This window comes from Caretta caretta, chromosome 7, assembly GCF_965140235.1.
Source record: "Caretta caretta isolate rCarCar2 chromosome 7, rCarCar1.hap1, whole genome shotgun sequence".
NCBI classification, from domain to species: Eukaryota; Metazoa; Chordata; order Testudines; family Cheloniidae; genus Caretta; species Caretta caretta.
In genome coordinates, this window is record NC_134212.1 from 60,537,629 (window position 1) to 60,607,711 (window position 70,083).

The following is a 70,083-nucleotide window of genomic DNA, read 5'->3' on the forward strand; positions in this document are numbered from 1 at the left end:
TATGGTTTGGGTTTGAATTGTTCTTCAGAATCTACTCAGCCAGGAAGCCCCCCACCCCACAGCGTGAATTTCACCTGGGCACCCCTTGGCCCCTCACCTGGGGGAAGGGAGCATGTCCAGAGGAAAGGCATCTGGGCAGGGGTCTGGCCTGGATGAGGTCCCAGCGCTGCTCCCTCCTGAACCCCCTCCCTGAGCAATGGTCCCTAATAATCTGCCTCCTTCTTGCTCGAAACTTCACCTGACCTTGCGCGCGCACATACACTCTCCCCCAGCACAGCCTGCCTTCTTGCTCCCTGATCCTCAGCCATACCCCCCACATGGTGATGCCTGGCCCCTGTTCCCCACTTACCCCCCAGCCCTTTGCCAGACATCCTCCTCAACCTCCGCTGTGTGCTCTTTGCACAACCCTCCCCTGCTGCCACAGCCCCACTGCATCCTCGTATTCCCACACAGCCAGCGTTAGACCACTCCAGGAGATGTGCGGCTTCCCTTGGTCCTTTACCGCACGCTGCCACCTGAGCGCTGCCCTGGTGCCAGTCGCCTACGGAGCCCCGTACATCTGGAGCAGTTCTAGAACTCTAAACAGGCACCCTTTCTCCCTGGGAGGAGCTGGCTTTTATGAGGCTGTGTCATGGGGTTCACTCACCTCTGGGGTGCCCCCTCCTGGTCACTCTGGGGATTAGCTCTTTGCAGGTCCTACACCCCCTTCTGCTGCTCATTCACACGCCCTGCCACTCTCTCTCCCTGCAAGTCAGTGTGCTCTCCCTCCATGGCTCAGCCCTCCGGCCAGGTCACTATAGCCATCCCCCTCCGGGGTACCAAAGTCCCACAGGACGACTGTCCCAGGCAATCTCCTGCTCCACTGCAGGTCTGTGCCACTTCCCCAGGGGCTGAGAGGGAGATGCAGGCCCACCTGCTGCTCCGTGTTCCAGCCCAAGGACCCTACAACCAGCAGCCAAGGCCTGCACAGACCCAACCTCGCTCCTGCTTCCCCAGGTTGCACCTACTCACCTCTACCAAGCTTTTTCTCCCCCCTCCTATGGGAGCACCCTTCCCACAGGGCCAGGGCCCCAGGACTGCTCCTCTCCCCCTAGTTTCCTCCTCTCCCTCCTTACGGCCAGAGAGTGACTGACAGCCCCAACACTGCAGCCCACCTGTTCCTCTTCAGCTGGGCTTTGTCCCCAATCAAGGGTTACTTAGCCAACCTCAGTCCCCTCAGTTGTGGCCTATCAAGTTAATTGGCCTCCTCAGCCTCATTAGCTCTTTCCAGGCTGGTGTGTGGTGAATACCCCATCACAGGTGGGTTCTCAATACCAGGACCCCAGTAGGGTTGCCAGGCATCCGGTTTTTGACTGTTAAAAGTCCGGTCTGCAGTACAGTGGGAGTTTGGGGCTAAGGCAGGCTCCCTACCTACCCTGGCTCTGTGTGGCTCCCAGAAGCAGCCACTAGGTCCCTACAGCTCCTAGGCACTGGGGCAGCCAGGGACTGGGAGGCTCAGCACGCTGCCCCCACCCCAAGTACTGGCTCTGCAGCTCCCATTGGCCAGGAACCACGACCAATGGGAGTTGCAGGGGGTGGTGCCTGCAGGCATGAAGGCAATGCCCGGAGCCTCCCTGGCTGCCCATGTGCCTAGAGGCTGCAGGAACCTGGGGGATGCTTCCTTGGAGCCACGGTAAGAGCCACTGGGACCCCACACCTCAACCCCCTGCCCTAGCACCCCAAACCCCTCATCCCTGGCCCCACCCTGAACCGGAGCGCTCTCTCTCACACACACACAAACCCCAACCCCTGCCCCAGCCCAGAGACCCTTCCTGCACCCCAAACCCCTCATCCCACCCCCAGCCAGAGCTCTCACCCCCCACACCCCAATCCCCTGCCCCAGCCTGGAATCCCCACCCACACCCTTCACCCCCGGCTCCACCCCAGAGCCCACACCCCCAGCCGGAGCCCTCACCCTCTGCACCCCACCCCTCTTCCCCAGCCCAGGACCCTCTCCTGCACTCCAAACCCCTCATCCCTGGCCCCACTCTGGAGCCTGCAGCCCCAGCCCAGAGCCTATACCCCCTCCCGCATCCCAACCCTCTGCCCAGCACAGTGAAAGTGAGTGAGGGTGGGGAAGAGTGAGGAATGGGAGGCAGGACCTTGGAGAAGGGGTGGGGTGGTGGTGTTCAGTTTTGTGTGATTAGAAAGTTGGTAACCCCAAACCCCAGGCCCTAAACCCAGACCGGCCTTGCTGGCAGGCTGAAGGTGTGCAGCATCAGCTGCTGAGTGATGGTATGAGCCCTGCAGGAAGGGAGGATTTAACTGTCCAGTACACTCACCCCAGGTCTCCTGCTGCTCTGTTAGAGATCTGTGTGCTTTCCCACCAACAGTACGTTAGTACCAGTTCAATGCCCCGTCTTTCCTCCCTCACAGGGACGGACTCTGCGCACACAAGGCCAGTGCAGGCACCTGCTTCCTGGTTTAGGAGGAAGAGCGTTTCCCATGTTGCTAGGCCCTCCCCTAAAATTCAGTGAGAAAGGGGCTTGGACTCCCACAAAGGCCATTACAGAAAACCCTTTGTACCCATCCCGACTGATCTCCCTCCAATGCCGAGTGCATAGGGCCATCCACCCAGCTCCCCCCCGCGCCCCCCCAACATCCAAGTGCTTGCTGCAGACTGGTTTGGTCAGCTTAGAAGATTCTTATTTGAAGCAATCAGCACATTCTCACTTTTTGGAAGTCCGCATTCCTTGTAGGACGCTGCGGCCCTGCTCTCAGATCTACACAGCACGTCTTGGCTCTAGCAGCCCCTGCTCCCTCTGCGCTCACAGAGCTCCTTCTGGGATAGTGGGGCATTACCACTGAGACCTGCTGTGGGCCGAGAGCTTAACCCTCAACCTCCTTCGCTCAGGACAAGGGCAACATGAGTCCTTCAAACAGCGTTTGCCAGGATGCTCCATCTCCCACCGGCACCCGACACGCCGGCATTTCCTTTCCAATGCACTGTATTCTCACTAAGTACATGTATCAAGGAGACTGCAATAGATCAGTGTTTGCACTACACGGCTCTTAGGCCACTCCTGGAGCCTACAATGCTCTAAGCTTTCCTTTTATGACTGTATTAAAGCTGCCTCCCACCCCTTTGAAGTAGGTATTATTGTCCCATTTTGCAGATGCGGAAAACCGAGGCACAGAAAGAGGTTAACTGACTTGCCTGAGACCACACCGCAAGTCTGGGGCAGCAGCAGGGATAGAATCCAGCTCTCCTAATGCTCAAGACTGTAGTTTACCCCTCAGACCTGAGACCCCCCTCTCCACTTTAAGTGACAGCATTAGAAGAGGAAAAGACAAGTCCTACTGCTCTCAAATTCTGTTCTTTACACAGACCGTAATCCCAGAGAAGAATCAAAGAGCGAATGGAAATCTTGAACCACTGCACGTCACGTGTAATTATTGCTCCACTGGGAAACGCCATGGGGCCTGATTCTGGCCTCCTGTCAGCTTTACACTCAGGTAGCAGTGGCTTGAGGGGCGCTCGCTCTGATCTGCACTGGGGTCAGCGAGAGCAGAACCAGCAGCGGGGAGATTACAAACGGTCAGCAGGTTATATGGCATAGTCAAAACACAGGCCGTGCCTTTAGCTACCCTTCCCTGCCACTGGGGAGGGGATGAGGAAGGACTTGAAAAGCCCTAACCATAGACATTGTCTGCAGCACAACAGGATATCTCATTAAAACAATCCAGCTGAATACTTAATAGGGAGATCCTGGATTTAGGGAGGTCTCCGATCAGTGAGGTTTTCAGTTAACATGCAGAAATATACATCTGTCCCAGAGGGCTGGGTTTTCTGGACTGCTAGCCCCACCACAGGGGGAAATTAGTTTTCTCCTTCATCAATGTCTGGGTCAGTCCTATCAGCTTTGGTTTTTCATCTACACAGGAGTTTTGCAGTGGGAATTGCCTCCAGGATGTTTGTATTCTCTTTTTCCCCAGCTCTCAGCCCAGCAGAGCACCAAGGGCTGCCCTCCTCGTGTTCAGTGAGTCCTCTAGGTCTGATTTAGCTAATGAGGCCTAAGTCAAAAGCACAGAAGAATTCTACTCTCTCCCTAGAAGAATGCTGGCTAAGAGAGCTGTATAATCTCCTGGACTGCGTGCTATGGAGGTTCCAGCTTTGGTTCCATAGTTAAAGTTGAGTTGAATATTGCACTTAAAGCAGGGATTCAACCACTGTATTACATACGAAGAACATGACATGTCCTCCCCAAACTTCCCAGTCTCACTAGTACTGCCAACCTCAAAAGAGCAATAATCATAAGTCAGACCGCCCCCCCCCCCCATCATAAGAATGGCCCCAAAATCTCAAATAATGTTTTTTTAGCCAATCTTTTGACTTTTTATCTCCCCTCCGCTCCTCGGCCAAAGTGTGTGTGGTCATTTCAGGTGGAAAAGACAAACTTCAATGTACACAGACGTAAGCAGTGGTCTGAATGAGATCACCTCGGCCATCTATTGATGAACTGGGAGGAAAAGCCTTTAGGAGTAGACCAAATTTGCATAGACACACTTACTTTACCTAAATGATCAGCGGACCAGCCTGCTTGGCCAAAAGGATCAATTTCAGTTGTTATTAGTTAAAATTCACTATAATCTTGGATGCAAGGGTAATGCAGTGTTGCTATCCCTGTTGGATGAGCAAAGGGCAGCAGAACTGTATTCAATATGTCCTAATTGCCGGGGGGGAGGGGTCCCCCTAATTTAACCTCACTTCCTAAGCAGGGGGTAATGATGCCAAATCCAAGCGAATGGGGGTGAGATAGGTATTCTTGCATAGTGGTGTGGACTCTGGTTAAAGAGTTCCAAAAGCTGTTTGGCCCTCTCCCTCCACAGTTGCTAACTTTCACGTGGTAAATAAGCACCCGACTTTCACAGTAAACAAAAAATCAAACTAATCCCATTTCAAAACAAGGCTAAAACAAGCCAATCTCTAAGAACCCCAACACTCAATGTGACTAGATCCTCCCGGCATGTAGTCTGGAACTGTGGTGGGCCCACTGTGAACCCTGACTCTCTTTTCCCCTTTGCCCCTGCTTGCCCCCACCCTTGCCCCTGTTTGTTGGGAGCCGATCAAAAAAAAAAGAAGCAACAAGCTACAAGCTCAACGAGCTACAAGCCAAAAACTAGCCAACAAGCAACTCACAAGCCAATTAAGCCAAAAACAAGCCCAATTTCTGCATTTTTTTCGTGGATTTGGCATGTCTGTCTCTCTCCAGTGTTCAATGAGCTGAAATCACCAATTAGCTGGTTGAGGGGCTGAGCCTTAGATCAGGTGTGGGATCATGTTCTGGTGAAAGACAATACAGAGGAGGTGGCACCGGTGGGGTTCCCCAGTATCCCATGAAATAACTAAGAGCTGAAGTCCTTAAACTAGATGGAGGAACCTCCAGATACGGCACTGCAGCAACACAGAGGTGACAGCAATGGCCCGGTGCTGGCAACCAGTGACAGAGGGTGTGCCATCGTTCTCCTCTGGGGTGGGGGATGTACCCACCTGAATGTATCCCTGGGCTCTGGGACTTCACTGACTTCAGACAACAAACTGTGAGTAGGGGGCAGCAGAGGGAAAAGGGGAGTGATGTGACCCTGAGAGCACCCCAGTGCTAGCTGGCACACTGTCAAGGTTGAGCTGCATTGACACAGTTGTGGGGTTCAGGACTGGGATAGCCAGAGCTGGTACAGATGTACTGGCTGAGTAAGAATGAGGCTGGATATTTGCACTGTGACTCCCTCCACACTAGCCCTGGCTCAGGCAGCATCCTGTTCCTTTGTCATGGTTAATAATAATTGTGTTGTTTGCCAACTGATACTAATTAATGAGCTGGGGGTAACAGGGTTCTTGGGCCGGAATCAGGATCCACAGAATTAAAAGTGATACATTCAGTATCTTGTAGGAAACCTCCAGTGTGTACGGCAAAGTTCCTCCCACTGAGGGCAAAGCAAAGCCTTGGTGATTTCCATTAAAACAATCAGTGAAAGCCAAAGAGCTCCAAACCGCATAAACAGCCAGCAGTACTACAGTATTATATCTTCACGCCCTTCCTTGGCCATTTTGGAAGGGGTGGGGCGAGGGGACGTGCCGGGCAGAGGCCATTTTGGGGGGGATGTTCCAGGCAGAGGCCATTGTCAAGATTGAAGCTGGCCTTGCCAGAATCCCAGTTTGGAGACTCAAACCCTCCAAGCTCAGGGGAGATCTTGGGCCCTGCCCCACTGCACATCATTCATCTCCTCCAACCTGCTGCTGGGAAACCACGGGACAGGCTCAGGACAGTGACCCATCTCCACAGTGAGTGGTGGGTGTGGGGGGCCCCCCGGACACACCTGAAAGGGCTTGCCAGAGGGTGGATGCTCAGTGCTTCTGTACCAGCAGTCCCCTTTCAGGTGTCTCAGTTTGGGCACCCCAAATTCCTGGCCATTTGAACCATCTTGCCATTGTAATACAAGCAGGCAGATAACTCCATGTTTGCTGCTGACTCCTTCCCCTCTGGGAGCAAGGGGAGCGGAGCAGGCAAAGAGGACAGAGGGGTCAGGAACTGCGCATCAGCCCTGGGAAAGCAATCCCTGGTTCTGTCCTCATCTCAGTTAGAGCGTCAGTTGTTACCACCAGAGGGCACTGAATTGATATACCTTTCTCAGGGAGGGCTTTGCTGGAGAGGGAGGCCTGGAAACACTCTGTTAATAGGTGGCCTGCAACTCCTGGGTATTTAGGCGGAGTGACCCAGCCATGACAGGTAAGGAGCCTGTACCACTCCCTGCTCCTCCGCCTCATTGTCCTTCATGGCATGCAGGAGACCGACATGATCAGTCTGGAGGTTAAACACACACATAAATCACCCAGAGCAGCCGCCAAATCTACTGAGGACACGTGTGTGTGTGAATTCAGTGCTGCTTCAGCAGGCAGTGCTGGAGAATGGCATTCATTCTCCGTAGGAGAGCAACACCATGGGGCAGAGCCCTGCGCTTCCTAAGCGCTGACCTGGGCATCTCTAGGGTGGAAGGGGACAGTAGTTCAATCTTTAAGCTCTTTAAATCCTTGACTTGTCTGCTGAGGCCGCTAATCAGAGGGACAAATTGCTCTGGCAGTGGAGCTAGGTGGAACAGTTTCAGTGAAGCGTGTTTCTGCTGGGGAATGCTATTTGCTGAAATTGAAATCTTTTGCGGAGACATATCGATTTTAAGGCCATTTTGGATGGAAGGCTTCCTAAGCTGTCCGCTGGACTCTCTGGTCAATTCAAATAGAAAACCAGACCATTTCGTTCCATAAATGGACATTTCAACAAAATTCCATTTTGCAAAAGCTTTGGAAAGGGGTTGTTTTCAATCCACATCGGAACAAGTACACATGTCAAAGCCTAGAAAGTCTTCGCTAAGTGGAATTGTTGGTCTCCGCCCAGCTAGAAGCAGGTCAAGGAATAGCACCACCAGCTTATATCACATAAGCCACCTATCTGGCATCAGCTGGTAGCAACTTTCACTCATTGCCGACCTGGGCTGAGTAGAAGGACCTGATCCTGAAAGTCACCCACCCAATGGACTCCTTCACGTGGAGAGGAATGATATGATGGGGTCATCAGTGACCTGGAGGCCTGGATCCTATTACCAATGGAGATACAAAACAATTTTCAATCACACCTAAAATAAAGTTTATAATTTGAATGTAGTTTGCAGTGACAGCAATTGTGAATGATTGATTGCTGCATATGTATACTGTTAGAGTTCAAAACTCTGTAAGCGATACATCGGTCTCATTCTCTCACCAACACAGGTATAAATCAGGAGTAACTCTGCTGAAGTCAATGGGCCTGGTTCTTCTCTGCCTTGCCCCTTTTATTGTATAAGTGATACCTGCACAAAGTCAGCAGGACAGTGGGGTGGGAGGAGGTATTGTTTCATGATCTGTGTGTGTATATAATGTCTGCTGCAGTTTCCACAGTATGCATCCGATGAAGTGAGCTGTAGCTCACGAAAGCTCATGCTCAAATAAATTGGTTAGTCTCTAAGGTGCCACAAGTACTCCTTTTCTTTTTGCACAAAGTCAGTGGCCAGCCCTACTGAACTGATCTGCTACTGTTTTGCCTGGAAGCCTTGTGCTAGTATGTGAGGAATGGAAAGTAATTCAAAGAGGTATTGAAACCTTGGTTAGCCTGCTGTGATTTACAAGGTCACGTTAATCATTATTTACTAGAGGGTTTCCTATGTCATTGTTCCTATAGCCTGAGCTCACTGCACCCACCAGGGTCTTCTGCTTGGTTGATTGGCTGGCTGGCATGCAGCCTGCCTGCTGGGTTTCCAATGACAATTTCATCCAAATCAACACATTCCCCTAACCGTATGTGTCTCTTCCCCCATTGCCCCTCCTCAGCACCCAGAATCTCCCCAGCAGGATTAGAACCTTACGTAAATCCACCAGCTACCCAACGTTAGTGGAAATTAGGCTGTTCCTGCCATGGTCTTCACTCCCCTGACCAGTGCCCATTTGGCTGCAGCACCAAACGGTGCGGTTTAGAGGAACATAAACTGTTATGACTAGGCAAAGGTAAATGATGCTGCCTGAGCCAGGGCTAGTGTGGAGGGAGTCACAGTGCAAATATCCAGCCTCATTCTTTCTCAGCCAGTACATCTGTACCAGCTCTGGCTATCCCAGTCCTGAACCCCCCAACTGTGTCAACGCAGCTCAGACCTGACCTGCTGTTTCATTGGCTGACTCATGACAACCAATGGGATTGCAGTACGCGAATGAACTGGAGGGAGGGCGTGGTGACTGGCTGCATTACCTTGGATGTCACAATGCTCCTTCGCTTGCAGTACCAAATGGGCGGGGTGTGGAAATCGGGCTTTTCCAGGGTGCTGGTTTTCCAATGGTTCCCAGAATCAACAGGGCTCTTCCCACCAATCCCAGCACGTTCCCTGAAATTGTGGAACTGATCGGACGGGGTTTGCGCAAGTTATCGTGTTACAGACAGACACGCAGAGAAATGCTGCTGAGGGGACTGCCAAGCCTCACTTCGCTCAGCCAGCGAGTGTTAGAACCTGGCCCCACACCCCACTGTATGGTCACCAGTCTGTTGTGAGTGGACCCAATCACTGGGTCCCACATGGTTCCAAGCCAGCTGCATCTGGACTGAGGTTAGTGTAGCTCTGGACACACCCTGGCTCAGACTTCTTGTCTGAGAGCCTTCCCTAGACTGTGGGGCACTGCCTCTCAGCCATCTTAGATCCCGACTTCAGTGTCTGAGACCTCCAAACCCTCTAGTTGCCTGCACACACTTCCCCAGAGCTCCACCTAAGCTGTGGTCTCTCTGGGCTTCTAGTTTAACCCCTTCAGGGACAAGGTGGCAAGAACACAGGGTTAGCAAAGGAATTTCTTAACCACAGTAACTTTACTCTTAATGTCACTCGAGTTACAGATCTTTGAAAACAACCAATAATCCTGAGACACCATCTCCCAAGTCTGAGCTCACCCCTTCTGAGAGTCTGAGGGTTGTCAGCTTTTGAGGCTGGGCAGCGTCCCTCCTGCCCTCTCTCTCTCCTGCATGTTCTGCTTCCATATGGTGATGGTCAGTCCCCTGCAGCCCTCTCTTAAGTAGACACTCCGTCTCTTTGTCAGGTGCTCCACCGAGACGCGCCAGCCAACCCTCTGCCCCAGCCATGTCTGACCCGCCTGTGGGCTATTGCATTAATTTAGATGGAATATATGGGACCAAATAATCAAAGGTATTAACATAACACTGTCACAGTCCTACACTAACACTACTAAACAAGGTATGGGGTTCGGTATACAGAGACCTCATCCTGCTTAGTACCATGGCAAAAACACCATGAAACATCCATTTAACTTTTTGTTAAAGATACAGAAAAGAAGGAAAAATTGTTAAAGCATTAAAGAATTAAATCAGGCTTTCGTTTTACCAGCATCCCTTGTTTCCTTTCCCCTTACCTGGAGCGAGTTTTTAGAAGTAATCCCCTCCCCTTGTTTGACAGTCTTGGACAGTTATTACCATCTTTGACACCATCTTTTTGGAGGAAATGAGATGAAATTAGCAGAGAAGGGCTAGAGCTGCTGTTGCTGTTTTGCTAAAGTTCAATTCCATTTCCTAAGAAGACAAAACAAGATGAACACACACAAAAGGGGAGAGAAAAGACCAACAAAGATAGAAAATGTGGCTTCTGTCTCTGGTGTTGACTTTCACATGTAACCTCACTGCTGGAAAAACAAATGGTCTTACAAGCCATGCTCAGACCTGGAAACTTGTCCCAGCATCAGGCTGCTTATGGCAATGCTGTTAGTTGCCTTTCTGCTCACAGGCTCCCAGCATTGTTTCAAAATATACAGTCCTGCCCGTCTCAGCCGGCTCTCATTAGACAGAAGGAAAGAGGTGAGCGATAGGAAAGAGAAGATATGGTGGGGAAGGAATGTGGAGGGGCAGACAACGTCTCACAACCCAAGTGGTGGTTATGGTTCAGCCAGAGCTAGGGGAGGTGGTGATGGCATCTGGGTCCGTCACTCTGGCCCGGTCTGGTCAGGATCTCTCAGGATCAGGATGATGAAGGCCCAGGAGATGGAGTGGTGCAGCCATATGGTGATGCTTGCGTAACAGATCTATACGTCCCAGAGCTACCAGCTGCAACGCTGCCACTAAACATCTGACACCAGCCTGCAACAGGAATGGAAGAAGGACCAGCCATATGGGGCCAGCAGAGTTCTTGGCCCTAGTGCTGAGCTACGGCTTTGTCTAGCATTGCACTTTACATACCTATTTACAGCAATTGCAAGGCAGACTGTGGGTAGCCACAGTGCACTTTGAATGAACAAACGAAGACAAATCTCTAACAGATGCAGCATGGGAGGTGACATAGGGGGTCACGTAATAAACTCCCAGGTGTCTCCTGCTCATGTGTTGAACACCTGTGACATGCTGGCAGGGCTCAGGTGGGACTTGTATAGTTAGAAGCCTGCGTTAAAGCATTGCATTGAGAAACAATGGGCTTGATTCTTACCTCCCTCATACCCATTTTACACCAGTCAAGCTCCATTGGTGTGAATGGGGCTGCTCCTGATTTACACCGGTAGAAGGGAGAGCAAAACCAAGCTTGATGTAATTAAAGCTTTGTCAGTACTTTCATTTAAAAATAGAAACTGACTTTTTCTGGAAAACCAGTTCCTTTGCCCTAGGCTAGGGGTACTAGAAGGGGGCTCAGCCCACCAATAGTTTTAAAGCAGTTTTTTTCAAATCACTGTAGTGGCTTCCGAGTTTTGAGAGGCCCGGATTGTTGTGTCAATCCCACACACCTCCTCCTGCTCCGGACTGGTGTACCCAGTATGTCAGCTCTTCCCAAGGGCTGGTCTTTAATTGACAGAACATTTGTCATTGCTACTGCTGCCTCCAGCTTGACTCTCAGATCCCAGGCTGAGCTTGTAGGTGTGGCAGTTAGGAAAATACATCTGTTCGCCTGTAACCTGAGCGGACACAGGGCCCGATTCTCCACTGGCCCGCACAGTATTTAGTCACTAGTTGGTGTAAATCACTACCAGAGCAGCACAGCAGCTTCTTGCGTGCGCGCTGCACTGCTGGATATAACTACATGAGGTGCAGGGCAGTGGGAAATCAGGCCTGAGGTTGGGAAGTCAGAGAGGGACAGTCACCCTGAATCCCACACAGTTTTCACCCAGTCCCTTTTCAGAGCAGAGCTGCATTTGAAGGAGGTTTCAGTTGGGTGAATATTAGAGACGAGCCTGAACCAAAGTCCCACATCTAAATACCTCCCACTTATGTGAAGGTTCACATCTGGATCTGGACTTCATCTCGAGCCCATCTCTGTAATGGGCCACACCATCATTCAGACCCCAGCAGCCAGCAAAGATTAGATCTGGACACAAACTTCGCAGCCCAGCTCTAGCACTTCTCACTTCTCCCATCTCTTGGGTGATTTTTTCCCCCTCCAATCTTTGAACAGCTTCTGAATATTCTCAAGGCTGCTTCTTCAGATTATTAAACCTATAGTGACCTCTTACACAGAGGTGAAAGTAAGCCACTACGATCCGGTACGGCGTACCAGCAAGAGCCAGTGCGCCATACCAGACCAGCTTCCCCAGATGGTGATTTAAATCACCCAGCCCTTTAAACCACCACCAGAGCCCTTGGCCGCCGCTGCTATGCCGGGGCTCTGGCAGCAATTTAAGGGCCCAAGGCTCCGCTGTGGTAGCTGCAGCTGGAGCCCCAGGCCCTTTAAATGACCCCCAAGCCCAGGGCTCCCAGCCACCTCTGCAGCTGGTAGCTCCCACAGTGATTTAAAGGGCCCGGGGCTCCCAGCCACCACTACCACAACGGGAGCCCCGGGCCCTTTAAATCACTGTGGCGGAGGGCGGGGTCCTTTAAATCTTGATTTAAAAGGCCCGGGGCTCTAAAGACCCCACCTCTTCTGGTTGAGGCCCTGCCCCTTCTGGTCAGGCTCCACCCCCTGATCAGGACTCCGGAGCACCGGTAAGTCCTTTAAGTTACTTTCACCCCTGCTCTTACATGTACTAAATATCAATTTTGTCAGTGTAACCCATGTGCCTAATAGGGAGATATCTCTTTAGGAGACCCGTTTGGGCGGGGTAGGAGTGAGTTGTGTCTGGGTCATTGTTGATAGGCAGATTTAGCCCTCCATATCCATAAATTTCTGGAATTGGGTGTGGTAGTTTGGGGTCAGCTCCAATAGGTTCCCTGTTGTGGGGTCAGACTCCAGGAGGACAACTAGTCAGGGCAGCTGCTTTGCACAAGGCCATGTGCCCTGTGTGGACTGAGGGAAGCTGAGCCCAGGGGGAGCAGAAAGCAGGCTGGTTTCCCTAATGCTGAAGCATCTTGCAGCAGGTTTTTTTTAAACTCTAACCAACCACTCTGTTAAGTGTATAATCAGTTAGCTGACTGGCTTAGCAGTGATTTCAGCAGAGGAAGAGTCTGCCTGGATGCCAGCTGAAGATTCCTACAAGCAAGTGGAGGAAAGATGTTGTTTTAGACTCAGCAGACTGTATAGATTTGGTGATCAAAGACTCTAACTGAGACATACAAGCTCCCTAAGCTTTTGGGAACTCTGTTTCTTCTCACTGTGTTTCTGTGGTGACTGACCTGTTCAGATTTTAATTTGTTTTCTTTATGTATGTTTATGTATAACTGTGAAGATAATGTCTGTGGACTATACAATAGCCATGTTATATTGTAAAAATTACATTACTGTTGTTTGTTTCTTTATCATAAAATTTTATCATAAGATTAATCTTATGATTTCTTTATCATAAGATTAAATTCATTTCTTTTGTTCCTTTTGGGATTTGGACATGGGGAGGTTGACCCTGACCAATCCTTGCTGAAAATCCATAGAGACTAAATTCTGGGTCTCCGGCTGCTTTTCTAGGGGAGGCGTTAGGTTTTTTTAGGCTCTGGAGAAGGGCAATGCAGTGAACTCTAACTCAGTGGTTTTCAAACTTCCTTTCTGGCGATCCAGTTGAAGAAAATTGTTGATGCGCACAACCTAACGGAGCTGAGGATGAGGGGTTTTGGGTCGGGGGGCTCAGGGCTGGGGCAGAGGGGTGGATTGTGGGGGTGAGGGCTGCAGGGTAGGGCTGGGACTTAGGAGTTCAGGGTGTGGGAGGGGGCTCTGGGCTGGGCAGGGGGTTGCCGTGCGGGAGGGGATCAGGATTCTGGGCTGGGGATGCAGGCTCTGGGGTGGGGCCAGAGATGAGGGGTTTGGGGTGTAGGAAGGGGCTTTGGGTTTGGGGGGCACTCAGGGCTAGGGCAAGGGATTGGGGCACAGGGTTGGGGCACAGGCTTACCTCGGGCAGCTCCCAGTCAGCGGCGTAGTGGGGGTGCTAAGGCAAGCATCCTGCCTGCCCTGGCACTGCGGACCACGATGCGACCCGGAAGCGGCCAGCAGCAGGTCCGGCTCCTAGGCGGAAGCGCACAAGCATCTCCACGTGGCTCTTGCCCCAGGCACTGCCCCCCCAGCTCAGCCAATGGGAGTGTGGAGCCAATGCTCAGGGCGAGGGCAGCACATGGAGCCCCGTGGACCCCCCCGGCCTAGGAGCCAGACCTGCTGCTGGCCGCTTCCAGGGTGCAGCGCGGTGTCAAAACAGGTAGGGACTAGCCTGCCTTAGCTGGGCAGCACTGCTGATGGGACTTTTAACGGCCCAGTGAGCAGTGCTGACCAGAGCCGCCGCAACCCAGTGCCTTACATTCCACACCCCGTACTGGCTCACGACCCGCAGTTTGAAAACCACTGCTCTAGCCCATCCAAAAGTTACACCAGCACAGCTAGATAAATAAAGCAGGCCCATGCAGTGAGACTCTAGAAAATCCTAAGGTCAGGATGTACTTCCCATGGAGAGGGCGGCTGTTTGCCAAAGACCCAACACCACCGGTGCACTCCTGTGCTTAGAAGGCATGACTAAGATTTCAGGCTAATTGAGCCTTCCTCGATCCCAAGCAGTTCATCTGTAGCTTGCTTAGAACTGCAGTGGATCTGAGAAGTGTTGATTACGTGCAGGAGGAGGAACATCCTCCAGCACCAAACAGCACAGGCTGGGAAGGAGGAGGAGCAGCGGCTAGGAGCACACTTGGTGAGCCGTTATTGTGATCTGGTGAAATTCAACCGGAAGGGCAAGCGCTGTGGCTAGTGAGTCTGTCAATGCTGCATGGGGCCAGAGCCAGGTGCTGGCAGCTCTATGAATGCTGCTGCCAATCGTTTGTGTCTCCAAGTCCCTCCTGACAGTGCCATGAAAGAAAAGGAATTCAGAGAAGAAAAACTGGTCGGGGGGGGCAACTTAGTCAGGAAGATCAGGCCTTACCGTCTCCTGCACTGCATCCGACTGTGCTGGGAGGAGCCATTGCTTCACCAAGGGAACGGATCAGTGAGGAACAGGCATGTGAATTGAGAGCCTTTCCCAGAGCAGGAGCACCTTCTGCTGCAAGGAGATGCCAAAGTGCCCCTCTCCTCTTGCCTTCTCAGAGTCAGCCCACGCAAGGCAGTGCTGGACGCCTGGCAGGGAAACCCTCTGGATCTCCAGAGCCCAGGTTCCCAGCCAGAGAGGTTGCAGGGAGCACACAGAAGCACCAGAGATTCTTCTAAATTGAGCCTGAAGATCAAGTGAATCTGCGTCCGGGACCCCTTGCTGCTTCCTCTCCTGCAGACTTCCAACTTCTGCCCCTTGCAATGCTTCCTAGTTCCAGTCACACAGGGATGGGGCGGGAAGTGCCTGTTGCACACACCCTCACCCGTGACCCAAGCTCCTGCGTCACCATGAAAGACACAGTGCGGACAGTCTGTGGAGTGAAATGCCCCCCAAGGTACTGCATGCATCAGGGACCACTGGAGGGACTAGGGCCTGACTGTGCTTTCATGACCCTGCCGCTGTCAGGAGTAACATCACTGGCCTCAAGGAATGACACTGCTCTAACACCAGGAGGAGATCAGAGACCTTCACTGTCCATGGGCTCCTTCCCCATGGCCAGCCTCTCCTCCTACGGTTTTACATGTTCAAACCCCCCCACCCTCGTAAGCCATGTGTTGACTTGAGTGATGGTTCTTGCTTTGCTGGTTTGCATCATGGCCTTTTGAAGCCAATGCCACGTGTAATAGAGCTGCAGGATGATCCCTGCCAAGCGGGAACATCTCCATAAATAACCCCAGCTCCATCCCTCAGAAGATCTCAAGCTTTCCCATGCATTTCTGAGGCCAAAAGCAGGTCTTTTCTGTCACTCCCTGAAAGCTTCCAGGCTATTTATCTACTTAAACCATTCTACAGCCTGCCCATTGGGCTTCAGAAAGCAGCTTGGAAGCTCTTGGTTGTACACCTCCTTCGCTGGATGAATCGATCACCATCTTCCTTGTGCCTCGGACACCTTTGGGGGCCCCTTTGTTTGTTCCCGCACAGGCTGGGATTTACCAGCAGCAGCTTAGTTGCTCCTGCCAAAGAAAGGGCAAAGACTCCAATGCTCTGGATGGATGGATGGGTGGATGTGGGCTTGGCCTTTTGTACACTACACACCCGCCCACCCATTTCCAGCCGAAGAGGTACTTCTTTGGCCATCATTATCAAATATGCAGACAAAGGAACTGCACGTGGCGCCTGCTCCGTGTGGAAGCTCCCCTTATTCACTTTCACCAAGGGGGCAAGTCCCTCCTGTACAGGATAAAGACCCATTGGAGCCCTACTGTGAGGGTTTTGATGGGATTGAAGCGGTGCCTGAGCCTAGTGCTGGCCCTCTCTGCCTGGGGAGAATTTTCCACCAAACCACCAGTCCTTGAACACGAATGTAACTGAAATTCTTCCTGGTACAGGGATGTAGCCACACTGGGCAGTACATTCATGCTGGCTAAAAGCTGAGTCAGTAAACTTTCCAGATCAAGAGCAACCCACTGATCTCAGCAAGGGATTCGTAGCATCATCCCGCCAAGCACATACATACAATGGGATGGATCCGCCCATGGGGATCAATATAGACTTGCTGAGAGGCAGCATGGTCTAGTGGTCTAAACGCAGGGGCAGAATTCATAGTTCTGTGCCCCATTTTGCCACTGGCTTGGTGTGTTATGTTGGGCGGGTCATATCACTGCTCCGTGCCTCAGTTTCCCCATCTAAAATGGGGATCAAGATATTAACGTGATTGGGTTGTTGAGAGGATGTACGTAATGTTGGTGCAATGTTTTGAATGGGAAACGTGTCTATGATTAGGGAGTTAAATAGTCCCTATTCATTTCACCCATAAGGCAAATTTCTCCACCAAGTGAGATGTGTTCTGATTGTTCCCTTCACACCCGCGTTTCGCTCCTGCAATGTGTCTCACGAGCTCTGCCCCCCCAGCAGGAATGTTCCTATCGGGGGCACTCAGAGGCTCACAGAATTTGGTAAAGGGGAGCTGGAGCTGATAATTGCTGGGCCAGCAGTTCAGACGCAGCCCAGAGTGGCAGTGGCCCTCAGTTCATGCCAGTGGATGCTGCAGGGAGATTGGTGGTCCTGGGATCCAAATTGGGATCCAATGACTGGAGCTGGGCTGACGGTCCTGAGAACGGACGGACGTGGCTGATTTACCTTGTTCTGTAGCTCTTTGTGACCAGCCTGTGACTGCTCTGAACACGCTGAGTATGGAGCACGCTGCGGGATGATATTGCCACCACTCTCCCTGTCTTCGGAGGGGGCACGATATTGCCTTCTTCTGCCAGCACGGACGGCCCAGGCTCCAATGGGACAAGCACTCCTAGTGAGAAGGGCAGATGCCCCCAGCCACACACAGACAGATCCCCTTGTTCACGTGTGGATACAGCTATGTACACGGAGAGCAGCCTCTCCCCAACCAGCTGTGCAATCACAAGCCCATTCCCACAGCCATGCACGGGAAAGAGAACAAGGAAGGACCAGAGCACAGCCAGCATGAAGGGACACCCCCAGCTCTTGCTCTGACACGCAGACACGTGGCCAGCCCCAGACGTTCCGAAATCAGGAGTCAGGCTCCAAAAAGTCACAGGATTGGCCAAGGAGCGGGGTTTCTGTTTGATCTGGTTTCTGAGCCATTGGAACCCTGGCTTCCAGGTTTTCTCTGCAACCACGAGGGCTAGAAACTTCCTTTCTTTCAAACAAAAGTTGAGTTTCTTCTGCTGCAGGCTGTCAAGGTTCCTTCCCCACTCTGAACTCTAGGATACAGATGTGGGGACCTGCATGAAAGACCCCCTAAGCTTATTCTTACCAGCTTAGGTTAAAAACTTCCCCAAGGTACAAACTTTGCCTTGGCCTTGAACAGTATGCTGCCACCACCAAGCGTTTTAAACAAAGAACAGGGAAAGAGACCACTTGGAGACGTCTTTGCCCCCAAAAATATCCCCCCAAGCCCTACACCCCCTTTCCTGGGGAAGGCTTGATAAGAATCCTCACCAATTTGTACAGATGAACGCAGACCCAAACCCTTGGATCTTAAGAACAATGAAAAATCAATCAGGTTCTTAAACGAAGAATTTTAATTAAAGAAAAGGTAAGAGAATCACTTTTGTAAAATCAGGATGGTAAATACCTTACAGGGTAATCAGATTCAAAACATAAAGAATCCCTCTAGGCAAAACCTTAAGTTACAAAAAGACACAAAAACAGGAATACACATTCCATCCAACACAGCTATTTTACCAGCCATTAAACAAAAGAAAATCTAACGCATTTCTAGCTAGATTACTTACTAATTTAACAGGAGTTGTAAGGCTGCATTCCTGATCTGTTCCGGGCAAAAGCATCACACACATCGACAAACCCTTTGTTTCTCCCCCTCCAGATTTGAAAGTATCTTGTCCCCTCATTGGTCATTTTGGGTCAGGTACCAGTGAGGTTATCTTAACTTCTTAACGCTTTACAGGTGAAAGGGTTTTGTCTCTGGCCAGGAGGGATTTTATAGCACTGTATACAGAAAGGTGGTTACCCTTCCCTTTATATTTATGACACAGGCATAGGACTTCAGGAGCTGGGGCAACGAGAAACCTGTGGTGTGTGGATGGTGCTGATTTTGGGTGCCAGCCCGGCCAGTAGGATAGTGTCATAACCAGACAGCTAAGGGTAGCCTAGAATTCCTCCTTACCTGAAAGGAGTTAAGAAGCTCAAATAACCTGGTTGGCACCTGACCAAAAGGACCAATGGGGAAAGAAGATACTTTCAAATCTTGTAGTGGGGAAGGCTTTGTTGTGTGTTCTCTTGGGAAGCAGAGAAGCATCAGGTCAGAAAACTCCTTCTCCTATAAACCATCCTAAAAGTCTCTCATATTACAAAAATTGTAAGTAAAAGCCAGGCAAGGCGTGTTAGATTATCTTTTGTTTTGCTTGTGAATTTTTCCTTTGCTGGAGGGAGGTTTATTCCTGTATCTTGTAACTTTGAAAATAAGCCTAGAGGGAGTTCTGCTGTGGTTTTGAATCTTTTGTTACCCTGTAAAGTTATTTTCCATCCTGATTTTACAGAGGTGATTTTTACCTTTTTTAAAATAAAATCCTTCTTTTAAGAACCTGACTGATTTCTCTATTTTCTAAGACCCAGGGGTTTGGGTCTGTGATCACTTTGTAACCAAATGGTTAGGATATTATTCTCAAGCCTCCCCAGGAAAGGGGATGTAAGGGCTTGGGGGGAATAGGAACTCCAAGTGGTCCTTTCCCTGATTCTTTGTTAAATCACTTGGTGGTGGCAGCATACCATCGAAGGGCAAAGAATTTGTGCCTTGGGGAAGTTTTAACCTAAGATGGTAGAAATAAGCTTAGGGGGTCTTTCATGTGGGTCCCCACATCTGTACCCTAGAGTTCAGAGTGGGGAGGGAACCCTGACAGGCAGTGACCTCTCAAGGGTTTGTGGCAGCCTGCACTGAAGTGCTTGAGGCCAGTGTCCTAAGGCAGGAGGGAGTCTGATAGCAATGGAGGTGAGTCCCTGGGGAACACAGGACTCACCAGACTGACTCAGACCCGAGGCCCAGCTAGCCCAGAAGCAGTAGGAAGGAGTCCAGGGAAGGAGCAACAACGGCTGAGGGAAGCAGAGTGGACTCACTGCTGGTGGCGCCTCCTCCTTGCCGTCCTGGGGATTAGCTCTGCCAAACATTGCACCCTTCTCTGGCAGAGTCTCACCCATCCTGTCTCACTGTGTGGCCCCTCTCGCTTCAGGAACTGCAGCCGCCTCCTCCCTCCAGGTCACTACATGGTGTCCCTTTCAGGGAGTTACCCAAAGTCCTTCCGCATAAACAGTCTCAGGCAGTCTTCTCCGGCACTGTTCTGATGGTACCACTTCCCCTGCGGCCAGTAGGGGAACCTGGGCCCTGAGGCCCACCCACTACTTCAGGGACCCTGTATCTGGCAACTGTGGTCACAGATGCTAACTCTGGATATCCTTCTTGTCCATGTAAATATCCCATCCCTCTTTGAATCTTGCTAAGTTCTTGGCTGCAATGACTTCCTGTGGCAGTGAGTTCCACAAGCTAATGAGGCATTGTGTAAAAGTTTTTTCCTTATAAGAGGAGGGCTTCTGGCTTAGCTACTTCCCCTTCCCCAGGCTTCCCATCTAAGCACCTTTTTGTCTTCCAGGGCTCCCCTGAGGCTTTTGGAGAGCCCTGTGGGTGGCAGCATGCTGGGCCTTGAAGTTGTACCTGCCTAAGCCCTGCCAGGCTGCTGCTTGGTCAGGGATTCGGAACACCCACCAAATCCACACATTTTGGAGAAGAATAAATAACTAGGGACAGACTGACAGAAAGACAGACAGACAGCAGGTCAAGGCCTGCATACACGGAAAGGAAGGTGCCCCTTTAACTCGGACTGGTACACACAGGCTGATGGACCTTCAGCTGGGATCATTCGGCCTCGCTCAGTCCAAGCCCACAGAGCTGTGCCCACTGACCCCACTGGCAACTGGGCCCTGCTGTTCATGGAGGCTGTTCATGACACTAGCTCCCAGCAGCCCTTCCCAGCATGGTTTGGTGGCTGTTGAATGTTTGCGGAAGAGGCTGGGCATGCAGGGGTTCTGATGGGCTCTCGTCCTGGGCATGGCCGGCTCTCCGCTGAGGCACCCACCCCGCTCTGGGACTGTGCCAGTGAGAAGTTGCACAGTCTGTTCTGCCAGCAGGGGACTGTGGGGGAGGCTTTTCTTCCTTTGGGTTCAGCTGTCTCACCCTACATGAGTTTGCTGGGGGGTAGAGCAGCCAGGGATCCCTCCTATCCCCCGTGCGAAGGGAGGGAGCTGTGATGAGCTGTGGGGCAGAGCTTCAAAAATGTTTAGGGGGATTAGGAGCCTGTGCACCATTGCATTTTGGTAGGCTTTGCTCCTAAATCCTTTGGGTGCTTTGGAAAATCTCTGCCGTCGAGCCTCCGTTCAGAATACCTCCTACCACCCGACTTCCCCACTGTGATGCCGTGAACCGTCCTGGTGCTGAGCACCGTGCCACTTGCATCGCGGCAGATTGGTAGCCCCACGGGCAGGCGGGTGGTTGACAGTCAAGGTCCTGTGTGAGCAGTGCCTTGATCCCCTCCGTGACAGAGGCGGCAGGCCCGGTGGAATGTTCCCCCGGAGCGGGGAGTGTGTGGAGGGGCAGCCGCAGGGGCTGGGCCTCACAAGCACTGAATTGCACGCCTTTCTGTTAGAAACCCGATTGATTCATCTTCCTCTCCAAGCTGGAATTCTGCCCACCCCGCTGGGGTCATTGCTCTGCAGCGGCTCCTTCTCTTCAGCCAGGAAAGCTTTCTCCTGCCTTGATCCTCTCCCTGCTGAGGGCAGCCTGCACCAGGGACCAGCCATGGCTGCATAGCAATGATGGGAGCCTGCTGCCACCTTCTGGACACTGAGCAGCCTTGCAATCATGCCCTCCCAGCATGGCGGCATTGGTCTCGCTGGGTCAGATCTAGGTGACTGGAAAGCAACCTCTCGCGGGGTGGAAACCCCACGCCCCGAGAGACACAGGTCAGCTGACAGAGCCCCGGAGACGCTCTGGATCAGGGTGGTGGGTCACTTACTGTAACCCCTCCCATCGGGTCTACGCTGACGTGCTGCAGCAGCACTGGGCCGCCACGTAGCAGAGCCCTGGTGCGCCCCCACTGATGCCCTGGTCTGTGTCCTGGAGCAGGGGCTCACGCGCCCAGCCCCAGCTCCATCATGCGCTACTCTCCTTTGTACTCTCCTCAGCTCCGGACTGTGCAGGGCGGCCCCCAGAGGCTGGCGCCCCACAGGGGCTGATCTTGCTGTGGGCTGGGCATGCAGGAGGGGAGCAGTGAGTGTCCAGCTCTGGGCCCCATGCTGTGGTGGCAGCATCGTGGGGGGCAGCTACGCTAGATTGTCATCTCACCCAAGACAGGGGCTCAGAGCGCCCCCACCCCACGCTGCCATTCGTCACTGTCGCTGCGGGAGGGGCTGGGCCAATAGATAGCTTCAGGCCAGGCTGGATGGAATAGTCCAGTCTCTTGCTGGCTGGGCGGGTGTGAAAGGTCCCCCTGTGCCCAATCCACAGAGGATGCGAGTCTGTGACAGCCCCTGCCTGCTTTTAGCTCGGGGGTCCTGCTCATTCCCTCAGGTGTCAGCTGAAAGGGTGGCCTTCGCCCCTCCCCATGCCCCTGCCCAGCACAGTGGCACAAGGCGTTCGTCTGAGAACAGGCCGGGCACCGCAGGTTTCCCACAGGCTGGTTTGAGGAGTTGTGAATGTGCCAGTTCTGATCTAGGAGACGTCTGCAGGGCTGGCCGTGCTGCACTGTGTCCTGGGCAGAGTTGGGTCCCAGGACGTGGGAGCCTAAGAAATTCAGGCCTGGACAGGGATGCAGTGTTGCCAGCTTGTGGAATTGTACCGGGGCAGTTGCTGGTTTTCATCATGTCCCTTGGAAGCCTGTGAATGGGAGAGACTCGGCTGCCATTTTTTAAAAGGGGTGTTTCTGGCCATTGGGGGTCACCAAGGAAAGCTTGGAAAGGGACCCCAAAATCAGACAGCAAATAAAAAGACCTCAACCTTATTATTTTTTAAATCTCATGGTTTTCGGAAGCCTGATGTCGATTTTTGAAGCTCCGGGATTGGCAATGCTGGGTCAAGGGCACAAGAGGTCAGGTGGGCATTTCCTGGCTCCAGCTGGGAAGGGAATACTGAAATACTGGTCAGATCTACAGATCCAGCCTCAGACAAGTGGGGATGCAGCCAGACATCTGGCTCCTTAGCATAAATCCCCCAGGAGAGCTGGTCAGAAAATGGAACTGCTGCCTGGCAGTAAATTTCCACATTTGATTTTGACCCACAAAGTCGAAATTTTTGTTTTGTTTTTGTGGAATGGAAATTCCAACATATTTTGTTTCAGAAACATTTAAACGACCAACTCAGGGTGCTTTGAAACTCTTCTAGTGTTTTGATGGTCTCAAAATGCTTTGCTTAGGGAGCGCTGAAACAGAATACATTCATATAAAATATGAACTGTGAGAAAGCAGAAGATATTCATTGAAATACAATAATGAAATACTGTCATAGAAAAGATTCAACCAACTGAAAAAGTTGAAATGAAACGAAACAAAACTCTCGACGAAATACTCCATTTCTCTTTCAAATCGGTTCAGAATTTGCCATTGCAAAACTTTTCAGAATTGACACGTTCCTGAAAACTTTTGATTTCCACTTACAAGTGTTTTTTTCCAATGGAAAACTGTTCAGGGGAGAATTTTCCTCCCAGCTTCCCAGGAGCCCTGTGGTGCTGCCGCTCTCTGGTCCTGTAACTGCTTGGCTAAGATTATCTAATGGCATGTAGGGGAGTCAGGAGCACATCGCCTTCCAGTGGGATTTGGGCATCCAACTGCCTCAGGCTTCTGGGGAAATGACAGCCTGCAAAATACGTGCTCCTGTGCAAAGGCAACCAGTCCTGGTCCCCGGGATGGAGCGTTACTGTCCGCACCCCAGCCCTGCCCTTTGGCGACAGGACACGTAACAGTGGGGTGCACTGATGGACAGTGAGGTGAGGTGACTCCCCTGACATGACTCAGGGGGTCGGTGGCAGAGCCACGGTGGAACCCAGGCATCCTGACAACCTGCCTTAGCTGTAAGCCCACAGTCCCTGCACCACAATTAGCACGAGCGATTGACCTTGGCGACGGTGGAAGCCACCTTTCCAGAGTCGCCCTGCAGCTGCTGCAATGATTAACCCAGGCCTCCGAAATCACCACTTCCCCAGCCAGCAAGGGGTGAGACACAAAGACTGCCCCCCTCCCCCACAGCCCCCTGTGCTCCCAGGAATGCACAGTGCCCCCTGGGCAAGGAGCCTTGTGCTTCCTCTGCCGCCTCAGTGGTCCCTGTTGCGGTCCTGGGACAGTGGAAGGAGCCAGCTGAAGGGGAGGGTCAGTCAGGGGTCTCACACACATGCCCCCCTTGGGGATCCGCATGCCCAGCTCTGGGGTGCATGACTAAGAGGACGGCTCTTGATCGCCATCAGTGCCAGTCCTCGCTGGCAGTATGCAGTATGTGCTGTCTGGGGCTCCCCTCTGATGTTGGGCTCACAGGCCCAGGGTGTCCTGCATCCAACAGCAGCAGCTGGTCTGCACCATCTATGTGTGCTGAGTGCATCCGCAGTGCCCGGCACTCCCCTGCACCCAGTGCCCACAGAGCCTGGTTCCCCCACTCGCACCCATGATTCGGCCCTTCCCAAAGCCTCTCCCTCGTGCTTGCATTAGGGTAGGGCCATCAGCAGCAGGTCCAATCACCAGGTAGCCCCACCCCAGGAGAGTTAGCCAGCCCAGCACTCACAGAGCCAGCAGCCACCAGCAGGGAGCTGGGCTCCGGCGCCGGGGGCAGTGGAGTGTTTGAGCAACTGCCCTTTGAAACACCGGCCGTTCCTGAGGCTGTGTGGGCTAGTGGGCAGGAGACGAGCCTGGCAGCGCTTGTTCTGTTTCTGCCTCTGCTGGGCAATCTCTGCGCTGTTCTGTGCCCCTTCAGACAGTCCTGTCTCTCCTGGAGTGTGTGCAGCGCCGGGTGCAGCAGGGCCCTGAGCTCAGCAGAAGCCTCTAGGTGCTGCGGCAATGCATGACCCCAGCTCATACAGTCTGTGCCCAATGAGCCCCGTGCTTTCCTCCCACACAGCACTTGGTGGGGAACCAACGGGCTGACTGACAGGAGCGGGAACATGCCCAGCATTCTGCTCCTGCGGTGGCCTTTGCGCTTGGCCTGTTGGCAGCAGAGACGTGAAATGCCCCTGGAATAGACGCGTTGCTCCAGACATCAAACCACAGAGCCGCCTCTTGGGTGACATCCAGCCTCCCTGTGCAGATGCCAGAGGTGACAAGGTGGCCCCCAGGGCATGGTGTAAATGCTGGCGGGGGACTCTGCTTCCAAGAGAGGAACTGGGAGCTCCGTGTTTGTTTCTTGGTGAAACCAGAGCCATAGGGCTGTCCTCAGTGCCAGCCTGGCACATGTGCCCTGTACGCTCCATTTCCCTGCCCCGCGGCCAGGCTGGCTCTGCAGGGCCAACACAATCCAAATAAATTTGAGTGCCCGCCCTGACCCTGTGTGTGCTTCTCCACGCTGAGTGGTGCTGGGTGCTCCCCCGGGTGTTCCAAGCCGGGTGCTTGGTGCCCAGAGAAATCCTCAGCCAGCAGCCTGACAGCACGGATCAGGTGGGGTTTGGGTCTGCGGGATGCCCTCAATCCTTGAGGAACTGCCAGCAACAGGCTGCTGTCAAGCGGAGACCAAATCCCCACATTCCCCCTCCTCCCAAGTGGTTAATCTGAGCTGCCAGAGCTGTGGTGCAGTAAGGCCTTTCTGTGACATTTAATCAGATTGCTCTGCCCCAGCCCGGAGCAGGAGGAAAGGCCCCGTGCCCCCTGCTGCCTGTCCCACCGGCTCCAGGGCCGCTCCTCTGGGCAATCATTAATCGCAGCCCTCCAAACAATGCAGGAAACAAACAAACAGCCAGGAGAAGGCCAGCACTTCCCAGCCCCTCGGGGAGCTGGAGCAGGCAGTGCCGACCGGTTCCCTGTGGTGGCAGCTTGTTCCACTGCCAGCACCTGACCCAGGCGGGGCCTTTGCCTTGGGAAGGTTGGGTGGGGCGGCAGAAGGAGCTGGCCAGGGAGGCATGTAGGCTGGGGAAGGAATTCCAGCCGGTGGCTCGAAGGCTTTCATCTCCTGGAGCCATGAAGCACCGGGCCTTTTGGACTGCACTGGAATACACCTGCCGACTGCTGGGCATCTCCACGGCAGCAGGTAAGAGGCAGCGTCGCCCTTTGTGCTTGAGGGAGTCGACAGCTGGAGCAAAGTAATAGGTGGTGCATGGGCATCCGGACACCTGGGTTCTATTCCTGGCTGTGACTGTGCCACCCTCCCTTCCTCCATCTGCCCATTGGGGATGATGAGCCTTGGGGCCTAGAAAGTGAAACGTGAGATGTTGTTACTCCTCATTGCTAAGTGTCAGTGGGTGCGTCCTCTGGCAGGTGGGGCTGTTGGATGGGGCTCAGCAATGCCTGGAAGCTGGAGGCCACAGGGACTGCTGCTGGGAAGGAAGGTTAGTTTCCCATGGTATGGGCTGGGGCAGCAGAGTAACCTGGATCCATGGAGGGAAGGTCCTCATGCTCAGTGGAAGGGGCTGCTCCAAACTCTGAGCAAAGCCAGGGGAAAAGCTGTCTTGTCCCAAGCGGGATGAAGAGAAGAGCCCCAGCGCTGGTGAACATGCTGCTGCAGCATTGCTCCTCTGCCTTCCTACAAAGCTGTCAGAGAGCAGATTCAGGGAGCTGTTTGCTCTTTCCTTGCAATGCAAACATCATAGACTCCCCCACCTGTTTACATGGCTCCCTCTGCCAAATGACCAAGGCTGAAGGACCAAATTTTGGTTGGAGGAGGTTGCCTTTGGCTGTGGGTGACATACCAGGTGAGAGCTGAAACGGGAATATTTGAGCTGGCATCTCCATGGCTGAATGTGCAGAAGATCTCCCCCTGCAAACCACAATGGTGTAGAATAGCCATCGGAGGTAAAAATTGCTGCATTGAAGGGGAGAGTCAAGTGCAGAGGGCGGGGGCGGGAGCAACAAATTCTATTCATGGCACTGGCACCAATTTGCTGGGGCCTTGGGCAAGCCACTTAATCACTTTGTGCCTCAGTGTCCCCATCTATAAAGCAGGGACAATGACACCTACCCCTGGGAGCTGAAGGTGATTGCTTCTGTAATTCTTGGCTGGGTGATGTAGCTGTGCAGAATCTCACTCGAGCCGGCAAGTGGGTCCTGTTGGCAGATCCTGCTTCATTCCAGATGCTAGTTTGCCGGAGTAGGGCATTGCAAACCCGTGTGTCTCAGCATTTCCCAGGTGAGCAGCAGCAGGCTCTGGGAGACACCTCACACTGCCATGGGGCAACAGGGGGCAAGAGACAAAGAGGTCAGCTCAACTAAGCCGACCCCGAGCACAATCCTGGGGCTGAACACATGGACGGACGGCACACAGCTAAAGCGCTGGCTGCTGGCTCCGGAATGTACTCCCCACAGCTAACTGCACTGGCCAGGCACCGATAGAAAGGGCAATGCTGCAGGGCAAACAGACTGGAGAGATTCTCCCCTCTGGGGCTCTTACAGACTGGCACATAGGAGCACAGCGGGGTGAGCCTGTGCATGAGACAAGCTGGATCGCAGCTATGCAGACCTCGATCACACACACATACAGAGTAAGGCTCACACTCTCCCCTAAGGCTCCAGTGATAATAGTGGATGCTTGCCCAGGAGACAGCCCAACCCCAGTGCCATGTGCCAACAGAGGATAAAGAGCTGAAGTCATAAGTAGGTTACAATGTTGAGACGTCTTCCTGGAGTGTAATCTCTCTCTCTCATGGCGATGGTGTTTACATTGCAGTATCTTGTGCTGTCTTCCCTAGCTCCTCTGGAAATTAGCAAAAGTCAGCACCCCTGCAATGTGGACACTGCCTTGGACGGCGCTACAGAGCCCTGTACTTTTCCATCTCTCCACTCTGGGCTCTGCCCAGTGTCACCTGCCTTCCCCAAAAGACCCCAGCGAGGGGTCTCCATGTTTCATATCTCCCTATGTTGTCTGAGGCTGTCGCTGGAGGGAGGGAGCAGCCAGCTCAGTATGGTGTTCGCTGCCCAATGAGGTACAGGTGGTTTTGCATCCATTATTTTAATGCTAAAAGGGTTAGGAAATGGAGACCACAGGGAAAAGAGTCCCCAGAGCTCAGAGCCATCCGAACAGACTTGCCAAAGGAAGAGGCTAATGGATCAGCCTCGCTCATAGATTCTGGATGATGTTGGGGGATTCCATAGATTGGCCCTCCATAGAGTCAGTTGGAGAGGCAAAAAATATCCCCCTCCCCACCACCCCAAGCTCTGAGCGCGCTGACTCCCCATGATTGGTGGAGCCATATTAGTCACTGATCAGGCAGCCCCGTGACTGGTGAAATCATGTTGTTAGTTGATCGTCAGTGATCAGGCAGCCCCGAGATTGGTGCATCCATGTTGTTCGTTGTTGGTTAGTGATCAGGCAGCCCCGTCATTGATGGAGCCATGTGGTTTGTTGATGGTCAGTGATCAGGCAGCCCCGTGATTGGTGAAGTTGTGTTGTTTGTTGATGGTCAGTGATCAGGCAGCCCCATGGTTGGTGGAGCCATGTGGTTTGTTGATGGTCAGTAATTGTGATTGGTGGGAATGGTTGGGAAACCCGAAAGTTTCACAGAGTTTAGCAAAGATGACTCTTCTGCTGAAAATCCGTACTGGGAGGAGGATTGTTAGTTGTTCCAAATTCTCCTGTTTAAACTGTTTAATTCATAATTTTGTGCCTGTGCCTTAGGCATAGCTCAGACCACAGACAGCAAATAGCCCAAGCAAACAGGCCACCAGGCTGATGATCCTTGGTCCAAACTGTTCAGGCCACATTTCTGAATCATCAGGAGAGGAGCAGAAATCAGGAGGCAATCCTGCACTATTCACTTGCTGGAAGAAAGATTGAATAAAGAAGAAGATGACCAGTCCTGCTCCCAAGCATGGCCTGCTGGCTGGCTTTGAATTCCCCCACACTCAATTCTGTCTGCGTTTGTAGTGATGATCATCCAGGGGCCTGCACAGCCCCAGGGCAGCAAACCCCTGCGCTTTGTGCTCAGATTCCCAGAGCATGTCAGTATTGGTGCAAGGGGCCGGAGAACAGCACAGAGACAGAAGTCTTGTACCCATTCACAGAGCCAGCAGGGCAGCCCCCCAGCTCCGAGCTGGAGAGACCACCTCTAAGGAGCACGACGGGAGTTCACTCCTTGACAGTTCAGCTGGGGGAGCTGATCAGCAGGCCAGCTCATGCCAGTTATGCTACAGTGTCCCCAGGAACTGGCCTAGGACCCGACACATTGTATAAAGGCATCAGAATAGCCAATGGCGCTCCTGACCTGCTCTGGAGTCAAGCCAGTGTCTTCAGTTCCCATGGTGATGGTCTATGGTGGGCACATTAGCCGTCGGGAGGCAGTTCTCCTGTACCCAGAGCTAGTGACTCGGAGCTGAGATGAAATGGGTGCAACAGATGTGCCTGAGTCCATAGGGACGGAAACCACAGATGATACCAGGCATTGCCAAAGATCCCCAAGCAAAGGGCCCATTTGCATTGCATGCCCTTCTGTGCTCCCACCAGCAGGGGTCACTGTAAACCCACGCCTGTGAACCAGCACTTGGTGGGAGGGACACACACCCAGCTGTGTCTTGGTGGCTGTGACCATAGGGATAGCTGTGCTTACTCATGCCAGATTTTGTGAATGTTGCCACGTCAGCCATCTTGATTACTCCCTTTCCCACTGAGTCAGTCCCTGGGAGTTTTGCCGTGGGGTCAGGAGTTCACCCTGTGCCTCCATGAATCCCCCCACAGGCAAGTCCCAGAGGGTGAGTTACTGACCAGTGACACCCCAGGACAGTCAGCCCAAAGAGGCGCAGGATGCTACTGGAAGCAGCTCTTCCAGGCTCAACGCCTCCCGCCCAAGCCACCAAGCGTCCTGCCCCATGCAGTCACCAGACAGATCCTCTGCATTGGTTTCTCGGGCATGGTCATCCTCCATCTCGGCGCCATGTAGACCCACACAGGTGCACTCACAAAGTAAGCTCTGGCTCCACTAGTATGTGGGCCGATCAGGGCCTGGGGGGCGCCAGGAAACCCTCCCGAACACCCTGCTGTGCCAGGACCCACCTGTCGATTTATACAGTGAAAGGGCTTCGCTGTGAAACTCCAGCCTCATCCCCTGTCCACCCTTGTGGTGTGAGTGTGGCACCCCTGAGATCCCAAGTAAAGCCCCGGTCTGGCAGAGCAGATGTGAACCCACAGGACCTTGTAGGTACTTACAGACTGCAATTAACTCACCCCTTAGCCTTCTCTTTGTTAAGCTAAATAGACTCAGATCACTCAGTCTATCACTATAAAGCAGGTTTTCTAAGCCTTTAATCATTCTCGTGGTTCGTCTCTAAACCCTCTCCAATTTATCAACATCCTTTTTGAACCATGGGCATCAGAACTGGACACAGTATTCCAGCAGTGGTGACACCAGTGCCAAATACTTGAGAATCCCCTGTTTATGGAGCTGAGGATCATATTAGCCCTTTTGGCCACAGCATCACACTGGGAGCTCATGTTCAGCTGATTATCTACCATGGCTCCCAGATCTTTTTCAGAGTCACTGCTTCCCAGGATAGAGCCCCCCAGCCTGTAAGTAAGGCCTACGTTCTTTGTTCCCATGTGGTCATGTTTACATTCAGCTGTATTAAAACAAATATTGTTGCTTCCACCCAATTTACCAAGCTACCCAGATTGCTAGGTGATGTGTCCTCTTGATTATTTGCCACGCCCCCAATTTTGAGATATCTGCAAACTTTGTCAGTGATGATTTTGTTTTCTTCCAAGTCATTGATAAAAATTTTAAATAGCAAAGGGCCAAGAACTGATCTCTGTGGGATCTCAATGGAAACACACCCACTCCATGATTCCCTGTTTATGATCACATTTTGAGACCTATCAGTTAGCCAGTTTTTAATCCATGTAATGTGTTCCCTGTTAATTTTATATTGTTCTAGTTTTTTAATCAAAATGTCATGTGGTACCAAGTCAAATGCCTTTCTGAAGTCTATGTATATTATGTCAACACTATTACCTTTATTACCCAAACTTGTAATTTCACCAAAAAAAGATATCCAGTTAGTTTGACAGGATCTATTTTTCATAAACCTGTGTTGATTGGCATTAATTACATTACCCTCCTTTAATTCTTTATTGAGTGCCATATCAGCCACTCCATTATCTTGCCTGGGATCGATGTCTCCTGGAACTTCCCCAGGGTATGTCTACACTACGAAATTAGGTCGAATTTATAGAAGTCGGTTTTTTAGAAATCATTTTTAAATAGTCGATTGTGTGTGTCCCCACACAAAATGCCCTAAGGGCATTAAGTGCATTAACTCGGCGGAGTGCTTCCACAGTACTGAGGCTAGTGTCGACTTCCGGAGTGCTGCACTGTGGGTAGCTATCCCACAGTTCCCGCAGTCTCCGCTGCCCATTGGAATTCTGTGTTGAGATCCCAATGCCTGATGGGGCTAAAAACATTGTCGCGGGTGGTTCTGGGTACATGTCATCAGGCCCTCCTTCCCTCCCTCCCTCCCTCTGTGAAAGCAATGGCAGACAATCTTTTCGCACCTTTTTTCCTCAGTTACCTGTGCAGACGCCATACCACGGCAAGTATGGAGCCCGCTCAGATCACTTTGGCAATTAGGAGCACATTAAACACCACACGCATTATCCAGCAGTATATGCAGCACCAGAACCTGGCAAAGTGAAATCGGGCGAGTAGGCGACGTCAGCACGGTGACGAGAGTGATGAGGACAGGGACACAAATTTCTCTCAAAGCATGGGCCCTGGCAATGCAGGCATCATGGTGCTAATGGGGCAGGTTCATGCCGTGGAACTCCAATTCTGAGCTCGGGAAACAAGCACAGACTAGTGGGACCGCACAGTGTTGCAGGTCTGGGACGATTCCCAGTGGCTGTGAAACTTTCGCATGCGTAAGGGCACTTTCATGGAACTTTTTGACTTGCTGTCCCCTGCCCTGAAGCACATGAATACCAAGATGAGAGCAGCCCTCACAGTTGAGAAGTGAGTGGCAATAGCCCTGTGGAAGCTTGCAATGCCAGATAGCTACCAGTCAGTCGGGAATCAATTTGGAGTGGGCAAATCTACTGTGGGGGCTGCTGTGATGCAAGTAGCCCACGCAATCAAAGATCTGCTGATATCAAGGGTAGTGACCCTGGGAAATGTGCAGGTCATAGTGGATAGCTTTGCTGCAATGGGATTCCCTAACTGTGGTGGGACCATAGACGGAACCCATATCCCTATCTTGGCACCAGAGCACCAAGCCAGCGAGTACATAAACCGCAAGGGGTACTTTTCAATAGTGCTGCAAGCACTGGTGGATCACAAGGGACATTTCACCAACATCAACGTGGGATGGCCGGGAAAGGTACATGACGCTCGCATCTTCAGGAACTCTGGTCTGTTTCAAAAGCTGCAAGAAGGGACTTTATTCCCAGACCAGAAAATAACCGTTGGGGATGATGAAATGCCTATAGTTATCCTTGGGGACCCAGCCTACCCCTTAATGCCATGGCTCATGAAGCCATACACAGGCAGCCTGGACAGTAGTCAGGAGCTGTTCAACTACAGGCTGAGCAAGTGCAGAATGGTGGTAGAATGTGCATTTGGATGTTTAAAAGCGTGCTGGCGCAGTTTACTGACTTGGTTAGACCTCAGCGAAACCAATATTCCCAGTGTTATTACTGCTTGCTGTGAGCTCCATAATATCTGTGAGAGTAAGGGGGAGACGTTTATGGCGGGGTGGAAGGTTGAGGCAAATCGCCTGGCCGCTGGTTACGCACAGCCTGACACCAGGGCGGTTAGAAGAGCACAGAGGGCATGATGCACATCAGAGAAGCTTTTAAGACAAGTTTCATGACTGGACAGGCTACGGTGTGAAAGGTCTGTTTGTTTTTCCATGATGAAACCCCCCCCCCGCCCCTTGGTTCACTCTGTTTCACTGTAAGCTAAGCACCCTCCCCTCCTCCCTTCGATCACCACTTGCAGAGGCAATAAAGTCATTGTTGCTTCACATTCATGCATTCTTTATTCATTCATCACACAAATAGGGGGATAACTGCCAACGTAGCCTGGGAGGGGTGGTGGAGTAGAGAAGCACTGGGAGGGGTGGTGGAGGAGGGAAGGACAAGGACACACAGTACTTTAAAAGTTTAAAACTTATTGAATGCCAGCCTTTTGTTGCTTGGGCAATCCTCTGGGGTGGAGTTGCTGGGTGGCTGGAGGCCCCCCCACCACATTCTTGGGCGTCTGGGTGTGGAGGCTATGGAACTTGGGGAGGAGGGTGGTTGGTTACACAGGGGCTGTAGCGGTGGTCTCTGCTCCTGCTGCCTTTCCTGCAGCTCAACCATACGCTGGAGCGCATTAGTTTGATCCTCCAGCAGCCTCAGCATTGAATCCTGCCTCCTCTCATCATGCTGCCACCACCTTTCAGCTTCAGCCCTCTCTTCAGCCCGCCACTTATTCTCTTCAGCCCGCCACCTCTCCTCCCGGTCATTTTGTGCTTTCCTGCACTCTGACATTGTCTGTCTCCATGCAGTTATCTGTGCTCTGTCAGTGTGGGAGGACAGCATGAGCTCAGAGAACATTTTATCACGAGTGCATTTTTTTCGCCTTCTAATCTTCACTAGCCTCTGGGAAGGAGAAGATCCTGTGATCCTTGAAACACATGCAGCTGGTGAAGAGAAAAAAAAAGGGACAGCGGTATTTAAAAAGACACATTTTATAGAACAATGGGTACACTCTTTCATGATAAACCTTGCTGTTAACATTACATACACAGCACATGTGCTTTCATTCCAAGGTCGCATTTTGCCTCCCCCCACCACGTGGCTAGCCCCTCACCCCTCCCCATGGCTGACAGCGGGGAACATTTCTGTTCAGCCACAGGCAAATAGCCCAGCAGGAACGGGCACCTCTGCATGTCCCCTTAAGAAAAGCACCCTATTTCAACCAGGTGACCATGAATGATATCTCACTCTCCTGAGGATAACACAGAGAGATAAAGAACAGATGTTGTTTGAATGCCAGCAAACATACACTGCAATGCTTTGTTCTACAATGATTCCCGAGTATGTGCTACTGGCCTGGTGTGGTAAAGTGTCCTACCATGGTGGACGGAATAAGGCTGCCCTCCCCAGAAACCTTTTGCAAAGGCTTTGGGAGTACATCCAGGAGAGCTGCAAATGCCAGGGCAAATTAATCATTAAACATGCTTGCTTTTAAACCATGTATAGTATTTTAAAAGGTACACTCACCAGAGGTCCCTTCTCCACCTGGCGGGTCTGGGAGGCAGCCTTGGGTGGGTTCGGGGGGTACTGGTTCCAGGTCCAGGGTGAGAAACAGTTCCTGGCTGTCGGGAAAACTGGTTTCTCCACTTGCTTGCTGTGACCTATCTACAACTTCATCATCATCATCTTCCTCGTCCCCAAATCCTGCCTCTGTGTTGCCTCCATCTCCATTGAAGGAGTCAAAAAACACAGCTGGGGCACTGGTGGCTGAACCCCCTAAAATGGCATGCAGCTCATCATAGAAGCGGCATGTTTGGGGCTCTGACCCGGAGCAGCCGTTTGCCTCTCTGGTTTTCTGGTAGGCTTGCCTCAGCTCCTTAAGTTTCATGCGGCACTGCTTCTGGTCCCTGTTATGGCCTCTGTCCTTCATGCCCTGGGAGATTTTGACAAAAATTTTGGCATTTCGAAAACTGGAACGGAGTTCTGATAGCACAGATTCCTCTCCCCATACAGCGATCAGATCCCGTACCTCCTGTTCAGTCCATGCTGGAGCTCTTTTGCGATTCTGGGACTCCATCATGGTCACCTCTGCTGATGAGCTCTGGCCAGCGTGGCAAGCTGCAGGTGACCATGCAAACAGGAAATTGAAATTCAAAAGTTTGCAGGCCTTTTCCTGTCTACCTGGCCAGTGTATCTGAGTTGAGAGTGCTGTGCAGAGCGGTCACAATAGAGCACTCTGGGATAGCTCCCGGAGGCCAATACCGTCTAATTATGTCCACAGTACCCCAAATTCGACCCGGCAAGGCCGATTTAAGTGCTAATCCCCTTGTCGGGGGTGGAGTAAGGAAATCGATTTTAAGAACCTTTTAAGTTAAAAAAAAGGGCTTCATCGTGTGGACGGGTGCAGGGTTAAATCAATTTAACGCCACTAAATTTGACCTCAACTCCTAGGGTAGACCAGGGCCCAGTGCTCTAAGACTTATTGAAAATCAACATTAACAGTCCAGCAATCTCCTCAGCCCGCTCTTTTAAAACTCTTGGATCCAAGTTATCTGGACTTGCTGATTTAAAATATCTAACTTCAGTAGTTTCTGTTTAACATCCTCCAGAGATACTAGTGAAATGGAAAGATGGTTATCCTCACCATATGATAAGACAGTTTCAACTGTTTTTTCTCCAAATACAGAAGAGAAATATTTATTGAATACTTCTGCTTTTTCTGAATTATTATTGAAAATTCTAGGATTTCCATCTAGCAGTGGATCGACACCATTGTCAATATTATTTTTGTTCCTAATATATATTTAAAACTTCTTATTGTCCTTAACTGTGCTGGCCATTTATGTCTTCTTGTGTCCCTTTGCTGCCCATATCAGTTTTCTACAATTCCTAACTTCTGATTTATATTCATTATTAACGATTTCCCCTTTCTTCCATTTAGAAGTATAACAGGCTTGTGTGCACTGCTCCCCACTGCAGGAAGGAACCCAGAACTGAACACCTGTGTGTCTTACTCACTGTTGACAGTGATTCTCCTTTAGCCGGAGTGGAAGGGATGTCTGATTTTGGAGCAGGAGGATTTAGGTTCTAGCCACGTTTGTATCTGGAACCTAGCTGTGCTCTCAGCACAAAGCTCATTGACTTAGCTGGGACCCACACAGTGTGCGGTTGTGTTGTGCGTTACACACCTAGGGAGTTATGCCACAGGCTTGGGAGACACTTCTGTTTTCACATCACACATCAGCCTTTGTGAGGATCAGAGCCCCCTGCAGCCCTTCCCCCCCATTCGCCATCCCAGGAGCACACTCATCCTGCCCTTCCCTTCAGGGGTTAACGAGGCAGGCTGGAGCTTTCCTGGGAGTTCAGCTCCCGGGCCCCAGTTGCAAGCCAAGGAAGGGTCTCAATGCGCTCAGGCCCTTAATCCACCTTAGTGCATAATCCCCTGCCTGGCTGTGTGGGCCGAGAGGCCGCACCGTGTAGCACGGAGCGACAGCTCATTCCAGGCTGCTAAGCCGCCTGCCCATCTTTGTGCTTTCTGTTGTTTAGTAAGTGGCATTATCACCATGGCTACAGCCACTATTAACATAGCTGGCATGGTTGGCATGCTTTCTCCTGCCGCTACTGATCCTCCGCCCCAAGGTAGCCAGGGCTGGGCTTGTTAGGGACAGGAGGCCGAGGCCAGTGAGATAGGCCCTTTCAGTAAGGACAAGCACTGAACAGCAGGGGAGGAGGCCAAGAAGGCTGGCTAGGTGGTTAGGACCAGGAAGGCGAGGAGGCTAAAAGGAGCTGGATAGACTGAGGTGGGATCTTCTGAGGCTGTCAGTGTTGACCTGGTGGGAACAAAGTCAATGGGTCTTGGCTTGACCCCCTGCCCCCACGAATGGAAAATGTTTATCCCTTTCTATCCTTGTGTGCAGAGGGAGGGAGAGACCCCGCCAGGGGAGTGGGGGAAGAAAGGGAGCAGCAGGTCTGTGCAGGGCAGAGTCTGAGGAGATGGGCAGGGAAGGGGCTCATGGCCTCATGCTGCGAATGTGCCCATGTGCATCAGGTAGAGATGGGCCCTGGGCCAAACTGCAGGATCCACATTCCCCAGCTGGAGTCAGAGCCAGCCTCCAGACTTTGTGCTTCAGTCAAACCCAAGTGGCGGGCTCAGCTCAGGGCAGTGGGCCCGTGACACGTGGATGGTCAGACTAGTCCTGCTCTGTGGACGTTGGGCTTGGGGCCATCACTTCCCTGTCATCCAGGCCATCACTTCCCTGTCATCCAGCAACGCCAGCAGTTTAGGCAGCAGCAGAGCGGGCATCTGCCTCCTGCCCAGCTCGCCCTGCCCCAGGAAGGTGGGAGGCTCTGGCCAAATCCGGGCAGCATCGGCAATAGGACAGTCCCCCTGCAAGAGGCATTGGCCCGAAGCCGCGCAGAGGTAGCCAGGGCTGACCCAGCTGCCCGCTGCCTGGCACAGCTCTGTGCCAATGTCCTGGCAGGCACCATGGGAAGGCAAACAAACCGCTCTGCCTCCCGTGCAGCCACAGCACAGGCCACTGACAAGCCAGCATCCGGGGACCTGCGAGCCAGCCCCTCCCCTGGCCTGAAGCACCGCAGTGCCCGGCTTCGCCCTCCACTCCTGGGCAGCAGAGCAGCCTCAGGGAAGGGCTTGTCCCTGGGGAGCCTGCTCCCTCTGTGAGTCCCCCAAAGGCCAGGGCTGGCCAGGATCAGAGCCAGACACCGATATTTAATGCCTCTTTGGTTGAGCTGTGAAGGAGGCTGCTAACCTAGCTGTGTGGACAGGGGCCAAGCACTGTCACACCCAGGACAGGTCATTTCAAATGGCTAGTGTGCACTATAGCAATGTCTGGAGATACCAGCCAGGGATCGGCTGCCCACCATGCCCGGCACTGCACACACACCACCAAGGAAAGCACTGGTCCTGCCTCACACAGCCAGTGCCCTCGGCACTGCCTCCTGCAATGATTTGCAAACGTGTGTTAGGTGGTTATGTCTGGCTGCTCCCGCTTTAAACACAGTCAGACAGAGAGATCTCACTAATGTAGTACCCCAAGGCCAAGGTGGCTACTTAGGCCTGCTCCCTGCTCTGGCCAGGTGTTGTAGGCTGAGCGGTGCGTGGGACTGGGCTGCTGGCTAGGCCAGGCAGCTTGTCCCCAGGCTGCCCAGCAGAGACAGGCCCACCTGCAAACTCCAGCTCTTGCTCCAGAGCCACACTTCAGGCCTGGTCCTGCTGGTGCCTGGGACTCAAGGCACATGAAGGGCCCGAGGAGGGTCAACTCACTCACAAGCCTCATGGCCAACCCACAGCAGCCAAAACCTCCCTTGGCCCTGCCCCACCCCCAAGGCGCACCCTCAGGATAGGGTTGCCATGTGTCCGGTTTTCAACTGGGACACCCCGTCAAAAAGGGACTCTGGCGGCTCTGGTCAGCACCGCTGACTGGGCCATTAAAAGTCCAGTCAGCGGCACAGCAGGGCTAAGGAAGGCTCCCTGTGGCTCCCGGAAGCAGCAGCATGTTCCCACTCCGGCTTCTACGTGTAGGGGCAGCCGGGGGCTCCGCACGCTGCCCCCGCACCAAGCATCGGCTCTGCAGCTCCCCTGACCCCCTACTGCACCCCAACCTCCTGCCCCAGCCTTGATCCCCCTCCCATCCTCCAAACCCCTTGATCCCAGCCCAGAGCACCCTCCTCCACCCCAAACCCCTCATCCCGAGCCCCACCCCAGAGCCCGCACCCTCTGCTGGAGCCCTCACACACACCCCTGTGCCCCAACCTCCTGCCTCAGCCCAGAGCCCCCTCCTGCCCCCCAAATCCCTCATCCCTGTTCCACACCAAAGCCCACACCCCCAGCTGGAGCCCTCACCCACCCTCAGCCCAACCCCCTGCCCCAGCCCGGAGGCCCCTTCTGCACCCTGAACCTCTCACTTCTGGCCCCACACCAGAGCCCTCACCCCCTCACTCCCTCCCACACCCCCAACCTCCTGCCTCAGCCTGGAGCCCCCTCCCATACTCTGAACCTCTCGGCTCCATCCCCCAGCCTGGAGCCCCCTCCTGCACCCCAAACCCCTCTCCCTGGCCCCACCCCAGAGCCCATACCCTCAGCCGGAACCCTCAACCCGTCCCGCAACCGCCTGGACCACTTGGAGCAGGGGATAGTAGCCCCAGCCAGGGTGACAATCCCCCCCCATGCAGGTACCCACTATGCCGTGGGGTGCATGCACACAGCTGGGAAAGGGCCAACAGTGAGACCGCGTTTCTGGGGCTGGTGATCCTTTGCCATGATGCACGTGAGGCCGTTCCCAGTGAAGGGTGCCACAGAGACTCCAATGCTCACTGAGCACCAGGGAGTCCCAATGCCCTGTGCAAAGTGGGGGGAGCAGCAGCACTACCCCATTAGGGAAACTGAGGCATAGAGTGGTTCAGTGATTAGCCTAAGGTCTGCGGCAGAGCCAAGGACAGACCCCAGCCCTCTTGTCTCCAACCCTCTGCTCCAACCACTGGACACTCTGCTTTCGCTCCCCACTCCCACCCACCCAAGGGCCATGTGAAGAGCAGGCAGGACGGTGCTGGGGTGGGCATTGCCATGACTCCAGTGCTGCCTTCTCTCTGCAGTGCTGGTTGGAGTGGGAGCGGAGACCCTGCAGCGCGGGCAGTTCCAGAGCCTGGCTGTCTACCTGCTGTGAGTATCGCTGCGGTTACCGTGGGGAGTGGCCCTCTCCTGGCTTCACCGTGTAGGAGTCTGGGACCCTGTGAGACATGGGGCAGCTCAGCCCTGCAAGCTCAACGCAGCGCTGCTGCCCCCGTGGAGCTGGCCAGGGGCCGCAGCGCGCCGTGACCTCCCCTGTGCAACGGCTGAGCAGGGGGGAGCTGAGGCTCTGGAGCCCAGCTGGCCAGCACTAGGTAGAGCCCCCGAGCCCCATGCTGGCCCCACCACCCCCATGGCTGTGGCCAGGCCCGGTCCTCATGGTCCCCCACTTCAGTTTCTCAGGGGCAGCGGTTTCCATCTGCGAAGTCTCCTTCTTCGTCAGCCTGCTCCTGGGCATGTGTATCAGGTGAGTACTCCCTGCCCATGCGCCGTGTGTCCTGCCCATGCCCACACCCTGTGTGCCTGCCCACACCCCTATACACTCCGCCCACCCCACACCCCTTGCACCCTGTCCATGCCCTCTGCTCACCCTATACCCAATCCCCATGTGTCTTGCCCATGCCCCCTGTGCACCCTGCCCACCCCACACCTACACCCTCGTGTGCCCCGCCCATGCCCCCCAACCATATCCCCTGTGGACTCCACCCATCTCACATCCCCACCTCCGGGTGTCCTGCCCATGCCCTCTGGGTACCCCACACCCATACACTCCTTATGAGCCGTTTCCACACAGCCCTCATGCACCCTCCCATATATCCCACCCACACTTCCATGCATCCTGCCCACACCCCTCCCCCTGCTTGCCCTTGTCCCTCACCCACACTCAGCTGAGGGCACAGGGCTGACCAGGTGGGGCTGCAGACCCACCTCCAAGGGAGCCTGCCCCCTGCTGCCCCCTGCTGGCAGCACCAAACCCTGCTTGCTAGCTATGCTGCTGCCCCCAGGGCCTGCATGTGTCACTCACACTTCCTGGCCTCTGCCTCAGGGACTGGGCACCCATGGTTGTGTCCCCGGGCTTGGGGAATGGGTGAGAATGCTCGGAGCTCAGGCCTGTTTCCCCTGCACTCCATGGACTCTATGGACCACTCAAGCCTTAGCCAGCCCCATGTCCAGGCCTGGCCTGGTGCTCTGAGTTCTGGGGCCGGTGGGCACCAGAAGGGCATTCAGACCCAACCCTGGCAGCCATGTGGCTCTGGTGCCGGTGACCAGCTCTCCCTGCCCAAGCCCACGCCTGCCCCTCTCTCCCTAGCTACCAGCCGGGCTCCCTGGCACACACCTTCTGGAAGCGAACCACACAGCCAGCAAGCTTCCAGAAATTCCTGGGCTATGTGCTGCTCTCAGTAGCCTGCTTCCTGCATCCCGTCCTGGTCTGGCACGTCACCATCCCTGGTGAGGAGCGCGCTGGGGCCATGTACAGCATGGGGGGCAGGGGAATGGGGTAAGCAGGTGGTTGCCAGGCTGGGGTGGAATGGCCCAGCTCTCATGGGACAGGATGCCAGGCTGGAGGCCATGGCCCGGCTGTGATGGGACCGGGGTGCCAGGCAGGGGGGGCCATGGCCTGGCTGTGATGCGACTGGGATGCCAGAGAGGGGACCATGACCCAGCTGTGATGTAAGGGAGGGGCCATGGCCCAGTTTTCCTGGTGAACCCTCCCCCGCTCTTTGCCATGTCTCGTCTCCGGTGCCTTTTCCCAGGCTCCATGCTGGTGCTGACTGGCTTGGCCTACTTCCTGCTGAGCAAGCGGAAGAAGAGCCCGGTGCTCCGGGAGGCGCGGGGGCCACTGGAGCAGTATGTGGACCCCTGTGCCACGGCTGCAACCTCCACAGGCAGTGGTGACACTGAGCAGACCTTCACCTTTCCCGGGGGGCGCCGAGAGCAGCGCGCCTCCCTGCTCGGCCAAATGAAGAGCATCCTGAAGGGCAGTGAGGACAAGAGTGCGGGCTGGCTGGCTGAGCCTGCCCCAACCCCGCCCACCCCTGCTCCGCCCACCCCGGCCCCGGGCAAGCAGGTGCACTTCCAGGAGAAGCTGGTGAGGATCATCCCCTCTGTCAGCGAGAGCCCGGATGAAGCGGAGAGTGAGGCTGAGGAGACCACGTCCGACACAGCCCCAATCCTCGGGCCCATAGAGACCCCGCTCCTTGTCACGCCCCTCAGTGCCACAGGTCTGTTCTGAGCGCTCACCCACCTCGTCCGCAGCCTGGGGCGAGTGGCAGCAGCCTGGAGCTCCCCACCTGCTGGCCCAGGGCCTGGCCTTAGGGCTCAGACATGCTCCCCCTGCAGCCTAGGTGCCACGGGCAGAGCTGACCCATCTGGAGCAGGGCAGCCCCCGCCAGGTGGGGTCCTGGTGCCCGAGAGCCCAGCCAACCCCCCACAACTAACACTTGCTGCTGCTGACTGGAAGGCGGGCTGGCGGGTGCTGTGCCAGCTCCTGGGGCTGGCTGCAGCACTGGCATTCAGGGAGCTGTCCTGGCTACTCACCTGCTGGGGCTGGACCAACCTCTGGGCAAAGCCCTTCGGTTCCCATCTTTATCTGGTAGAACGGTTCCTGGGACTTTATCAATGTGTGTTCCAAACCCTGCAAACAGGGCAAACAAATCCACTTCCTAGTTTTCTGGGTAAATATCAGGGTTAATTCTGCGGTGGGAGCGGGGGATGGAGAAAGAGCACAAAATCAAGCCCAGTTAGAGTGGTGAAGTGACAGCCCTTCCATGCTGTGGTTTAGGTCGTGAGCTGTACATCAGCTGTGTCTGTCTGTCTGTCTGTCTTTCACTCCATTGCCTTCCTTTAACAGACAGCCTCACATTCACACTGCGCTTAACTTACTATCAACAGAGAGGCGTCTGCTAGTGGGATGGGTTGGATTTTCTTAACCTAATCACTATTTCCATGTACTTGAGTGGTCCAAAATTCAGATGAAAATCAGTTAAAACCAAATAATAGCTTTGGTGAAACCCTGGGCGCCCCCCCACCCCCCGCCACACACACACACGCATACTCGCCATGGGATCCTGGCAGGCTCTGGCCATGTGTCAGTACCCCCTGGGCACCTGCCAGCCCCGCTCCGGCCCCACCCCCGTGGGATCTATGCAGGCTCTGCCCCCGTAGACTGAACCAGGCTCTGCTCAGCGTATTTCCAGGACAGCGAAGCCTTCGCTCTCAGACATTTTCCAGCCGCTACATGGACATCTGCTCAGTGCTAGGCAGTCGGTACCAGCAGAGTGTCAGCATCCGCCCTGGTCCCCCACCCTGCTGCTGTGTGACTAGCCCTGGGCCATGCTCCCCAGCCAGCTGGATCTAACCCCCAGCCCCATGGGCCTTTGGCTTTCTCACAGCAGCATCGCTGGTAAACCACAGGGAATGGAGCCAGCCTAGGGCCATCAGATGCCATCTCCCACTGCTCCCCCCAGGGGCAGCTGTGGGGTCATGCGGGAACAAGGGACACAGCACTCCCATCAGCCTGCTGTTTGTAGGAGAGAGCTGGTTGCCTTAGTCCCTGCAGCCATCCCCCCTCCTCCTGTGTCCTAGAGCATGGCCCTGGGACAGAGTGGGGTGGGTCCATCTTCCAGCGCCAAGGTCTGCCCTGCCCTGCACAGCCCAGGGGAGCAGCACCTCTAGGGATAGGAACTGGGGACTGACGACCAGGGTCCAGCCTGGGTTTGGTCACAGAGATCCCCTTGGGACTGTCACCTGATGTGCTGAAATTACCTCTGAGCCCATTTTCCCTGCCAGCTTGGGACTCCAGAACCCTGCCTTGTTGAGCCAAACATGCAAGCCTGCTGCAACACGGACCCAGGATCTGGGCCATGCCCCCAAAGCTGCAAACTTTAACTAAAAACAGTTCAGCAGGTTATTTGTTTCCAGCACCCAGACACCCAGCTCCCAATGGGATCCAAACCCCAAATAGATCCATTTTACTCTGTATAAAGTTTATACAGAGTAAATTCGTAAATTGTCTGCCCTCTATAGCACTGATAGAGAGAGTTGCACAGCTATTTGCTCCCCCAGATATTAATCACTTACTCTGGGTTTATTAATAAACAAAAGTGATTTTACTAAGTATAAAAAGTAGGATTTAAGTGGTTTCAAGTAATAACAGCCAAAACAAAGTAAGTCACAAAGCAAAATAAAACAAAACATGCACGTCTAAGCCTAATACATTAAGAAACTGAATACAGGTAAACCTCACCCTCCGAGTTGTTCCAATAAGCTTCTTTCACAGACTAGACTGATTCCTAGTCTGGGCCCAAGCCTTTCCCCTGGTACAGTCTTTGTTAGATCCAGCAGACATCTCAGGTGGTAAGCAGGGGTTTTCTCATGACTGACAGTCGCTTACTGGTGGGCTGCTTTAAAGTCGATGCCCAAATGCGGGGAAGTGCAGGCGGCTGTCGACCTCTCTCCAGTGAACTGGAGCAGTGCAGAGTCAAAGCAATGAAAGCCCGTATCCATATGAATGTGCAGAGGATGGAAGAGCCATGGGTCGGCTTGCCTCTGGGATGGAACAGCGAAGTTTGGGAAATACAAGAAGAAGCAAAAAGCATCCAGCGCCAAGGGATCACAGGGTGCACCACCCTGCGAGCCTGTGAAGGTCAGGTCCCCTTGTCCCCAGGGCTGGAGATGCCGGTACCTTGATGTGAGTAAGAAAACAGCTTCATCAAAGAGTGTAACTGGCTCCAATGATGTTTTTGTCACCAGATAGTGGGTGGAGTTTGGTTTGGTGGTGACCAGCCCTGGCGCGTCTCCCAGCTTGGTATCACTCACATCTCTGCTCTTTGTGAATAAACTTTGCCTTGGTTTCCCTCCCAACCAGCCCAGTGCAGTTACATTGGAGTACTTGGGAGTCCTTCAGCTAACCCGCTAGGCTGGGGTATTCATGCACCATCTATCCCAGCGTGTCAGCTATGTTCCCTGAGGGAAAGCTCCTCGCTGCCCCGCCCCTCAGGCGGTCGCTGACACCAGATGGTGGGTGTGGGAGGCTGCCTTGGGACTGGCACGAAGGGGCTGGAGAGCAGAGGGGCCTGGCCCCCCAGACTGGGGGTCCTGGATCTGAGCCCCTCCCGACCAGGGCATGACTGTGCCAGGCTGACCCCTTCGCTGGCTCCTGCAGGGATGCTGTGGGGGGCTGGAACAGTGGATCACAGACCAGCTTGGGGGATGGGCTCCATGGCTGCTCCCCCTCACCCCGTGGCTGGCCAGGGTGGCAGTCACTTGCTCACCTCGCACTGCCAGCAGCTGGTTTCTCTTCCCTGGCAGCCGGGTGATTTGGGGCCAGGGTAAGTGAGTGACACAGGGAGCTCCTTGTTCTGCCAAGAGAGCCCTCTTACATGCCTCCAGCCTCATGCTGAGCGAGCCCAGACCAGGGCTTCCCTCCGACCCCCAACCCCACGCCAGCCCAGAGCACAGGAAGGACACCCAAGGGAAAGGCTAGCTGGGCCAGATAAAGGGAACCAGCCATGTGGAGAGACAGCTTCCCACCCGCAGCCCTTAGGAGAAGGGGTAGTTACACCTAATGGCTCCAGAAACGGCCTGGCTACAGGAGTACAGAAAGGTGGGGATGCAAAGCACTGGAAACAAGCCAGATGCTGGGAGCTACAGAAGGAAGGTCCCTGAGCAGCCTGTGTGCAAAGCCATGAAAATGCGAGCAGAGGGTGCCCCATCACACACATTCTGGCTGGGCTTGGTCTCCATATAAATGCCCAATCTGGCTTTGACTCATGCTATGTTTTTGGCCGCAACAAAATCCTGTGGCAGTGAGTCCCACAGGCTAACTACCCACTGTGTGAAGAACCGTTAGTTCAGAATTTCCCACCTTTCAGAGCCTTTAAGTATCCCCTTGTTCTGGTGTGAAGAGATAGTGAGAACAGACACCCTGATCTCCCTTCTGGGTCCCACTGATTATTTGATACACTTTTATCACATCCTTCTCCTTGGACTCCTTTCTTGGGTAACAATCCCAGTCTTTCAATCTGGCTCCACAGGGGGGTTTTCCAGGCCCTGATCATCCTCGCTGCCCTTCCCTGGTCCCTCCCAGCCCCGTCCACCAAGTTCCAGAGGAGGTTGAACCACTGCATTAATCAGGAGTTTCCCAAGCAAGGGGGCTTGGATCCTGTGTGCTGTGCAGTGGCATGGCAAGGCCACAAGGTGGCACAGTGTCTCTTGCATTGTGGGTTTGCAGGGTAGTTGCTGCAAACGGGAAATTTCAGTCCAATTCATCCCCCTCCCTGGCTGTGGCCAGCAATGGAACCGGTGTCTGCTAAGTTCTCCACTGTGTATCTCGGGGGTGTGGTCCAAGCCAGGAGACTGCAATCCCCGAACGCTCTCACCCAGCCATGGCTCCACTTCTCTGTAGGGTGGATTCCTGCCACCCAGCTGCTCGCCCACTGGCTCTCCAGGTGCCAACTCCTGGGGCACCACCCATAACCCCGAGCAGCTCCAGATAGGCATGGACCCTACCTGCCTGCTCCCGCAGGGGCCTGCACTCAGGAAGTTTGCAGTGATGACAGACTCCAAAACCCAGTGTGATTTATTTGCCCAAACGGTGAACAGAGCTTAGAGAGGTAGGTTTAAAAACAACAGAGACCCATTCGTCTAGTGTCTTCCCTGTGCTGGGCACTCCCCTCCAGCCCTGTTCTCTCTGGGCACCAAGTTACCCCTGCAGTGCCTGGCTCTCCATCCATCAGTCTCTGGGTCAGTCTCGCTGCCCCCGGACTCTGTGTCTGTCAGCTCCCAGCTGAGCCAACCAGTGCCCCCTCCGTCTGCCATTAACAGCTCTCTCTCCTCAGCGCTGGCCGCACAGCCCTGGCGCCAGCTCGAGGCAGCAGGGCCCCTGTGGGCAGGGATGTTTCCCACTGAGAATCAAGCAGCTTCATCAATGTTGTCTTGGGCAGAGGTTTCAAACCACCCAGCCAAACCACCTTCTCTGCAGAACTGGTCCATTTGAGAGGGATGTATGGCCCTCAGCTATTGTTTTATCCTTCCTGCCTGGTTCTGCCGCAGCCCTCTTGTGGTGGGGCTGGAGCCATTTGGGCAGGCGAGGAGACAGCTGGTACACAGAAGAAATACTGACGGAGAGAGAAGGTTTAATGGACCTTTATTATCTGGTGGGGGGGGAGGAGGAACAAGCTGTCAAGCTTCACAGAGCTCTCTCCTCACGTCTGGGGAAGGAAACCAAGGTGGGACAGACTGTGCCTCATAAGGGCTTTACATTGTAAGACACCACTCTCCACACCTGGAGAAGAGCTGAGTGTAGCTAAAAAGCTTGTCTCTCTCATGCTTCATCTTGCGTGGCCACAGCTAGTCCCCGTGCAGGGGGAGCCGTGGGAGGCCTGCCCCTGGAGCCCAGAGCCTGGCCTTGCCTGTGCATCGTGCTCACTGCTTTGGCCTGGTCCTGCGTCGCTGCCCTCTTGTCATGCAGTGGTGCTGCTTCCTGTGGTCCTTCAGGTTTCTGTAAGAGAAGGAGGCTCCTTCAGAGCAGGACCGAGGGCCTCTCAGCCACTGGGACTCAGAGGGACAAGCCAAAAGAGCCAGGCTCTGCTCTCTGTACACTGGCGGCAGCTTGCAGTGACCCCCCCTGCCCTCCCTGCGGCCCGGGCGGCTGTGAAGCCAGCATCGCAATATGGCCCAGTGCTGCCGCTGCACACAGCAAAGGGCCAGTCTGAGGAGCAGGTGCTGGCAGTTGCCAGCTGGGGTCAGGGCCCACTGCTCCGAGCACTGACCTCTTCCAGCAGTGCAGCAGATTCTTCCCTTGCCTCTTGGATGAGTCGAGGCACGTTTCTCTCTGGGCTCCCCAGAGCCTCACAGTTAATCTGGAAGACAAGCAGATACGTTTGGTCCCCTGCAGTGCCCAGTACCCTGGCGGTGCCCCTGGGGCCTGTGCTGGAGCTGGGGTCTTGCTGTCAGGCAGACGAGTATCATGGGCCTGATTCTGATCTGGAGAGTCACTCCAGATTTACACTGGGTAAACAAGAACACGTTTTAAGACAAAGTTCAGTGCCTGTCCCTGCAACAGCCAAGGCGTGAACGAAACGAGCCAAGAGAGTGGCAATGTAAATAGCTTGGCTAGTGGAGAGAAGGAGGGGTTTTCCCCTGGGCCTGTAGTACAAAGGAAAAGCTGTTTACCTTCCTGTCTACAGTGTTGGCCTTTTCTAAAGAAGTGCTTGGAGTGGCTTTTGCCCTATGAATGACAGAGTAGGGAGTATTAACCTGGTAATGTTGCATGGGAGTTTTACTAGTTTACTGTCTTTGGCTAACACGGGTCATGCCTTAGTTTCCCTTGGGTACTACTACACCAGTACAATCAGATACGTGACTGGGAGTGGGGCAGAGGAAGCCCCACTCCCCCCTCCCCCCTCCCCCCCCAGCCTCCACATGGATATGTTAGTCACACCCGTCCAGGTGAAACTTCCCTGAAGCCTGGTGCTGAGACCCAGGGAGCCTACTCACGGTCTCCCCTCCCTGGGAAAGCAGAGGGGCTGGGCCCTGTGATAGCTGGGTGTGGGGCGACATAGGCAGGGAAGGAGGACGGCCAGATGCTTTTGGCCTGGGCGGGGGGTGTAGAGGCCCCAGAGAAGGGTAAAGCAGCTGGAAGGCTGCTGCTGGTAACAGAGGGTGGCCATGGCTATGGCGGGTTCTCTCAACCAAGGGAGCCTGAATCACAGCCCACCAAGGGCAGGGAGGGGGTAAGTGAGGACTCTGGCTGGCATAGCAGCCAGACGCTACTCACATGATCTCATGGCGGTGGCAGTGGGCTCCCTTCTCAATGATCTGGAAATCCCTTATGATTCTGGGGTCAACCTTCTCTTGGAACTTCAAGCACGTGCACCTCGTAGGCACATGGACTGCCTGGGCCTGCCGGGCTGCATGGGAAAAGATACAGCTAAGAGTCCTCGGGTGAACGCCCGCTGCAGTCCCGCTCACAGGGAGCCGGCATGGCTTCTGCTGCTTACCTGTTCGGTGCCCAGGGCACAGGAAGAAGAGGAGCATGCCTACGAAGGCGGCCTGGGGGATGGAGGACATGCTAGCTCTGGGGAGTGCCACAAGCAGCAGCACGCCAGGAGCCAGGCTCTATAAAGGCAGCGGCAGTCAGGGGGCGTTCCCGTGCCCAACCCAGCAGCAGCGGGTTAGTATCAGCTGCTTCCCTGCAGGGTTCTGCTTTCCAGGGAAATGAGGGCGAGGTGCTGCAAAGCCAGAATGACTGGGCAGCTCCCCCTTGTCCTCTGACTTGCAGTTTGAACGGAGCCCTAACCAAGCAGTTTAGTGCCCAGGGAGAGCAAGAATATTTGCGCCCCCCTGGAGGTGGAATGTGGAGGGGCACATGGAGTCATGTCCACACACCCCGCACCCCCCCTGATTTCTGTGGCACACACTTCCCTAGGGGACACGCCCCACAGTTTAAAAATCATCACCTTCTACCAGGAGCCGGCGGACCGGAAGCTGCGGGGAGCCACCAGGCCCACTCCTGGCTCTTCACGCTGTGGAAACTGGGGCGCTGGCTGGCTGGCTGCCTGGCAGCCCTCCCTGCCCTGCTCCCAGAGCCAGGCTGACTCTGCAGTGCCAGGCACACCCCAGGCAGGGTGGGCAGCACAACTCCAAGCTATGCCCCTGACACACTCTTACCTCTGCCCCGAAGGAGCCCGGCGCCGGCTGCCACTGCCCCCTGGAGCTGGCCCCTGCTGCGGAGCTCGGCTGCCCTGAGATGCGCCCCGAGGTGTTCCCAGCAATACTCAACCCCTTAGGCACGTGCCTCTCAGCAGCCTCGTCACACCTCTCACACTGCCCAGGAACCTCCCAACACTCCCTGTATACAGCGGAACGACCCCTTGCACCCGTTGACTGCCCTGCCCCAGGCTGCCGTGAGTACAGTGCCCAGCCCAGATGCTGGGAGCAGGCGGCTGCTGCTGGCAGGGCACTCTGAGTGACCCCTAGGGTTACCATATGTCAAGTTCCCACATAGAGGACACTGCCCGGGGAGGGGGTGCTGGGGGGGTACAGTTGGAGGGTGCTGACGGGGCTATTTGGGGAGCGCTGGATGGGGTATTGGGGGGTGCTGGATGGCGTGTGTGTGTGTTCTGGGAGGGGTATCTGGGGGTGCTGGCAGAGGTATTTGGGGGATGCTGGTGGGAGTATTTGGGTGGTGTTGGAGAGAGTATTGGGGTGCTGGAGGGGGTATTTGGGGGCACTATAGGGGTGTGTGTGTACTGGGAGGGGGCATTTGGGGGTGCTAGAGGGGTGTGTGTGTACTGAGGGGATATTTGGGGGGCACTGGAGGCGGGTGTACTGGGAGGGGTTACCTGGGGGAGTTGGTGGAGGTATTTGGGGGGTGCTGGCGGGATTATTTCGGTGGCACTGGAGGAGGTATTGCGGGGTTCTGGAGCGGGTACCTGCAGCCTCACACTGGAGAGGGGGCAGTGTCACTCCCTGTCAGGGGTGAGCGTGATGCTGGGTGGGATGGGATGCCTAGCCTGTCGGCGTGGCTGGCAGTGTGAGGCAGGGTTGCTGACAGGCTGGGGTGAGGGGTGTCTCTGGGGAGAAGCAGGGGCCATGGGCTGTCAGATGCCCTCATTCTCCATTCCCTCCCATGCTGGGATGTGTTGTGGCATGGCCTAATGCTGGTGATTCTCTCCCAGTGGCTTTGCTCCACCAAGGCTCTCCAGCAGAGCAGGGGCCCCTCCACCAAAGAGTCCGACTCCTGATTCACTGCCTGGCTGATGCCAGCTCCACTCTCCCTATGATGCTTTCCTGGGGGAAAGGATCCACTGCTGTGCCTCAGATCTTTCTGTACGACATGGCATGAATGCCACTGGCCTAGCTCCCTTCTCCTCCATGGCATGAGGCCCAATCTGTTCAGTAAACAATGCCAGCGCCCCTTCAGTCTACCAAAAGCACATTCTGTACCTGTTGAGCCAGTAGTTGAATTGTTCCTTGGTGCTGTCAGGCTGGCCGGTGTACAGCTTCATGGGCCTGGGGAGCAGGGAGCAGGCTGGGTCCCCCAGGATCACTACTTACATTTCAGTATCACCAGGGGTAATGTGCTGGTCAGGAAAGTACATCCCTGCTTGCAGCTTTCTGAACAGGCCTGTGTTCTTAAAGATGTGAGCGGCATGCACCTTCCCTGACCAGCCCACATTGATAGCAGTGAAGCATCCCCAGTGATCCACCAATGCTTGTATAAGCACAGAAAAGTAGTCCTTTCTGCTGAGGTACTCTGTGGCAAGGTGGGCTAGTGCCAAAATGCATGCCAGCTATCACCCCGTTGCAGTAATGGGGTCTACAAACCTCATACTGAGTAGATGCAGAAGTGGGAGGGGAGGCTGATCACACCCCTGTGCAGCTGCCACAACTGCCAGTCATGGAGGCAGGCACCCACAGCTCCAACCAATAAGGGAAACAAGGCCTGCTATAAAAGGAGAGGGCTCAGAGGAGGAAAGGGGGCAGAAAGGCCTGGGACAGTGAAAGGGCAACCTCTCTGCACCAGGCTGCCTCCAGAAACAAGGCCCAAAGGGACCAAAGCAGACTCCAGGGCCTAATTAGAGGCCAGGGGGCTAAGAACTGTCCTGATCGGGGGCTAAGCAAAGAAAGCCAGATAGGGAACAGTAGAGACCCCATGTGAGACTACATCAGAGACTGCTGACAGAAGCCCATTGCTGCAAATCCATCCACTATGTCCTGCACGTTGCTGAGAGACACAGTCCTGCATAGCTGGAGATGATTAATGGCCCCACCCACTTGTATCACAATGGCCCCTGCAGAGGATTTCCCGACTCCAAATGGATTCCTGCTCACTGTTTCCACAGCGCAAGTTTCCACAGTGCGATTGCCGCTCGCTTCTCCACTGTCAGCGCAGCTCTAATTCTGGGAGATACCTGGAGGAGCAGCCAGGGCAACACACAGACCCCTGTACCTCCCCCTCCTGCAGGTCCCGGCCACTTTCCGGAGCGGTGGCAGGGCAGGCAGGCAGGGAGCCTGCCCTGCTCCCGGTGCGTGCCAGTCCGGACCTGCCCTCCAAACCCCTCCTGCAGCCCAACCTCCTGCCCTGAGCCCCCTGACACACCTCACACCCCTTCTGCACCCTGACCCCCTGCCCTGAGCCCCCTGATGCACCCTGCACCCCTCCTGCACACCAACCCCATGCCCTGAGTCCCCTGATGCACCCTGCACCACTCCTGCACCCCCTGGGGGCAGGGAGGGGGCGGAGTTGGGGTGGGGATTTCAGGGAAGGGGTTGGAATGGGGGCAGGGAAGGGGTGGGAAGAGGCAGGGCAGGGACAGGGCCTCACGGAAGGGGTGGAGTGGAGGTGGGGACGGGGCAGCGGTGAGGGAGGTCAGTGGTGCGGCCCTCAGTACTAGCCCTCATGTGGCCCTTGTGGCCAATGGCCGATGCATCTATACACAGTTCAAACAGTTTGTCAAAATCAGGTCTAGGTAGAACAGGCTTTTCTGACAAGATTTTCTTTACCTTATCAAATCCTTCCTGGCATGCTTTCATCCAAATGACTTTCTTTGGCTGGGTCTTTTTACATAAATCTGTGATTGCAGATACAGTGTCACTGAACCCACACACACAAACCTTCTATAATAGATTTCCAGACCTAGGAATGATTGGCCCTGTTTTTTGGTTTGGGATACAGGCCAATTTACAGTGTCTTCAACTTCCAAAGGATCCGGGGTTATTTGATCTCCCCCTACACAGTATCCCAAATAAGGAACTCTGGTTGCTCCATTATTACATTAAGGGTATGTCTACATTACAAAATTAGGTCGATTTTATAGAAGTTGATCTTTAGAAATTGATTTTTTATAGTCCATTGTGCATGTCCCCATTAAGCACATTAAGTTGACGGAGTGCATCCTCAATACTGTGCCTAGCATCAACTCACAGAGCAGTGCAATGTGGGTAGCACTCCCACAGTCTCCGCCGCCCATTGGAATTCTGGGTTAAGCTCCCAACGCCTGATGGGGCAAAAACATTGTTGCGGGTGGTTTTGGGTACATGTCGTCAGTCGCCCCTCCCTCCATGAAAGCAACAGCAGAAAATTGTTTTGCACCTTTTTTCCTGGGTTACCCATGCAGACGCCATACCATGGCAAGCATGGAGCCCGCTCAGCTCACCGCTGCTGTTGTGACCATTGTAAACACCTCGCGCATTATCCTGGTGTATGTGCAGAACTGGGGTAAGAGACGCCAGCAGAAGGACGATTGTGAGGAGGACGTGGACACAGATGTTCCTGAAAGCATGGGATGTGGCAATTGGTACATCATGGTGGCAGTTGGACTGGTTGATACAGTGGAATGCTGATTCTGGGCCAGGCAAACAAGCACAGGCTGGTGGGACTGCATAGTGTTGCAGGTATGGGATGATTGACAGTGGCTGCGAAACTTTCGCATGCGTAAGGCCACTTTCCTGGAACTCTGTGAGCTGCTTCCCCCCGCCCTGAAGCGCAGGAATACCAAGATGAGAGTTTTTCTGACAGTTGAGAAGCGAGTGGCAATAGCCCTACGGAAGCTTGCAATGCCTGACTGCTACCGGTCAGTCGGGAATCAATTTGGAGTGGGCAAATCTACTGTGGGGACTGCTGTGATACAAGAAGCCAATGCAGTCAGTGACGTTCTGTTTTCAAGGGTAGTGACTCTGGGAAATGTGCAGGTCATACTGGATGGCTTTGCTGCAATGGGGTTCCCTAACAGTGGTTGAGCAATAGACAGAACACATATCCCTATCTTGGCACCGGACCTCCTTGCCAGCCAGTACGTAAACTGCAAGAGGTACTTCTCAATGGTGCTGCAAGCACTGGTGGATCACAAGGGACGTTTCACCAACATTAACGTGTGATGGCCAGGAAAGGTGCATGACGCTCGCATCTTTAGGAACTCTGGGCTGTTCAAGCAGCTGCAAGAAGGGACTTACTTCCCAGAACAGAAAATTACCATTGAGGAAGTTGAAATGCCAATAGTTATTCTTGGGGACCCCTTGCTACCATGGCTCATGAAGCCGCACACAGGCAGCCTGGACAGTAGTAAGGAGCAGTTCAACTATAGGCTGAGCAAGTGCAGAATGGTGGTAGAATGTGCCTTTGGATGTTTAAAAGCTCGCTGGTGGTGTTTGCTGACTAGGTTAGACCTCAGTGCAACCAACATTCCTATTCTTATTGCTGCTTGCTGTGTGCTCCATAATATCTGTGAGAGTAAGCAGGAGACATTTATGGTGTGGTGGGAGGTTGAGGCAAATCGCCTGGTGGCTGATTTTGAGCAGCCAGACACCAGGGTGATTAGAAGAGCACAGCTAGGCACGCTGCACATCAGAGAGGCTTTGAAAACCAGTTTCATGACTGGCCAGGCTACGGTGTGACAGTTCTGTGTGGGATGTGGTGGGGTGTGGGAGGAGGGAAGGACAGCGTTCTTGGGCATCTGGGTGAGGAGGATATGGAACTTGGGGAGGAGGGCAGGCGGTTATACAGTGGATGCAGCGAGGGGCTGTGCTCTTGTTGGCCTTTAAATCCCCTCTGCTACCCTAGGGCTTTAGCACCAGGGCTCTGGCGGGGATTTATAGGGCTGGGGCGGTAGTGGTGGCTGGAGCTCTGGGGCCCTTTAAATCCCCACCGGAGCCCCACCACAGCTACCCCAGGGCTTTAAATTGCAGTCTGGGAAAGCCGGTCCTGGTACGGCGCACCGGCTCTTGCCGGTACGCCGTACTGAGGCATACTGGCTTACTTTCACCTCTTGGCAGGGGATACACACCTGGTACCATGACAGCACTGAGTTTTCTATAATCAACACAAAACCTTGCAGTGTTGTCTTTCTTAGAGATCAAGCCCACAGGTGATGCCCAAGAGCTGTCCGACTCATTCATCGCTCCGAGGTCTAACATGTTTTGTGTTTCTGTATGAATGTGTTTCTGCCTCTTGCCAATTGCCCTGTAGGGTCTACTTGGAGGTGGCTGTGGTCCTCCTGTGATGATCTTATGAGTTAGCAAGTATGTCTTCCCTGGCTTCTTAGAAAACACTTCTTTGTATTTCTGCAACACTGACAACACCTCCGCCCTTTCAGCAGATGTTAACTCACTGCAGATATCGATGCTTTCCAGAGATGAGTCATTTTGGCATTCAGCCATTAATAATGAGGTGGCATGCCTCAGTTTCCATTGCTACACAGCAGGTCACGTTTACCATGGCTTCCCTACTAAGGTAGATTTTAAGTCTGTTCACATGTACTAGCTGTGGAACAGCAACACCATGAACTTTTTTTAACATGATCTGTATCTTCATTCACCACTTCAGTTACCTCATGGGGCCCTTCCCAAGAACTTTGCATTTTGTACTTTTTCACGGGGCTTAATAGCAACACCAAATCACCTATTAAGAAACAGAGTTTACAAGTATTCTTGTCATAACATGCCTTTTGTTTGAATTGACTGTCTTTGAGGTTACTCATGTCTTTTAACTCCTTTCTGAAACTTTAAACATATTCAGTTACTGGCTCTTCCTTTACCTCTGTGTCCCCTTCCGAGGAGTCTCTGATGAGATCTAGGGGTCCCCTCACTTTCCTTCCATACAGGGGACCAAATGGAGAAAACCTAGTTGATTCTTGGGGTACTTCCCTATAAGCAAACAGCAAAAACAGTAATAATTTGTCCCAATTTTGAACCGCCTTTATTTGCATACATCCCCAGCATAGATTTTAGGATCCCATTGAATCTTTCCACCAAACCATTGGTTTCTGGGTGATATGAGGCAGTTTTTAGCTGCTTCACCCCCACATAACTTCCATAGCTCATTGAATAGCTGAGATATGAAATTTGACCCACGGTCAGATAAAATCTCTTTAGTGAAACCCACTCTGCTAAAGACAGTGAGAAGGGCTCTTGACACAGATTCAGGCTCTATGCCCTGGTCTACACTAGGAGTTTAGGTCGAATTTAGCAGCGTTAAACCTGCACCCATCCACATGATGAAGCCTGCACCCGTCCACACGATGAAGCCCTTTTTTTCGACTTAAAGGGCTCTTAAAATCGATTTCCTTAATCCACCTCTGACAAGTGGACTAGCGCTTAAATCAGCCTCGCCGGGTCAAATTTGGGGTACTGTGGACGCAATTAGATGGCATTGGCCTCCGGGAGCTATCCCAGACTGCTCTATTGTGACCGCTCTGGACAGCACTCTCAACTCAGATGCACTGGCCAGGTAGACAGGAAAAGGCCCGCGAACTTTTGAATTTCAATTTCCTGTTTGCATGGTCACCTGCAGTTTACCACGCTGGCCAGAGCTCATCAGCAGAGGTGACCATGATGGAGTCCCAGAATCGCAAAAGAGCTCCAGTATGGACCGAACGGGAGGTACAGGATCTGATCGCTGCTTGGGGAGAGGAATCCGTGCTATCAGAACTCTGTTCCAGTTTTCGAAATGCCAAAACCTTTGTCAAAATCTCCCAGGGCATGAAGGACAGAGGCCATAACAGGGACCCGAAGCAGTGCCGCGTGAAACTTAAGAAGCTAAGGCAAGCCTACCAGAAAACCAGCGAGGCAAACGGCCGCTCCAGGTCAGAGCCCCAAACATGCCGCTTCTATGATGAGCTGCATGCCATTTTAGGGGGTTCAGCCACCACTACCCCAGCTGTGTTGTTTGACTCCTTCAATGGAGATTGAGGCAACACAGAGGCAGGTTTTGGGGATGAGGAAGATGAGGATGATGAAGTTGTAGATAGCTCACAGCAAGCAAGCGGAGAAACCGGTTTTCCTGACAGCCAGGAACTGTTTCTCACCCTGGACTTGGAGGCAGTCCCCTCCGGACCCACCCAAGGCTGCCTCCCATACCCACCAGGCGGAGAAGGGACCTCTGGTGAGTGTACCTTTTAAAATACTATATGTGGTTTAAAAGCAAGCATGTTTAATGATTAATTTGCCCTGGCATTTGTGGCTCTCCTGGATGTACTCTCAAAGCCTTTGCAAAAGGTTTCTGGGGAGGGCAGCCTTATTCCACCCACCGTGGTGTTAGGATATAGATATTCAGGCCTGTCTGCAAAGGCCTGTACTTTAAGAATTTAGGTGTATTCTTATCACTTGGCTAGTTCTAGAGGTATAAAAGAAAGAATCAAAATCACTGTCTGCTAGTGTAAGGGCCTTCTCTTACTGTGACAGTCTGAGGCCCTGTTCATAGGCTAAGGCATTTGGCTAAGCAGCAGAGGCAGCCATAAGCTAGGAAGCGAACAGTCACATCCTCACATTCCAAACTAGTCACATTGAAATAAGGTGCTATTGGGCTGTTAGGCACTATCAGGACAGGATTGTATTCCTATCATCTCCAGAGAAAGGGAAGTGCCTAGAAAATGTAAAAGGAAACTTAGTTTGATAGCATCCTGTCTGGCAAGAACTCACTTATCAATAGCTGGGATGTGAAATCCTCACTTCTGTATTGTCTTGTCATTATAGTTCCCACTTTGCTATTGTTTGTCTGTATAATCTCTGTCTGGTTCTGTGATTGTTCCTGTCTGCTGTATAATTAATTTTGCTGGGTGTAAACTAATTAAGGTGGTGGGATATAATTGGGTACATAATCATGTTACAATATGTTAGGATTGGTTAGTTAAATTTCAGGAAAATGATTGGTTAAGGTATAGCTAAGCAGAACTCAAGTTTTACTATATAATCTGTAGGTTTCAGAGTAACAGCCGTGTTAGTCTGTATTCGCAAAAAGAAAAGGAGTACTTGTGGCACCTTAGAGACTAACCAATTTATTAATCAGGAAGTGGGAGGGGGAGTGGGAGTGGGGGTGGGAAATGGGAACAGGGAATGGGAGTAAGGAAATTGGAATAATGTTTTGCTAAAGGGGGAAATGGGAACAAGGAATGGGGATGGGGAAATTGGAATAATGTTTGGCTAAGGGCAGGAATGGGAACAGGGACACAGGTGTAAGGCTCAGTGGTGTCAGAGCTGGGAAGGAGGATACTAAGGAAGAAAACTGAAATCATGCTTGCTGGAAGTTCACCCCAATAAACATCAAATTGTTTGCACCTTTGGACTTCGGGTATTGTTGCCCTCTGTTCATGCGAGAAGGACCAGGGAAGTAAGTGGGTGAAGGAATAAGCCCCCTAACACATGGTAGGACACTTTACCGCACCAGGCCAGTAGCACATACTCGGAAATCATTGTACAACAAAGCATTGCAGTGTATGTTTGCTGGCATTCAAACAACATCCGTTCTTTATCTCTCTGTGTTATCCTCAGGAGAGTGATATCGTTCATGGTCACCTGGTTGAAATAGGGTGCTTTTCTTAAGGGGACATGCAGAGGTGCCCGTTCCTGCTGGGCTATTTGCCTGTGGCTGAACAGAAATGTTCCCCGCTGTTAGACGGCGGGGGGGGCGGGGGGGTGAGGGGGTAGCCACATGGTGGGGGGAGGCAAAATGCGACCTTCGAAGAAAGCACATGTGCTGTGTATATAATGTTAACAGCAAGGTTTATCATGAAAGAGTGTACCCATTGTTCTAGAAAATGTGTCTTTTTAAATACCACTTCCTCTTTTTTTTTTCTCCACCAGCTGCATGTGTTTCAATGATCACAGGATCTTCTCCTTCCCAGAGACTAGTGAAGATTAGAAGGTGAAAAAAATGCACTCGTGATGAAATGTTCTCTGAGCTCATGGTGTCCTCCCACACTGACATAGCACAGACAACTGCGTGGAGGCAGACAATGTCAGAGTGCAGGAAAGCACAATATGACCGGGAGAAGAGGTGGCGGGCTGAAGAGAGTAAGTGTCGGGCTGAAGACAGGGCTGAAGCTCAAATGTGGCGGCAGCGTGATGAGAGGAGGCAGGATTCAATGCTGAGGCTGCTGGAGGATCAAACCAATATGCTCCAGCGTATGGTTGAGCTGCAGGAAAGGCAGCAGGAGCACAGACTGCCACTACAGCCCCTGTGTAACCAACCACCCTCCTCCCCAAGTTCCATAGCCTCCTCACCCAGACGCCCAAGAACGTGGTGCGGGGGCCTCCGGCCACTCCACCCCTGAGGATTGCCCAAGCAAGAAAAGGCTGGCATTCAATAAGTTTTAAAGTTTTAAACTTTTAAAGTGCTGTGTGGCCTTGTCCTTCCCTCCTCCACCACCCCTTCTGGGCTACCTTGGTAGTTATCCCCCTATTTGTGTGATGAATGAATAAAGAATGCATGAATGTGAAGCAACAATGACTTTATTGCCTCTGACAGCAGTGATCGAAGGGAGGTGGGGAGGGTGCTTAGCTTACAGGGAAATAGAGTGAACCAAGGGGCGGGGGGGTTTCATCATTGAAAAACAAACAAAACTTTCATACCGTAGCCTGTCCAGTCATGAAACTGGTTTTCAAAGCTTCTCTGATGCGTACCGCGCCCTCCTGTGCTCTTCTAACCACCCTGGTGTCTGGCTGTGCGAAACCAGCAGCCAGGCGATTTGCCTCAACCTTCCACCCCACCATAAACATCTCCCCCTTACTCTCTCAGATATTATGGAGCACACAGCAAGCAGTAATAACACTGGGAATATTGGTTTCGCTGAGGTCTAACCGAGTCAGTAAACTGCACCAGTGGGCTTTTAAACGTCCAAATGCACATTCGACCACCATTCTGCACTTGCTCAGCCTGTAGTTGAACAGCTCCTGACTACTGTTCAGGCTGCCTGTGTACGGCTTCATGAGCCATGGCATTAAGGGGTAGGCTGGGTCCCCAAGGATAACTATAGGCATTTCAACGTCCCCAACGGTTATTTTCTGGTCTCGGAATAAAGTCCCTTCTTGCAGCTTTTGAAACAGACCAGAGTTCCTGAAGATGCGAGCGTCATGTACCTTTCCCGGCCATCCCCCGTTGATGTTGGTGAAATGTCCCTTGTGATCCACCAGAGCTTGCAGCACTATTGAAGAGTACCCCTTGCGGTTTATGTACTCGCTGGCTTGGTGCTCCGGTGCCAAGATAGGGATATGGGTTCTGTCTATGGCCCCACCACAGTTAGGGAATCCCATTGCAGCAAAGCCATCCACTATGACCTGCACATTTCCCAGGGTCACTACCCTTGATATCAGCAGATCTTTGATTGCATTGGCTACTTGCATCACAGCAGCCCCCACAGTAGATTTGCCCACTCCAAATTGATTCCCGACTGACTGGTAGCTGTCTGGCATTGCAAGCTTCCACAGGGCTATTGCCACTTGCTTCTCAACTGTGAAGGCTGCTCTCATCTTGGTATTCTTGCGCCTCAGGGCAGGGGACAGCAAGTCAAAAAGTTCCATGAAAGTGCCCTTACGCATGCAAAAGCTTCGCAACCACTGGGAATCATCCCAGACCTGCAACACTATGCAGTCCCACCAGTCTGTGCTTGTTTCCCGAGCCCAGAATCGGCATTCCACTGCATGAACCTGGCCCATTAGCACCATGATGCCCACAGTGCCAGGGCCCCTGCTTTCAGAGAAGTCTGTGTCCATGTCCTCATCACTCACGTTACTGCCCTGACATTGCCTACTCGCCCAGTATTGCTTTGCCAGGTTCCAGTGCTGCATATACAGCTGGATAATGCGCGTAGTGTTTAATGTGCTCCTAATTGCCAAAGTGATCTGAGCGGGCTACATGCTTGCCGTGGTATGGCATCTGCACAGAAAAAAGGCGCGGAACGATTGTCTGCCGTTGCCCTGACAGAGGGAGGGGCGACTGACGACATGGCTTACAGGGTTGGCTTACAGGGAATTAAAATCAACAAAGGGGGTGACTTTGCGAGAAACTGAATGGCCCCCTCTAGGATAGAACTCAAAACCGCAAGGATAGAAATCAAAACTGGGTTTGGCAGGCCGTTCATTTCACAGAGGGAAGGAGGAGAAAATGAATACAAAACAAATCTGGTCTATTTCTTGTTTTGAGCCACTTCATCTATCTTTATACATCTTGCTGGCAGCAGACTGTGCAGTACGACCGCTAGCCATCATCATCTCCTGGGTGCTCGGCAGAAGACGGTGCAGTATGACTGCTGGCCATCGTCTTCTGCTGGCTGCAGATTAAAAGACAGTGCACTGCCAGTAGGACTGAATCACCATGAGACGAAACTTAAAAGGGAAATGACCTGGCTGAGTCACTCCTATGTTTGCCCAGGCGCCCCTGACCTCATCAAGGTCGGTTAAAAGAGCACCCTGGATGACGTTGACGACGGCTACCAGTCATATTGCACTGTCTGCTGCCAAAAGGCAATGAACTGCTGCTGTGTAGCAATACAGTACCACGTCTGCCAGCACCCAGGAGACATACAGTGACAGTTAGCTGAGCTGGCTCCTTGCTTGCCGTGGTATGGCGTCTGCACAGGTAACTCAAGAAAAAAGGCGCGAAACGATTGTCTGCCCTTGCTTTCACGGAGGGAGGGAGGGAACGGGGGCCTGACGATATGTACCCAGAACCACCCGCGACAATGTTTTAGCCCCATCAGGCACTGGGATTTCTACCCAGAATTCAGATGGGTGGCGAAGACTGCAGGAACTGTGGGATAGCCACCCACAGTGCAACGCTCCGGAAGTCGACGGTTGCCTCAGTACTGTGGACACACTCCGCCAACTACATGCACTTAGAGCACTTGTGTGGGGACACACACAATCAACTGTATAAAACCGCTTTCTACAAAACCGACTTCTATAAATTTGACCTAATTTCATAGTGTAGACATACCCTATGTTAGGCAGAGCTCCTGCTTCAGGATATCTAGCGGCAAAATCTACTACCACCAAGTTCCTTGGTAGGTAGGATGTGGCACAGGGCCTACAGTATCCACTGCTACCCTTAGAAATGCTTCTTGTATCACAGGCAAGGGGGAGAGAGGAACTTTCTGGGGTCCTGCAGGTCTTTTCCTTTTTTGACATAATTCAAAGGACCTGCAATAATTCCTCGTATCATTCTGTATTCCTGGCAAGTAGAAATTTTTCTTCAACTTGTCATAGGTTCTCTGTGCCTCCACGTGACCAGCAAAAGTACAGTCATGTGCCAACAACATTAATTCCCCTCAGTGCTTGGTTGGCACATCCAACTGCTTATAAGGCTGCCCTGGAGTGGCCACTTAACTAGGTGATTGTCCATTTGATTTTGTCGACACCTGGCAGAGGCATCAGCTTTCCTCTTGTCTCTGGGGAACTGGTTTGTGGCTGGTCCCTAGGCTTGGAATATGTTTTAGTAATTCCATACAGTAGAATCTTATAACTTTACATGCAATGTTGTCACATATATTTTATGTGGACAATAATTGTCAGCAAATTCTGAGTTTTCAAATGATACCTCACAAGGCATACTTTGTACAAAATTTAGCCTTGTAAAAAAGGTGAACACAGGGATACAGATCATCACAGGTGGTAATAGCCAAACAACAAAGTCGTTTGTCCTTTTTAATGTCCCACTTTTTCTTGTTGGGCAGGATATAACATCTTTTATTGGAGATCAGCACTTCACACTAGTTAATGTCTCTCTCCATCTTCTTCCTTCGTATGGCTTCAGAACAGCAACACCCATGTCCGAGTCTAGGTTGGCAATCTCACTGATTGCCATCCATTCCACATCACCTGACACAGAGATACCACCAGGATATGATCATTTGGGGCCATTGGTTGACAAGATGTTCCATAGTTTGAAGTCCATTTCTGCAGTCACATATAAGATTGTGTCTCAGTCCCCATTTATGGAGGAGGTAGGCATATCTGCCATGTGATGTGTGGATGTATGCACCATATTTCCCATAGGGCTGAAAAGCCACTGGGTTCTTCAGTTGCATCCCTGATGAGGTATTTGCTCAGGATGTTGGTGTCCTTCCACCTTGCTTGCCATTGATCTTCAGGGGGAAACCCTGAGTATTTAACCTCTTGTGCTGCAAACCAGAAAGTTATTCTGGATTGGAATTGGAATCTCAGTATGTTGTTTAGATCTCCATATACTAGAAGATCTTTGTTCCCTCAAATAAGTTGGTACTCTTAACTCGTGTCATGGCTAATTTGGGGTGGGTGGATGTGCACCAGTACAGGAAGCCATGGTTGTGGTGTTGATTTGGCTGTGCCCATAATGATCCCATAATCCGGGGTGGCCAACCTGTGGCTCCGGAGCCACATGCAGCTCTACAGAAGTTAATGTGCGGCTCCTTGTATAGGCACCGACTCCGGGGCTGGAGCTACAAGCGCCAACTTTCCAATGGGCCAGGGGGTGCTCACTGCTCAACCTCTGGCTCTGCCACAGGCCCTGCCGCCACTCCACCTCTTCCCACCCCTTCCCCTGAGCCTGCCGTGCCCTCGCTTCTCCCCCTACCCCCCAGAGCCTCCTGCATGCCACAAAATAGCTGATTGGGAGGTGCGGAGAGGGAGGGGGAGGCGCTGATCGGTGGGGTTGCTGGTGGGCGAGAGGCACTGGGAGCGGGGGTAGGGAACTGATGGGAGGCTGCTGACGTATTACTGCGGCTCTTTGGCAACATACATTGGTAAATTCTGGCTCCTTCTCAGGCTCAGGTTGGCCACCCCTGAATCAGAGGGATGTCAGATGCTTGAACCCGGGTTAGTGCAAACTGAGGCATTAACCCTGTCCCAGGCACCAGTGAAGCAGAAATGGGGGTCTAGTCTGGTGTCCCTGCTAGGAATCATGGGTGCTGTTTGGAACAACAGCAGGGGAAATGTTTGCAGGCAGACGGGTGGTTCGAATGTCTACAAAGCAAAATCTTCTCCCCCGTGGCCATCATAATACTATGCAGGTATTGTACTCCTCCAGAGCACCCCAGCATGGCCAGTGAACATGGGGCATGACTCATATTTTGTTTTCGGGGGGGGGGGGGGGAGGTGAAAGTCCCGAGATTGTTGCTTCCTCCTATTGTGATATTGTTGCAGCAAAACAGTCCCATTTCTCTTCCTCAAAATGACGTTTGGTTTCAGGCCTGTTTATATTATTATTTGGTGCTGGGATTGGAGCTTTGCTACCACACAAAACAGATGAAAAAAGCCAAGGTCAAAAGGCAACATTTCCATCAACTCAAAGCAGAAAAGTTTGGGGGGGGGATTTTCCTTTGCGCCAAACTTTGCAATGTTTGCACCCCTGGGAGGCTCCAGCCTTTGTCGTCGCACAGCCCTGGGTAGGGTGACTACCTGGCTGGAATTTGACTGGTCTGGCTGGTGTGTTTATGGATTTGTCAGTTTCCAGAAAAATAATTCAATCTGCAGAGGTTTTGCATCAGCTCCCCAGGTCATACCTGCCAGTTTCTAGATGAGACTTACATGCATCTTTATTTTGTTGTGGATATTGTGCAGGTGTTGGTGGTATGTGAGGCTCCCATGGTACACTAGGGCAGAAAGTCCATGTGCCACTGGGCTGTAGTGCTCACTAGGTCTAGCGGCTTGGGCCCTGCAGGAGCAGTTGTGGGCTGGTTTTGGACTGGAGGACATGCCTATCAGGCACCCTGCCTTACACCCCATCTCTGCTTGGCTGGGTTAAGTGGGGTTCCTCATTATGAGTAGTTTGAGCCACACTGCCCCACCCACAGGATTCCCAGCTGAATCTGGGGCTCGGGCCCATCTCTACATCTTGAGACCTAGGTTAACCCTAGTGGCTGTATGAGTGTTTTGCTCAGCTCCTGTGTAACCCCCTCAGACACTGGACAGCCTGTGGGGAGGACGAGGACGCATTGTGCTTGGCCCTGTTTGTCCGTGTTCAGTGCAGATGGTCTGGCAGTGCGGGCTTTGAATGGAGACACAGCTTGCGCTAACTAGTCAGGATTTCAGTGGTGTGTCTCACTCACAGCCTCCCCCAGGGCTCCTGGAACCCAGGGAATCCAGAATGAAAGGCTCCTGGCACTCCTGACAAACAGGGCAGGGATACGGCTGGCCCCTCACTGCTGCTCCACTGAACGCCATGGCCACGGAGGGAAACAAATGCCACATTGGTTGCCATCCAGTGGCACACAGGTCAACAGGCACTTGGCAAGCCAATTGCTAGTGCATCCCTGCCACGTGGCTGGCATATGCCCCAGCGCCCTGCCTGACCCATGGGGCGTGGGATACAGGAATGTGAGCCAAGTCATCGCCTCTCTCTGAGCACCAGCCGGCTGGCACGCAGCCTGTGGACGTACAGACCCAGCCAGGAGTTCACAACGTGCTAAGCGAGCTGCTGTTTGGTTCCTTCCCAGCTGCATCCTTGTTGACACAGGGCCTCGCATAGCAGCAGGACCAGCCCAGCCTGCTTGACCTAAAATAGCCCATGCCACATGCAGAGGAAACTGACCGGCCACTGCATCGGCCTCCCTTTGTTTGCCCAAGGGTGACTGGCATCGCAGCTCAGCACCCTTGGGACAGGTAGCCAACCATCAAATGGCCCATAGTTGCCAACAACCCCTCTGAGAGGACTTTGAAACAGCCAGCAGACTTCCCAAACCTCCCCTGCCCCAGATCTAGCAGGTCCCTGCAAATGGAACCTGCTCCAGATTTGACAGAGCCCAGCTGCCCCGACTGAATAATGGTTTCCCCGTCACTCATGGGGTGTACCAGAGGGATATCAGCAGCTCAAACCCGGGTTAGTGCAAACCGAGGCATTAACCCTGTCCCAGGCACCAGCAGAGCAGAAATGGGGGTCTAGTCTGGTGTCCCTGCTAGGGATTATGGGTGTTGTTTGGAACAACAGCAGGGGAAATGTTTGCAGGCAGACAAATGTCTACAAAGCAAAATCTTCTCCCCTGTGGCCATAATAATACCATGCATAAGGGACATTTCAGCGACATCAACGTGTGATGGCCGGGGGTGGGGTGGGGGGGAATGGGGTGAAAGTCCCAAGATTGTCGCCTCCTCCTGTTGTGACATTGTCACAACAAAACGGTCCCATTTCTCCCCTTCAAAAAGACGTTTGGTTTCAGGCCTGTTTATTATTATTATTTGGTGCTGGGATTGGAGCTCTGTTACCACATAAAACAGGTGAAAAAAGCCAAGGTCAAAAGGAAACATTTTGATCAACTCAAAGCAGAAAAATGGCGGGGGGGGGGGAGATTTTCCTTTGCGCTGAACTTTGCAATGTTCCACTCTGCTCCAGCTCCGCACAAACCCAACGGCTGAAATCTTAAACCCTCCACAAAAGGGAATTTCCATCCCCTGGGAGGCTCCAGCCTTTGTCTTCACACAGCCCTGGGTATTTGACCAATTTGGCTGGTTTGTTTATGGATTTGCCAGTTGCCAGAAAATAATTTAATCTTTAGGGGTTTTTTTACGTGGGTCTAAAGATTTGCATTATGATCACAATATACTGGGGTATCGAGTGTTAAAAGTATCTGTGTCCAGCTAAAGATGCTGTAGCGTTCCCACTATCCCAGTTTAAGCGATAACACATCAAAACAGTTGAAAATACAGCCGCTGTCTGCCCACCCCGTGCGTGCGTGAGAGGGTTTGAGTCACACGAGAGTGAGGAGATGGGCCATGTTATCCATCTTATCTCTGTGGGTTCTCTCTCTAGATATTGTACGTGCTGGCGTGCAGGGTGGGAGCAGGTCTAAGGGCTGGGTCTCCCCCCCGTCAAACTAGCACAATGCCAGCTCTGCAGTGTCTGGAAACAGCAGGCTCTGCCTCAGGCAGCTGGCCCTGAGCTTGTCCCTCAGTGCCCCATGGTGCTTGGCAAGGAGAAGCTGTTTGGGCTGCTAGGCCAGCAGCCATTGCACGAGCTGGCTCAGTGTGCGTGAGGGAGCAGTAGCGCCCGGGGGGAGGGGGCTTTTCTAATGACAGTGTCCACCATCTGCAGGCCTCTCCCTTCCGGGCCCCCTGTGGGGTGTATGCCCGCCCGCGTGAACACTACAGGGTCCTTCTTAGCCCCCGCCCTCCCCTGCCTGCAGGAGTAGGGGATGCTTGGTCAGTGCACGGTCTGAGCCGGAGCAGCCGGGGAGGGGGCTTCGGGGTTGTGCTGGAGCTCCCTGCCAGGGGGGAGGGGGCACTGGCAGCAGGCAGGCAATGCACAGGAGGGAAGGAGAGTGTTTCACTGCACCTGGGCGGCCGGCAGCTGCCCTCACTCGAGGCCGGTTCACTGCATCGTAACTCTCCCACCCCACCCCGGTGTTGGCACAAGGGGCTACTACCCCTGAATGGATCTTTAATGCTCCCAGTGGAGCAGCTTGTTGTCATACCAGAGAAAAAGGTCAACAGTAATTAACTTGCATACACTGCAGTTTATTTGAGAAGGAATTACACAAGCGGTAAAGGGTTACATTAAGCACAGAACTCCTATGTTAGACATTAAAGAACAATACAGTAAGAGCTATACATTCCTCTGAGCGAGCTATACATTCCTCACAAACATACACAAATAGGCCCTGCGCTAGCCTCACACAGTTCCTGCTTGGCAAACAGAGAAGGTAGTTACCAATTCTATGGACGACTTCTTCTCTCCAGGTCTGGTCTCTTCAGCCCTCTGCTCTGTCTCGGATTCCCTCGAGGCCAGGCCTTGGCTGCCTGGAAACCCCTCTGGCTCACAGTCCTTCTCGAGCCCATGGAGCGGAGTTTTGGCTACTCTGTCTAGCAGCGTTGCTTCTTCAAGCGTTAATTAAGGAATCCCCCAACAGTAATTTCATTTGCTGGATTTTTATACTTTTTTTCCTCAAAGGAGTCACGTGTCTTGCAAGCATGCCCAGTGGGCGTGTGGCTACTCATTTTGACCGAATTAATACTTTAGGAGGGGACTGCAGAGTGGTACCAGCTGAACATTACCCCACATTCACTCCCTTATCAATCATTCACGTCAGCCCCCTGCGGGATGTCCTTCAACAGGGTCTCTGCACAAGGGTCCCAACACCCGGCTCGTCCGACAACTTCTGGGAAGCCTCGGCATGACCTTGGCCCCGCGAGTCAGCAGGCATACTCCCGAGGGAGGGGCCGCTGGCTGCAGTGGGCCTGGGTCCCTGTGACACAAGGCTCAGCACATGCCATTGGTCCGGCGCACGGGGTGCTGCCACCTCTGGGCTCAGGCCCAGCCATATTAACCAGGTGGCTTCGCTGGACAAAGCTAGGCCCTACACAAAGCCACGAGCATTCAGTTGGGGCTGGGAAGGAGTGTTTGAACAAATGTGAGACAGACGGGTGTGAATTTATAGCAGAAAAGCTTAAAATAGTGACTGTACTTAGAAATATGCAAGAGGAGAGAGACAAGGCCAACAGGAATGCAGAACAGTATAGGAAAGCGTTAACACACACAACAATTTGGTTAGAAGAAGAGAGAGTAGCAACTTGCTTCCTTGTAGATGAGAATAAGGCAGCCAAGGCAGCATCAGGCCATCAGAAGTGTGAGGCAGATATTAGTAAATTGCATGCCAAACTTAGTGCCGATAAGGGGGTGATAGCGGCTGTAAGGTTGAGAGAGGATTGCGATTTGGAGCCCCCTAGGAAAATAGAGACCCCCCTGATGCTGACCCCAAAAACCCATTCAACCCTGATTGGCCACACACGCATAATGTTGCCTCTGTTTCCACAAGGGAGGTTAAACACATAGTTGCAGGAGTCAATCTTCCCACAATGGAGCAAGGACATAGCAAGGTGGTCTCCTAGTCAGGCCAAGGCTATTGCCGAAAGACTGGGGCCACTGAACTGTGACACTGCTGTGGCATGGCTGGCTCACATTTGGCAAATGTGCCCCTCTGCTGACGCCATGGACTTAACCCAATTGGCTCAGTTATGCGCCTCTCCTTGTGATGCAGATGCTCTGGACATAGGCATAGGTTCTTGGGAGCGGACTGCCACTGGACCCCAGGAATGCATGATAAGTGCCCTCAAAATATTACTGCCTGCTTCTTCCCTCAAGAAAATATGTATAATGGAAGAGCAGAAACCAGGAGAGGCCCCCACAGCTTATCTTATTCGAAAAAAGATGCTGGCAGCTCTCACTGATTCATTACTCCAGACAGAAGAGAATGGGATTATCACTTCCCATTATCAGGGACCCGAATTAGTACACAGCGTTTATGCAGGACTAAATTATCAGACAAAAATGACCATGGGGGCTGTGGATATAGAACACCTAACCTGGAATGAACTAGTGGCAAAAATCAAACAGGCAGGAGATTTGCTGCGAGAGACTGGCGTCTTAAAAAGACAAATCAGCAAAAAGACTACCTCAGAGGCAGTACAGGCTATCACATTTGTGAATAAAGGTCCTCACTCTGCCAGTTGCTTTCCCAATTCTAATCCCCCTATCTCCCACAACCCTGGGCAGCACGGACCCAAGGAGACCCTTAGGAACATGATTTGGATGGAGCTGGTGAAGTTAGGGGAGGATATGGGAAAATATGATCGTCAGCCCCTCAGCATCCTGATTAATGCTTTGTCTCAGGTCATGCGGAGAACAGGGTTAATGCAGGCAGCCCCCCCTCGGCCCACTGCCCCAATAGGGAGTGTGTCCCCCATGCCCACTCCCTATCAAAACCAGATCCCTGCCCTCTCTTCTGAGTGGAGGTTCTCGAGGGAGTCGGATGATCAGTAGGGGTGTCCGGTTTCCCGCAGGCCTCCCCAGCTGATCGCAAGACTTCAGTGCGACATATAGGGGAGACCCACTGTGAGGGCTACAGTGGGGAACCCAGGGATATTAGCCCAATTGCTAGTGGACACTGGAGCATCAGTAAACATTCTAAGTCCCTGGTGGATCTCCGGAGGGAGACCCACTGATAAACAGGTTATCAAGGAAAAAACTGGAGACACCTGGGTGACTCATATAAAGGCACATCAGGAAAATCACTCAGAAGAAGCACCCTGAGCAACAGAGCTGATGCCTTAGCCAAAGCTGCTGCTACTACACTAGTAACCACACTAGAGACACAGACCAGGTAGAACAAATAGAAGCAGTTACTACCTGAGGAAAAATTTCAGGCAAAGGAATAGATAACTTGGGCTTAAGTACCCTTAAAGATGGGGACACAGAAATCCAGTCCTTAGCCAAGACAGGGAAAGATCTCACAGGAAAATACAGGATTGAGCAGGTTGGAAATGTCTGGTGGGCAGTGGAGGCAAATTGTCAAAGACACTGGATAGTCCCAAGCCAGCTGTGGGGGGGGGGGGGCCTGATTCAGTTTGTGCATGAGCAAGGGCATAAAGAAAAACAGGATACTTTAAATAGGGTTAAAGATACAGGGGGGTGGCCAGGCATGAAAGTGGATATAGATCAGTGGTGTGATAATTGTCTGCAGTGCACCAAGGTCAATGCTGATCGCTGTCCCTGGTCCCGGATTCAGATAGATTACATAGGCCCTTTACCCACCACCAGTAGAGGGAATAAATACTGCCTGGTAATAGTAGATCCCTTCTCCAAATGGGTGGAAGCCATCCCTACTAAAACCAACACTGCCTTAGTCACTGCTAAGCTGCTCTTTAACATAGTTTTCTCAGGAATGGGAATTCCCAGAGTAATTGTTTCAGATTTGGGATTCCATTTTGTGGGAGATGTTATGCAAGGCTTTAGGCATTAAGCGACATTTCCACATAGCTGGACACCCTGAGTCCTCTGGACAGGTTGAACAAGCCAATCGCACACTAAAGGAAGCTTTGAAAAACAAGTAAAGAGCTCAGGGCGGGTTGGGATGAAAAGCTACCAACTATCTTAATGGCTCTAAGAGGCTCTAAGGTGATACATGGGTACACTCCCTTTGAAGTTACGACTGGAAGGCAAATGCACATGCCTGAAAGTTGGAGGTTGGGAGTGGAACTTCCTAGTGCCTGGGAAGGGAAGGTGGCAACAGATGAATGGGTACAAATCTTAGTAGAGACGATAACTGCTTTACACAAGTGAGCGGCAGCACAGCTGGGCATAGTACAGCAAAACATGGACAAAAATCTAGGCTGGGGGAAACCTCCGTTTCTATGGGAATTGGGCCAACCAGTAATGTACTGGATGTTTTCAGCAAAGGAGCACTCTTTGACACACACCTGGGATGGCCCCTGCTTTACTGTGAATCGGGCCAGCCCCGGTGTTTATCAGGTAGAAATCCTGAATGGGAAAAATGGGAAACCCTGGTGGAAATGGTTTCATTCCTCACAGCTCAAAGAGCAGAAGAGTAAAATCACCTGACCCTCAAGGAATAGGATACCTGCCTTCTCTATCCTGCCAGCCACCCTTCTCGGCTAGCAAGA

General features: G+C 52.9%; 2 protein-coding genes across 4 annotated transcripts; one reads left to right on the forward strand and one right to left on the reverse strand.

The window, feature by feature from the left end:
* Positions 1-25,303: 25,303 nt before the first annotated feature.
* Positions 25,304-43,803, forward strand: TMEM72 (transmembrane protein 72). Of its 3 annotated transcripts, none has more exons than XM_075130738.1 (5): positions 25,304-25,727; positions 38,967-39,033; positions 39,335-39,406; positions 40,250-40,389; positions 40,827-43,803. In XM_075130738.1, exons 1-5 carry the CDS (start codon positions 25,658-25,660, stop codon positions 41,171-41,173), a joined length of 696 nt encoding a protein of 231 aa, XP_074986839.1. In that variant the 5' UTR covers positions 25,304-25,657; the 3' UTR covers positions 41,174-43,803. The 3 variants fall into 3 exon arrangements, with proteins under 3 accessions (XP_074986839.1, XP_048714516.1, XP_048714517.1); XM_048858559.2 differs by having other exon boundaries at positions 25,309-25,727; positions 40,695-43,803; XM_048858560.2 differs by lacking the exons at positions 25,304-25,727; positions 40,250-40,389 and having other exon boundaries at positions 38,986-39,033; positions 40,695-43,803.
* A 2,267-nt stretch (positions 43,804-46,070) lies between these two features.
* Positions 46,071-48,077, reverse strand: LOC125640201 (platelet basic protein-like). Its single transcript, XM_048858454.2, has 4 exons — positions 47,943-48,077; positions 47,720-47,852; positions 46,713-46,802; positions 46,071-46,441 (listed from the first exon to the last, which is right to left on the reverse strand). Exons 1-4 carry the CDS (start codon positions 48,010-48,012, stop codon positions 46,366-46,368), a joined length of 369 nt encoding a protein of 122 aa, XP_048714411.2. The 5' UTR covers positions 48,013-48,077; the 3' UTR covers positions 46,071-46,365.
* Positions 48,078-70,083: the final 22,006 nt, after the last annotated feature.

What these genes read in the sequence shown, in the direction of transcription:
- TMEM72 (XM_048858559.2), top strand. Translation starts at nt 25,658, where the DNA reads ATGAAGCACCGGGCCTTTTGGACTGCACTGGAATACACCTGCCGACTG. An exon ending in GGGCATCTCCACGGCAGCAG is followed by an intron (nt 25,728 to 38,966) that starts GTAAGAGGCAGC and finishes TTCTCTCTGCAG; the next exon opens with TGCTGGTTGGAGTGGGAGCG. An exon ending in CTGGCACGTCACCATCCCTG is followed by an intron (nt 40,390 to 40,694) that starts GTGAGGAGCGCG and finishes GCCTTTTCCCAG; the next exon opens with GCTCCATGCTGGTGCTGACT.
- LOC125640201 (XM_048858454.2), bottom strand. Translation starts at nt 48,012, where the DNA reads ATGTCCTCCATCCCCCAGGCCGCCTTCGTAGGCATGCTCCTCTTCTTC. An exon ending in TGCCACCGCCATGAGATCAT is followed by an intron (nt 46,803 to 47,719) that starts GTGAGTAGCGTC and finishes CTTGTCTTCCAG; the next exon opens with ATTAACTGTGAGGCTCTGGG. An exon ending in CTGCTGCACTGCTGGAAGAG is followed by an intron (nt 46,442 to 46,712) that starts GTCAGTGCTCGG and finishes CTTCTCTTACAG; the next exon opens with AAACCTGAAGGACCACAGGA.